Below are 72,089 nucleotides of genomic sequence, written 5' to 3' on the forward strand. Positions count from 1 at the left end.
CAGGCTGCAGCAAAGTCAGATTGTGCAGAAGAATAATCTGTTTCCTGTGGTCTTGTCCTGGTGGTCCTCTGAGACAAGGTCTTTACAGGGGATCTGTATCTGGGGCTCTAGTTGTCCTGGTCTCCGCTGTCTTTCAGGGCTGTAGAGGTGCCGATCTACCATCTGGTCTGGATATGTACTAGATCCGGGTGAATGCAGTGACCCTCTGATCTGGATACAGACTGGATCTGGTGGCTGCGGTGACCTCGGAATAAGAGAGAAACAGGCTAATATTAGCGTAGATGCCATTCTTCTAATGATGTAACAAGTACATTGGGTGTTATGGGAAGTGTTCCCGGTTCCGGTTTACCTAATAAATGCAGTTTAAGAATCCTTTAATGGATTTGGATATTAAAAGCATATTAGTATGTTATGTGTAAGCCAGGTTAAAGAGATGGGTCTTTAATCTAGATTTAAATGGCAAGAGTGTGTCTGCCTCCCATACAATGTCAGGTAGGTTATTCCAGAGTTTAGGTGCCAAATAAGAAAAGGATCTGCCGCCCGCAGTTGATTTTGATATTCTAGATATTATCAAATTTAGTGAGTTTTGAGAACGCAGCGGACTATAATGTAACAGGAGCTCATTCAAATACTGAGGTGCTAAACCATTCAGGGCTTTATAAGTAATACGCAATATTTTAAAATCTATACGATGTTTGATAGGGAGCCAGTGCAGTGTTGACAGGACCGGGCTAATATGGTCATACTTCCTGGTTCTAGTAAGAACTCTTGCTGCTGCATTTTGGACTAGAAGTAGTTTGTTTACTAAGCGTGCAGAACAACCACCCAATAAAGCATTACAATAATCTAACCTTGAGGTCATACATGCATGGATTAACATTTCTGCATTTGACATTGAGATTATAGGCCGTGATTTAGATATATTTTTGAGATGGAAAAATGCAGTTTTACAAATGCTAGAAACGTGGCTTTCTATGAAAAGATTGCTATCAAATAGCACACCTAGGTTCCTAACTGATGACGATGAATTGACAGAGCAGCCATCAAGTCTTAGACAGTGTTCAAGGTTAATACATGCAGGGTTTTAGCTCCTATATTTAACACCTCTGTTTTTTCTGAATTTAGTAGTAAGAAATTACTTGTCATCCAGTTTTTTATATCGACTATGCATTCCATTAGTTTTTCAAATTGGTGTGTTTCACCAGACCGCAAAGAATTATAGAGCTGAGTATCATCAGCATAACAGTGAAAGCTAACACCATGTTTCCTGATGATATCTCCCAAGGGTAACATATAAAGTGTGAAGAGTAGCGGCCCTAGTACTGAACCTTGAGGTACTCCATACTGCACTTGCTATCGATATTATACCTCATCATTCACTGCTACGAATTGATGGTGGTCATATAAAGTATGATTTAAACCATGCTAATGCACTCCCATTAATGCCAACAAAGTGTTCAAGTCTATGCAAAAGAATGTTGTGATCAATAGTGTCAAATGCAGCACTAAAATCCAATAGAACTAATAGAGAGATACAACCACTGTCACAGTGTCTGGGTTGTGTTCCCTGGGGTTCCACTAGATGTCCTCCTTTCTCACGGTGTCTGTCACCAGATCACTTCCTGTTCCCTTATTTGGTCACCTTCCTCCTTGTTGTGTAACTGATTATTTCCCCACCTGTCTCCTGTTTCCTCATTATCCTTCTGTGTATAAATACCCAGTCTGTCTTAGTCTGTGTTACGGAGTCCTTGTTTAATGTCAGTATATTATTCATGTCCGTCATTCTTGCCTTGTCTTGCCTTGTGTTCGTGTCTTGTTTATGTGGATTGATGTTTTGGTTTCGACCCCTGCCTGGACTGTTTACCCCTCTGGATTATCCCTTAAATAAATCATACTTACCTGCAATTGGTTCTCTCGCCGTCTTTCAAGCGTCTCGTAATGTGACAGAAGGACTCCGTCAACACGAGAACCAGCGGTATGTCGTTTTTCCGTTCCCCAGCCAAGATGGCGGAGAGGCGAGTCAAGTATCTGAGGTTGACCGCCCTCCGCCAAGAGGGCAATGAAGTGGGTGCCCTGGCTCAGGTGTTCTGGTCCCTGGCCGAGGGCATGGGCTATAACGATGCGGCCCTTAAGGACTATTTTAATGATGGACTGGATGATCCAGTGTCTCTGGATGAGATGGCGCAATTAGAGACACTGGAATTCTGGGAATTCGTGCGCTACCTGCAGTATCGGTGTCGGTGGGATGCCCCAGCCACTCCTGTCTCTTCCGGTGGGGTGGTCGTCAGCCCAGCACCCCTGCCCAGGAGGGCTATCGGCCCAGCGCCACAGCCCAAGATGGCCGCAAGCCCAGCGCCACAGCCCAAGATGGTCGCAAGCACAGCGCCACAGTCCAAGATGGCCGCCAGCCTAGCGCCACAACACAAGATGGCCGCCAGCCCAGCGCCACAGCCCAAGATGGCCGCCAGCCTAGCGCCACAGCACAAGATAGCCGCCAGCCTAGCACCACAGCACAAGATGGCCGCCAGCTTAGAGCCACAGCACAAGATGGTCGCCAGCCCAGTGCCACAGCACAAGATGGCCGACTCAACGCCTGAGTTGCCAGTCCAGGTGCCACCGACTCGCCGTCATAGAGGACGGAGGACGAGGAGATGGGCGTCTACCGTACCTCAAGACCTGGAGAACGTTCCCGAGTGGGCCGCTGTCGTCCAGGAGGACATTCCCGAGCGGGCCGCTGCCGTCCAGGAGGACGTTCCCGAGTGGGACGCTGTCGTCCAGGAGGACATTCCCGAGCGGATCGCTGCCGTCCCCGAGGCGGTGCCCGAGGTGGTGCCCGAGGCAGTGCCCGATGCTGTTCCGGAGACCGAGGCGGTGCCTGATGCTGTACCGGAGGACGAGGCCGTGCCCGATGCTGTTCCGGAGACTGAGGTGGTGCGCGACGCCGAGACGGTGACCGAGGCTGTTCCGGAGGCCGAGGCGGGGCCTGAGGCGGTTCCGGAGGCAGTTACCGAGGCGGTGTCCGAAGCCATTCCCGATGCAGTGTTCGAGGCCGTTCCCGATGCCTTGACCGAGGCGGTGCCCGAGACCGTTCCAGAGACAGTGCCCGAACCCAAGGTGTCTCAGGTCTTCACAGACAGTCCAGAGTCGGGTCAGGTTCCGGTGGACTCTCCGGAGTCGGGTCAGGTACCGGTGGACTCTCCGGAGTCGAGTCATGTTCCCGTAGACTCTCCTGAGTCGAGTCAGGTACCGGTGGACTCTCCGGAGTCGGGTCAGGTTCCGGTGGACTCTCCGGAGTCGGGTCAGGTTCCGGTGGACTCTCCGGAGTCGGGTCAGGTTCCGGTGGACTCTCCGGAGTCGGGTCATGTTCCCGTAGACTCTCCGGAGTCGAGTCAGGTACCGGTGGACTCTCCGGAGTCGGGTCAGGTTCCGGTGGACTCTCCGGAGTCGGGTCAGGTTCCGGTGGACTCTCCAGAGTTGAGTCAGGTACCGGTGGACTCTCCGGAGTCGGGTCATGTTCCCGTAGACTCTCCGGAGTCGGGTCAGGTACCGGTGGACTCTCCGGAGTCGGGTCAGGTTCCGGTGGACTCTCCGGAGTCGGGTCAGGTTCCGGTGGACTCTCCAGAGTTGAGTCAGGTACCGGTGGACTCTCCGGAGTCGGGTCATGTTCCCGTAAACTCTCCGGAGTCGGGTCAGGTACCGGTGGACTCTCCGGAGTCGAGTCATGTTCCCGTAGACCCTCCAGAGTCGAGTAAGGTTCCAGCGGACCCTCCAGAGTCGAGTCGGGTGCCAGTGGACCCTCCAGAGTCGAGTCAGGTGTTTGTGGACCTTCCAGAGCCAGGACCAATCACCATGGACCTTCCAGAGCCAGGACCAGTCACCGATGACCCTCTAGAGCCAAGTCAAGTCACTGGGTGGTCTGCTGCTCCGTTCTGGGGGACTCCTGTCTCAACCACAGGGGCGTGTTGGTCATCTGCTCCACCCTGGGAGACTCTGACGACCACGAGCACGTGGTGGTCATCCGCTCCGCCCTGGAGGGCTCTGGCTTTGACCACAAGGCCGTGGTGGTCTTCCGCTCCGCCCTGGAGGGCTCTGGCCTTGACCACAAGACTGTGGTGGTCTTCCGCTCCGCCCTGGAGGGCTCTGACTTTGACCACAAAGCCGTGGTGGTCTTCCGCTCCGCCCTGGAGGGCTCTGACTTTGACCACAAGGCCGTGGTGGTCTTCCGCTCCGCCCTGGAGGGCTCTGACTTTGACCACTAGGCTGTGGTGGTCTTCTGCTCCGCCCTGGAGGGCTCTGGCCTTGACCACATGGCTGTGGTGGTCCTCTGCTCCGCCCTGGGGGGCGCCTCAACATGCCCTTTATGGACTTCTGTTTTGTGTTTTTGAGTTCTGTGATGTTCCTGTCTGTTCCCCTTAGTTTGTCTGGCCCTCCATCCCTCCCCCTGAACCTCCTCCGTTCCTCCTCCCTCCTGGTTCTCCCTGTTTTATGTTACATTTCTGGTGTTTATTCCCCATGTTTTTCTTTTCCGGCCCTCCGTCCCTCCCCCTGAGCCTCCACCTGTCCGCCTCCCTCCTGGTCTCTGTGTTGTGTCTTGTCTTGGAGCGTCTGGGAGCCGCTCCGTAGAGGGGGGGTACTGTCACAGTGTCTGGGTTGTGTTCCCTGGGGTTCCACTAGATGTCCTCCTTTCTCACGGTGTCTGTCACCAGATCACTTCCTGTTCCCTTATTTGGTCACCTTCCTCCTTGTTGTGTAATTGATTATTTCCCCACCTGTCTCCTGTTTCCTCATTATCCTTCTGTGTATAAATACCCAGTCTGTCTTAGTCTGTGTTACGGAGTCCTTGTTTAATGTCAGTATATTATTCATGTCCGTCATTCTTGCCTTGTCTTGCCTTGTGTTCGTGTCTTGTTTATGTGGATTGATGTTTTGGTTTCGACCCCTGCCTGGACTGTTTACCCCTCTGGATTATCCCTTAAATAAATCATACTTACCTGCAATTGGTTCTCTCGCCGTCTTTCAAGCGTCTCGTAACGTGACAACCACGATCAGATGATAAGAGCAGGTCATTTGTAACTCTAAGGAGAGCAGTCTCAGTACTATGATACGGTCTAAATCCTGACTGGAAATCCTCACAGATACCATTTTTCTCTAAGAAGGAATATAATTGTGATACTGTAGCTGACGGCTGAATGGTTACAATTTTATCTCTAATAGTATCGATTTTAGAAGTAAAGTAGTTCATAAAGTCATTACTGCTGTGATAATGGGAAATGTCAACACTTGTTGAGGCTTTATTTTTTGTTAATTTAGCCACTGTATTGAATAAATACCTGGGGTTATGTTTGTTTTCTTCTAAAAGATAAGAAAAGTAATCGGATCTAGCAGTGTTAATGCTTTTCTGTAGGATAGGTTACTTTCCCGCCAAGCAATACGAATTAGCTCTTTTCAACAATAATAATAATGATAATAATAACACTAAATGTGTGTGTTTCTTTTTTTGTTGTTGTAAAAAATCAGATTGTTAAAAGGATTTTTGAAGGATTGTGTGACTGGAGTAATCAGCTTTGAAAGTCAGCTTTGATTGTTCCTAATAAACTGTTTAACTGCATTAGCAAGTGAATATTAAATTATATTGTGGGATAATAAATATATTCTAAATAAACTACAAACATAAAATTATATACATTTATTTTGTCCTCACATTCTTTCTTGTAACTCTTCCCCTCTCAGTCACACAGCCGACTGCAAGGCTCGTTATGCAGCTCATTATGCGGGCCTTTTTCTCCTCAGGTGTAAATCACAATGATATTCATGATAGTTGACGGCTACTCGCATATGACTTTTACCAACAAAAAGTGTCTTAGAAAATGTCTATCAATATATTGTTTTCTGTACGTGAGTAAACAAGATGATTTTCACATAATTTAGAAAGAAAAAGGCTACAAGCTCCAGTTCTGAAAAGCCTTTGATAAGTGTTTTATTACCTTATTCAACCACTCATAACATATTTTCTTTCTCAAAAACACAATCATGTACATCAGAGATGTCAAGTAACGAAGAACATATACTTTGTTGTCTTACTTAGATACTTTGGGAAGTTGTGGCCTAATGGTTAGAGAGTCGGACTGGCAATTGAAAGGTTGTGAGTTCGAGTCTTGGGCCGGCAGAAATCGTCGGTGGGGGGAGTGCATGTAAAGTTCTCTCTCCACCCTCAATACCACGACTTGAGCCCTTGAGCAAGGCACCGAACCCCCAACCGGGTGCCGCAGCATAAATGCCCACTGCTCTGGGTGTGTGTTCACAGTGTGTGTGTGTGTTCACTGCTCTGTGTGTGTGCACTTTGGATGGGTTAAATGCAGAGCACGAATTCTGAGTATGGGTCACCATACTTGGCTGAATGTCACGTCACTTAAGTAGAAATTTTGGGTATCTATACTTTACTGGAGTAATTATTTTTCAACCGACTTTTTACTTCTACTCCTTACATTTTCTTGCAATTATCTGTACTTTCTACTTCTTACATTTTAAAAATAGTTAATAGGTTAATAGGTTTGTTACTGCTATTTCATTTCGGTTTGTCATCATTAAAAAAACTAAAAAAAAAACTTTCCAGCACCATCCAGGTGGAGTGAATTTGATTGTAATTGGATGAGAAGTATAAACATATACCATTCCGACACCCTATTGGTTCGTATGCGATCCATCGCACCTGCACATGACACAAATCACATCACACTCCAGAAAGGACAGCCAGTGTTGGGTTCGTTTATCAAAAAATATATTTCTAAAAAGTTATTATTTCTCATCTAACTTTACTGGGGAAGACTTTGTCACTCTAATGAGGAAGAGGAAAAGAGAGAAAAGAGGTGAAAAACAAATTCAATCACAAGCAAGCAACAATTTCTGTTTTTCAAATGAGAAAAAAAATCCAATTAAATGTTATCAAGAAGGTAAACAGTATTATTAAATCTCTTGTTTTTGACGAAAGAATACTGCTGATATATTTTTCCTTAGTCTTACAGGATTGACACCGTACACCTTACATTTGGACTGCTCACCATGGAGACTGCGAAGGCGACAGTTGTTCAACACTTATCTCTATTAAATTGACCTCAGCGTTGGATGAGATGCTAAAACTTGTATTGCGTTTCCAAATGTAGGGAGGTTAGGAAGAACAAAGGAGAGGTTGATTACAATCAAATTCAATCAATCAATCAATCACCTTTATTTATATAGTGCTCTAAACAAAATACATTGCGTCAAAGCACTGAACAACATTCATTTGGAAAACAGTGTCTCAATAATGCAAAATGATAGTTAAGGCAGTTCATCATTGAATTCAGTTATGTCATCTCTGTTCAGTTTAAATAGTGTCTGTGCATTTATTTGCAATCAAGTCAATGATATCGCTGTAGATGAAGTGACCCCAACTAAGCAAGCCAGAGGCGACAGCGGCAAGGAACCGAAACTCCATCGGTAACAGAATGGAGAAAAAAACCTTGAGAGAAACCAGGCTCAGTTGGGGGGCCAGTTCTCCTCTGACCAGACGAAACCAGTAGTTCAATTCCAGGCTGCAGCAAAGTCAGATTGTGCAGAAGAATCATCTGTTTCCTGTGGTCTTGTCCTGGTTGTCCTCTGAGACAAGGTCTTTACAGGGGATCTGTATCTGGGGCTCTGGTTGTCCTGGTCTCCGCTGTCTTTCTGGGCAGTAGAGGTCCTTTCTAGGTGCTGATCCACCATCTGGTCTGGATACGTACTGGATCCGGATGACTGCAGTGACCCTCTGATCTGGATACAGACTGGATCTGGTGGCCACGGTGACCTCAGAACAAGAGAGAAACAGACAAATATTAGCGTAGATGCCATTCTTCTAATGATGTAGCAAGTACATAGGGTGTTATGTGAAGTGTTTCCGGTTTCGGTTTACCTAATTAATGCAGCCTTAAAATCCTTTAACGGATTTGGATATTAAAAGCATATTAGTATGTTATGTGTATGCCAGGTTAAAGAGATGGGTCTTTAATCTAGATTTAGATTTAAACTGCAAGAGTTTAATTCAAAAGGATGATTTGTCTTCTTTGACACAATTGTGTATATAATTTACTTAGGATTGATTGATGGTTCTTACATGTCCCTACAAATGTTAAAAGTGAAGAGGAAAGGAAATGAGAGAGGAAACGGAGACAGTAATTCTCAGTAGCCGTTATCTCAACTACGAGTAGAGCGTTGTTTTAGTTGGTGCACAACTAATCTAACAAAAAAGAGAATACAAGAAGTAATGATCATTTGAAATTATCTAAGGAGAAATTTTGAATGATTCAAAATAAATGTAATGTTTCAATTAAATTTGAATTTGACACAATTGATAATTGTGAGTCAGTATTTCCCTTTCTAGTAAAATAAAAAATAAAATAAAAAATAAGAGCAATAAGAGAGAGAAAGATATCAACAAGTGTTAGTTGAGATGTTTAAAGGGTTAAATCACTTCAGCATCACCCAAACAGACACTATTCAACTACTGGAAGTTAATGCTAACAGCTAACATTTGAGGCTAGTGGCTTTAACATAGACTTCAATGTAAATACAACTGTTTTGTTAGCTTAGCAACACCATGGAGTTAGTTTACACTAGCGATGATGCGCTGCGCCTGCGCAGTTCAAAGTTGCTCCGGAAGTATGTTAAGACTTACGTGGCACGATCATAACTGTGGCAACCAAAACAAACTCTAGTGGACTAGCACTTGAATCGTTGCATTGAAAGTACAGTTAAGCATGTTACATGAAATGTCTGCTCATTTTAACACAGTACAAATAACAACAACACTTTTAGTTGGTTTTGCGATGTGACACTTAAATCTCTCAGTTCGTATAGAGTTAAATTTAACTTAAATCAAGTATCATCTTCGTGCTGCACTCAAAACATTGATAGCGATCTCGGCAGATCTCCGTGCCAGTTTCTCTGAACATAAACACAACAGGTTTTCTTCCCTGTTGGTACAAACTAAAAATTTACTTGATCAATCTTTTACAGCACTCCCATTCAAATTACTCTCAGATACACGCAGTGTTATGCGAGATTGCATTCACTTTGTGAATAGACAAACATTATTCTCTAATGTAACCCAGGGGAGTCGAAAAACATTTGATTCGGCAGTGGAACACGGACTGGCAATCAAGCTATGAATACTGAGCCTTTGATAAATAGATTGAGGAACACGCTCAAAACTATTCTTTATTCACCGATTTATTTTCCTTTGAATAACTACAGTTTAGCTCCGTTCTGTGACTGAGATAGTATAGCTTTTGAGTGGCACTGGAACAAGCAGTGAAATCAATTCAGCTATAAACAAGGCATTACAAAAATAAGAAACAGGCTGAATTTCTACTTTATTACACAATCTCAGATGTTAACTTTAAGTTCACTTACTGCCATTAACAATGGAGAGGCGGTTTTGAGCTACAGCTTCCTCTGCGTTCATTCATTTAAGCAGTTGCGCGCTCCTTATGTCGTGGGTCACACACACACACACACACACACGTCTCGACTCAATTTCTCATCTTTCATCCACAGCAAAAGAAAATGTTTAATAAAGGTTTATGCTTACAATTCAGATTAAACTGCCCGCATTCTCCAGCAATAATATGTAAGGGAAACAGGTCAATTTAGCTCAAAGGGAATCATTTAAGGTCTTAAAGGGAATTTGAACAGAATCACTGTTTCATGGCTGATCAATGAAATGGCCAGAGATTCACTGAATGAGCAGTTTGACATCAAATCTGCACTGGAAATTAATATCCAAATTATAGTGAAAGCACTATTAATTAGCACAGTAACAAGATTGGCAGTTTAAGACATTAACTTGTAAGCAGAAAACATAAGATACTTCTCTTTTCAATATGAATAAGGCTTTATTAGATAAATCTGTAACGCATATGCAGGTCATCGATTCATGGGTTAAATTCAGGCATATAAAATGAAACCTTTTTACACTAAATGCCTGGCTGGACTTAAATTATTTACGATACCTGTGCGAGCCTCAAAGGAGACACGAAACCCCAAACCACATTCCTGAACACACACACAAAAAGAAACCTTTCTTAGGAGTTCCTTACCTTCATCATTTTATTAATAATATGTATTTTGAATATGTTTGTGCGTACAATGGTTAATCCTTGTTATGCGGGGATTATAATTTTACTAGCTTATACTTTGGAAATGTTTATCCTAATTTTAATGTTCTCAACTAAGAATCATGAGTCTGTAACCCTACCCCTGACCAGCTCATAAAACTTTATGACCCCACTGGGTAGAGCTGTAGTCAAGTCCAGCTTTGTCGAGTCCAAGTCAAGTCCAAGTCCAGGACTAGTCGAGACCGAGTCAAGACCGAGTCCAAAGAGGTTCGAGTCCAAGTCAAGTCCAAGTCCAAAAGTTTCGAGTCCAAGTCCAAGACCGAGTCCAAATGAAAGAAAAAAGGGTCCTCTTCAAGACCACATACTTAACTACTGATAATGTTTGTGATGCGAGAGAAAGCATATCTCCTATTCTAAGAAAATAATTGTACATTATTATTTGTAATGATCAAAAAACATGTGCAAAGTAACAACTCTGTAGGACAGGGGTCTCCAAACTAGATCCTGGATGGCCAATGTCCTGAAAAGTTTAGCTCCAACTGGCCTTAAAACACCTGGAAGATTAGTGTGTCTAGTAAGAGCTTGATTAGCTGGTTCAAGTGTGTATAATTAGGGTTGAAGCTAACGAGAGTGTTACACAAGATCCCGGGACCTATGCATAGGCAGTCCTGATGGGCCCCCATGCCCCCCACCCATGAAAATATCCAGGTAAAAAATATATATTTCAGATTCATACTTTTCAAGGGCCCTCTCTTCCTTTGGGGCCCTGGTAATGAGTACTGGTTTTACCCCCAGGTTGACCCTGGGAGCTAAACTTGGATAAACAATACAGTTCCAGTTTGGAGCTGTAAGGTCAAATAATTTTTATGTACTTTATTTTTTGTTGACATTATATCTTTGGTAAAAAATGTATATGACTATGCCTTGGCACAGTGCACAGACACACGCAAAGCTCGGGATATATGACAAATGCGCGCAGCAAGGCTAGAATGGATATGTTTGGCTCTACTGGACATGCGCACATAAATACAGCGAAAATTTTGTCATACTGTACTAGAGTTTGCATAGACTAGTCGAGCTCTGTCGGAAACAATCGACTACTCCAGCATGCATTAACCATAATGCATACAGTGTTTGCAAGTACGACATGAATTTTAGAATTACAATATTGCATGGAGCTGTTACTATATGACCTTATCTATGTTGCATGTAAAAATAAAATATGTAATGTAATAATTAGGGTTGTGCCTGAAGCCGAATACCTTATTCGGAATGGCAAGGATAATGGCTTAAAAAACGAATAACGCACAAGGAATAATTCTGCCTGAATACTCGGCTGAAGCTGACACAGTCTGGTGTTTGTTAGATAACAGTTGAGCCAGGGCATCAGCGCCAGAAATGACTGAATGTAAACTCTATGAGTGAAAAGAGCGCAAATCAAACACCGCATTGTTGTCGCCTCTCTGTGCATCTCTCAGAAATCAGAGCGTTGCAAGAGTAATTTTACCTATAATAATACATCATAGCTACACGTTATATTATTTGTATATATTTAAAAGGCAAATATTGAAAGCTTAGGCTACCATATGATACGAATGAATGGAATAAGCACAGCGCGCTCACCAATCAAACAGCTGCGCTGTGCGTCTCAGTCTCTCAAAAACCAAATCAGTTCTCTCTCAAGAGTAATAATCAGCTTAGATACGGATACATTGTCTACTAGTCCTACATGTTTGCATATTTACCTTTTGCTGGTTTGCGCGACACACACACATCTGTTTAGTGAAGTTCATTAACATTAAGACTCGCTCAAAGTGTTCTGCATAATGAAAATGTGCGCATTGAATGGATTCAGTCGTGTTCAAATGATCACTAAACGTTTGTCATGACATATCTCTGCTTGCATGATAAATATTATTTTAGAAATGAATAATTATTTCAGTTTAACACGACATACTTGTTCAGTGATAACTACAAAAAAATATATAAAAAGTCATAACAGTCTTATCAAGTAACTGTACGATGTTGTATCCGAATGCAGATAGAAAAAATTTTGTGATTGTTACAGATACAAATACTGGCTGTTACATGAAAATGTATATGTAATGTCATAATTATAAAGTTTTTAAAATTTACATATGTAATTGTTACATAAGGCTATACATTAATAAGTGTTTATTGAAAAAAAAAAAAAACTATTTAATGTGTTTTCATTTACAATAGCATGAACCATGAGTATAGCCGAGTAACTCAAGCATTTTTTATTAAAAAAATCGACTAGTAGAAATCAGTAGTCTTGCAACCCCTATACTATACAACAATAATTAGTTTTTCGTTATAGTACAGGATACGTTTAAGGCTATCTAGGTGTAGACGTAAATAAAACACAATCTAACAGGTAGAAAATTAAATTAGAAACATCTAAACTTTTCAGGTCGCAGTAAGTGCAGCGCTGGTCATGCACATCCTTTCCCGGAACAATACTGAAAGCTAAGATGGAGAAACAGATGATCATAGTTGTACAAGGATAGCCATTTTTTAAATGAATCTATTAGCAGAGCTACTGCAAGTGATTTTAAGTGCTGGAATCCCATTTATTCTTTGCTGAAACTTCTGCGTCATCATGGAGAGCGGGTCATGGTTGCCCAGCAACAGCAGACGCCACTGGAGCGCAAGCGCAGGCTACAGAGTGCTTTGGAAATAAGGAGAGCGGCGCACCTACCGTTTTCCACAAGTTTTCAGTCGCGACATTATGCAAATGTGGTTTTGTTTTGAAGGAGAAATTTTTTATTCTGGACTCGGTCGAGACCAACTAGAAGACTTGGCGAGTCCAATGGCCAAGTCCGAGACAAGTCCGAGTGCAAATGCAACGAGTCCGAGACAAGTCAGAGACGACAGAAAAATGTCTCGAGTCCGGACTCGAGTCCAAGACCGGACTCGAGTACTACAGCCCTACCACTGGGCAACAGGACAGGAAAGAGCCCATTCACCGGTACCTTTTTCTCAATGTATCCTAAACTATTAATTTTTCAATGTGGTCTCAATGTACGAAGTATTGCTTTTGGTGCATTAGAGATTCCCCATATAAATTGGAGAATCTGCAGTTTTTATCGTGTGCTAATCAAACGTTAAATGTGTGTAATTCTGCATTTGAATGTAACTTCGTGTTTCTATCAGTTACATTTGTACTGTTTGGTGTTTTTGGAATTGTCATGTTGTGTCCCAACTATCCACCTGTATAAAAGGTGTGTAAAAATGTATTGATCATGAATTACGAACTTGCTAGAATATCACTGCTGAGATCTGACAAGCCTCAGTTATTAGGGTGGGTGTTTCCACAGAGACAAAGGAACTTTTTCCCGCTTCAGATCGCGGACGTTCATTGGTTGTTCACGCGAACAGAGGCGTGAACCATCCCAAGCCATAAGAGCTGACCGAACAAGGTCCGCCCACTCTTCGTGCTCTTACACGCTGCTCTCCTGCTTCGATCCTTGTCGCTCCCGCTCGTCCCTATCGCCGTCCCCCTCAGCACAGGGGCTGAGAGGACAGCCATTCTCATGGCTCCTTCGGAAGCTTTCGTTTTAGTTGTTTTCTTTTCTTTTCTTTACTAAGTTTATTCAACTATTCGCCTCTCCACACAAGGAAGACGAATTCTGGAACATTGTTTGCTGAACCTTTCAAATACCGCGCGATTCCGCAGCAGCCCCGGGCCGGAAGACAAAGAGGCCACGCTCACGCCAAGCTCCAGCGCAGTTCACACCCGCGTCGCCGGTCTCACACCACACATACTGGACATTTGCAAGTATCATTTTTCTATGGAGATTTAAATGCTGCTTAAAGTGTGTCTATGATTTGAATCGTTGGTGTCTTTCAAGTGTACTGTCTGTGAGTTTGCATAACTCATATCATACTGTGACCATGCTCTCTCTCTCTCTCTCACCTCCCTCCTCTCACATTCATTCTCTTGTACTCATGTCTTGTACAAAGTTTACTGTCTATATTGTCGTACGCATATTTACTCTGTGTGATTTGTAGTTTGATGTATTATTAGTTAAATTATTAAAAACCCATATATTCATGATTGCCTCCAAACCGCTCACATTATGAGTCAATGAAGTGTCTGATTTTTAGCTACAAGCTTTACTTTGAGACTAAATTTATCGTAATGATAGGATAATGTTTTCATGGCCAGAAAATATTTTTCCTGGAATTATAAGAAGTGATAACTTTATTGAAAATTGATAAGTTAATCTTATGGCCGTTTGCTGGACAAACCACTGTTTGATTTGCAGTAATTTACAGTAAGAAATATCACAATAATTGAAATGAAGAATGGAATATTGACATATTAAAGAGTAAATTACCGTGCCCTGTAATGAGTTATTGATAAATGCAATTGAGCTATTTTTCATAATCAATAATATTAATGTAACTGTCATATGAGATATATATTAAACATATTCCTGATTAATTATTCAAATCCCTATATATCATTTGAGTTAATTATTATTATTTACAACCAAGTGCGGCTACAAACTTAAGGCATATAAACAAATCTAACACATAAGCACACGCACTCACACATTCACACAAGTTGTAGGAAGAATGTTAAGGAAGAATGAGTTTAAGAGAATGAGAATGTGGAATCCCAGGTTTACAGCAATACGTGAAATTGCATAGACATGAACAGCCACCAATCACTTAATTAACCCTCGCATTGAGTTCCCCAGTGAGGTTAAAGTTATATTAGATACACCAGTACAGATGTGAGTCTGGAGGTGTTACTTGCATCTCCTGTGTAAAGGGGGTTCCCTTTGTTCCCAGATAGCAAAATAGCTGTGGGCCAGATCTGGCGCACATTTGACACTTTCATTTGGCCCACATATGGTAGGAATGATGGCACTTGGGCGGTCCGCTCCTGTTTACCAGATCTGGGCCACAAGGAAGCCATAAGAATGCCTCATGTAAGCCATGAACAAACCCAATGAAGCAGAACTGGCCCAAATCTGGGCCACAGTTAGTTTTAATTCTGGGCCAGATCTGGCCCAAATCTGATACATGGCTCTGGCCCACATACTGCGTGGAAGGATGGCACTTGGGCGGCCCGCTCCTGTTTACCAGATCTGGGCCACAGGGAAGCCATAGCAATGCCACATGTCAGCCGAGAACAAAACAAATAAAGTAGGACTGGCCCAAATCTGGGCCACAGTTAGTTTGAATTCTGACCCAGATTTGGCCCAAATCTGATACATGGCTCTGGCCCACATACCACGTGGAATGATGGCACTTGGGCGGCCCACTCCTGTTTACCAGATCTGGGCCACAAGGTAGCCATAGCAATGCCGCATGTCAGCAGAGAACAAAACAAATAAAGTAGGACTGGCCCAAATCTGGGCCACAGTTAGTTTGAATTCTGACCCAGATTTGGCCCAAATCTGATACATGGCTCTGGCCCACATACTGCGTGGAAGGATGGCACTTGGGCGGCCCGCTCCTGTTTACCAGATCTGGGCCACAGGGAAGCCATAGCAATGCCACATGTCAGCCGAGAACAAAACAAAGTAGGACTGGCCCAAATCTGGGCCACAGTTACTTTGAATTGTGGCCCAGATTTGGCCCAAATGCAATACTTTGCCCTGGCCCACATACCACGTGGAATGATGGCAACTGGGCCAGCGCCTGTTTGCCACATTTGGGTCTCATGGAAGCCATAGCAATGCCACATGTAACAAACCACATAAACCACACATGACCCTAATGTGGGCCACACATGTTTTTTTTTTTTTTTTTTTTTTAATTTAAAACCTCTTCTCCACATTCCTCATGTGGCCCACTGCAGCATGGAACGATGGCCCTTTGACAATGCACTCCTGTTTACCAGTTCTGGTCCACTAAGAATTAAATAAATTAACTGTAACTGTGTATGTGTGGCGTGTATGGCATTAAAACTTTGGAAACTCAGTGACAAAATATCAATGACACTAAGGGCACTATTTTAACGATCTGAAACGCAAGTGTCAAAGCGCGAAGCGCAAGTAACTTTGTGGGCGAGTCTCGGCGCTGTTGCTATTTTCCCGGCGGGATAAATGGCTCTTGCGTCCGGCGCAAATCTAAAGTGGGTTGGTCTGAAGTAGCTTCATTATTCATAGGTGTGGTTTGGGCGTAACGTGAAATAAACCAATCAGAGCGTCATCCAACATTCCCTTTAAAAGCAGGTGCGCAAGTTCCATTATGGATTGCTATTATTATGGCGTATTTACCAGGCGCACGCCAGGAGCGGTTCACAGCCGAGGAGACTGATGTTCTTGTAAGAGCAGTGAAAGACAGAGAAGTTGTGTTGTATGGGGATGGGAGAATAATTAGCCTGAATAATTTGTAAGCTAGATTTATGCCTATTTTGTTCACATCTTCGTGGCACACCACAATGATTTCCGTCATCTCATGTGTTAATATTTTTTTAGTATAACAATTTATGATTTGCAAAAATAACTGTTACATCTGTGTAGATTACATGAGCAAAGTGTATGCGCGTTGTGCACGCTATACATTATGGTCAAGCATGCGCCCTTAAAATAGCATAATGAACAACGCGCAACGCGCCACTGACTTTAGACTAGGTTTTTTCTGGTCAGTGGCGCAATTGTTTAATGGAACAGCAAAATAGCACCAGGGATTGTTTGCGCCGGAACACACCTCCTTTTTTGCGCTGAACCGCCCAGGGAGCGCAAGTTCATTCACTAGTTTAGCGACGTGCCTCTGTGGAGGGAAAAGCGCGCTTTGCGCGGGTGCAAAATAGGAATGACACATGCGTCGGTGTACAAAGTCAATTGTGCTGGGTGCAAGATAGGGCCCTAAGTGAGTTCTGCATCAACATTATTCAACATACAGTCAAGAGAAATTATATAAAAATGGCCTACCTAAATATTAAGTTTACAACAGATGATCCAAACACATTTCTGAAAAAATTGCATTATTTATTAATATTGCCAATGAAAAACCCATTGAATGATTACATTTCCAAAACTGAGAAGCAATCTAAACATGGAAAAAAAAAGACATTAAGTACATCCAGTAGCTATGTATAGGTTAGCTCATCCAAAAACAAACTTGTCCGACGTTGTAGTAGTGAACACTGCAGAGCCTTGGCAACAGGAACAATCCAAACTTATAGGATTTATTGACCTCCTTGACTGGGCCCATCAGCATCATGGCAATCTTGCAGGCCTTTAAAGGACAAAAAAAACAAAAACAAAAAAAAACTGTTGACTCAGTAAGAATTTAGAGGCCAAATTAAACAAAATTCCCTAAACAAAATAAAATTACAAGAAAAAATAAAATAAAAACACAAAACAAAAAAGATAGTCATTGTACTTATTTTGTGTTATTGTTACAGGTACACTATGTAACTTTTTACACCGTCTAGCAAGGGTGGCACGATATGAAAATAAATGCAAACATGCATTTAAGAAAGATCTTGACTAAGGGGAATATAGTGCTTACGTCTTTTGGTCTGACTCCCCTTTGTGCCTAATAAAAAATTTAATTCAATTCAGTTCACATTTATTTGCATAGCGGTTTTCACAATACATATCGTTTCAAAACAAATTTACAGGGAATGCATGTCAACATTACAATTTAGATTGGATAACGCAATCAGTTATTTAACAATCACGACATGCCTAAGACAGAGTGAGAGGTTCTTTCAACTAAAAGTGAAACTGCAAGTTTAAAAACTTCAAAAACAGCAGTATGTGTGTCCTTTATTGGAAGCATTGCAGAAATATTGAATAGTGAGTAAATGGACTGGAACTACCTGCGCATTAAACAGTTTGGTAACACTTTACACCAAGGTCTTATTTGTTAACATTAGTTACTGTATTAAGTAACACGAACTAACCATGAGCAATACATTTTTTACAGTATTTAATAATCTTTGTTAACATTAGATAAATAAAATACAGTCCTTCATTGTTTGTTCATGTTAGTTCACAGAGCATTAATGTTAACAAATTCAACTTGATTTTAATGATGTATTAGTAAACACTGTAATTAACATTAACTAAGATTAATAAATGCTATTGAGGAATTGTTATTTCCTAGTTCATGGTAACTAATGTAGTAAACTAATGTTAACTAATGAAACGTTTAAAGTGTTACCAATGGTTTTAATACACACCTCAAAACCAATCAAAATCATGTATTTAGACAGACCAGGGTGTAGTACAAATTATTAGATACATATACAGATAAAACACAATGTTACTGACTTACAGGTTTCTTGGACACTCTTTCGTTTCTATCTTTCTCTTCTCCCTCCATCTCGGTCACATGCAAGGTGAAGCCATTTTTTTTTTATAAAGAATTCTATCTCTTGATCGGTGGCCGTTGCTGTTAGCCTGCTGTTTCTGACAGTTCCTAAAAGTAAAGAACATTGTAAAAGCAAGATTATACAACTTTTAAAATCTTAGGACCCAATTAGGAACAACTTTAATGCCTGCTACGAAGATCAGACTGTATGATGCCACCTAGGCCTGTCAACATCTGCAGCATTATTTTTATAGTCCATCCCCAACTACCCCCTGGAACTGTTAAATCTTTCCTTAGAATTCCACAAAAATTAATTCTTACAAACAAAAGTTCATTTACAAACAGTAAATGACTAAGATAGCTTTAGAGAATGCAAAAATAACACTTCACATCCCTTAAAACTACTGGACCAGTGTAAAGTAAGAACTGCTTGCTTTCCATCGTAACCTCTCATCAAGTGCCCTTGGTCTTCTAGCAAACTCTGAGGGTATGTAACTGTTCAGAGCAAGCAGTTTGCCGGAAATGAAGGACACTTGTCTGGATGAAATACGGTAATTCAACTTACCGCAGGTTCCCATCCACAAATCAAGCAGACGCCGCACCATACCTTAGCACAGTAAATGCATATAGTCATGTGGAAATCCACTAACCATAGCAATATTTGTTTCACAAAATGGGGAATGTTGTACATGGTGGTCTTCATCCTCTGCATTTGAAAAAGATACATCTGTTCTCTAGCATTAAGTTCAGGAAATGTCATGTGATTATTAATGTAAATGCCTGACTGTACACATTTATCACAACCACTGTATCCATTGTGTGACTTAATTCCCTTAATAAAGGCTCTCGCAGGAGCATCACAAATTACTGAGCACACAGTCAAGAAGAATGTCTTTCCATTAACAACAAAACCAGTGCTCAAGGATTTCAACTCAGAGAGCAGATCCTATAGATATTCTGACAATGACTGAGGCTTTGAGTTTCCACTGTAAAGGGCAATCAACACAGGTTTTCTAGTGTAAGCCTGGAGTATTCCTAAAATTGGCCAGAACTGTAAACCTGAACTTTTAAAAATAGGAAGACCATCCATGTTCAATTGTAATTTTAATCTTTGATGACTCTGGACAACTGATGTAAGCTTCTGAAAGATGTGGCTGAACATTTTCTTTATTCCAAAATAGTGGAATGATCCACTCCCCAAGGAAACAATACTATTAGCTACGTTCACACTGCAGGGCTTAATGCTCAATTCAGATTTTTTTCACATTTCCAATTAAATGCGACCTTTTGTGATCTCCTGTGTGAACGTGAAATTACTCAAGAGTACTCAATGGTGAACGACGTCACTCTTTGTTTGCAGAAGTAACGTTAGCTAACGTTAAACATGGATGTCAACAACAGTGTAGTCAACAGCGGAGCTCTTTTTGCAATATTAAAGTTATTTTCCCAACGGAGCCAGCACAATTACAATCTTCTCGTTTTAAGAAGAAAATTAAAAGAAGGAGGAGAGCAAGGTTTTTGGCCATGGCGATTTGTGGAGCAGTGATAGCAACGTCGGTTCAGAGAAACGTGTGGGTACGGAGTTTCAACCAGTAGTGGTGGGATACTGATGTGAGTGGCTCTTCAACTAGCCTACTTCAACGCAGAGTTTTGACATTTGTAGCATATCAATGACGTACGGGTCAGATACATGTGGCCTGGCCATTCAGATGGAGGTCACATTTCAAAAGATCGGATACGTATCTGTTTCAGGACCACATACCCAAGTGGCCTGGGTCACATTTGAAAAGATCGGATCGGTGTCGTTCAGACTGTCATGAAAAGATCAGATACATGTCGCATAGGGGCAAAAAAAATCGGAATTGGGTAGTTTCAGCCTGCAGTGTGAACGTAGCCTATGTTTTATCTGTGTTTGGAGTAATGTTCTTGCATCTTTTGGTAGAGATGGGTGATGGGCTTTCAGTATTGACAAAAGGGCAGACAAAGCAATCAATGAAATGCCAAAATGTGTTGCCCAGTCTCGCAAACATCCCGTAAAATCTTTAGGAACATCCCAACTTTTATCAACATGGCTATCCTCATCACTTGTTGATTCACTTCCCCCATCACTCTCTGATCCACAAATTGCTGGCAAAACAAAGCTTGAAGTAACTACTTCATGTTCAATGCTATGTTCTTCAATAGTACAATCCATGAAACTACTGTCCTCATCATTCAAAGATTCAAACAACTGGGTGACTCTTTTAACAGCCCTTTTCCTTAAATTGCTGCGAGTGATATTCCACTTTTCTCTCTCCATTGCACAGTATTTACACTAACATTTACGCTTTGAAAATTAGTCATGCAGTACAATGTCAATAACCAGGTGCGCTATGGAGAAGAAAAAAAAAAAAATACATTAATACTTTAAATATTGAACTACAGCATGAAATGTATCAACAGCTTACCTTAATGGTGACTTGACACTGTATTTTTGCCCACCAGAAATGTTCTGTAACTAATCACATTGACTGTTATTAAGGTCTAAAACATCATGACTCAAAATAGTACATGACAAAAACATAATGCATGCAAATACATTTTATAAAACATGAGTTAAATACTTTCACTGTGCAGAACTGACTACAGGTTGGGAGACTGATCTCAGCGGTTTGCAGCGCTGAGGATTACACATGTTTGTGCTGAGCTTATGACCACAATGTCCAATCAGAGTCATTTTGATTAGTAACCGCTGAATTGTTTAGTGAGCACGTTCTGAATTCTGAATCTTCATTAGGCATAAATAAAAATGTGAAAGTGCACACATCACTTTAGACTTAATTCATGAACCGCTTCAGTGTTCTTTGCTCACTTTCTTTATACTTTATTCCCAGTTTGAATAACATTTGTTTTTAATGCTGCTGAAATAACCAGTGTGAAGCCTTGATTTTCTAATTCATAATAATCAACATTAATAATTACAATATCAAGAACAATAATCAAATTAGGCTATTTACATTATACAATGCTTGTGTAAATACATGAGCAGCATTAATCTGTGTAAATTAACATAAATAGCCATGAACATAAAATATCACCTCTTATTGGACATTGCAGTAATAAGTTAAACAGAAACAGGTGTGACTGGTTACAATGCTCAACACTGTAAACCTCGTGCAAAATTTTTTTTTGAAATATTATGCAACATGAGCAAATCTACTGTATGATTCAGTAGTAACATTATATAGGCCCACAGAAAGGTAAAGATATACAGGAAATATAGGAGAAAATAAAGCAAATACATAACAATAAATTAAAAAAAATTTAACCTACAACAATAATAATAACAATAATAATGTAAAATATTAAATAAAAAATAAACAATCAGTAAATGTACTTAAAAGACTGTTGGATGGGATGAAATGATTTATAAATTAATTCATATTAGCCTGTTTCGATTGTATCCGTAATATGGGTAAACTGCAAGCTAACCGGTGTTTTTTGAACGCAAGCACATTTTTCCGTTGGAGAGAGAGCACGTACACATGGTTGCCAGGTTGACAAATAAAAGTAGCACACTTAGCAGATATTCCCGTATTGCGCAAGTGTGAAGATGTGTTTCGGGGATTTGTCTCTTTATATCAGGCAACCCCGGTTGTGTTCCTCTGCAGCCAGATTACCTTGTTGTAGCCTATATTGTGCTCTTTTCATTTTTAGAAACCTGCACCTTTCTAATTAATTTTGTTGTTCTTGTATTGAAATTAAGCGCGATCCACAGCTGCACACGTGCACAGAGCTAGCTGGTATCGTCTCTGGATGTATGGAACACAGCACTACTAATAACCAACATTAATAAATATTCATGATTCACCCTCTGAGTTTTTATAGGCTATTTTGTGTAAATAAATGAGCAGCATTAATCTAGCCAAATTTGCACGTTCCACTATAATAATTTATCTTCAAATAGAAAGTTTGCAAATGTGCATTACCTCTATACATCACATAACATGTGGACTCCAACTGAATATGTAATCGCTAACAAAAAGACACATTTATCAGTTATCTTACCTTGACTTTTTGCAGGTTCCAACATTCTTTTACTGTCTATGTTTCCGACGTCCTCCCTCCAACTGGGCTGCCCTTTTCTGTCAGGGTTTGGGGTAGAGGGATGAGGCGAGGACTCAAAGATGCAGAGAGAAGGGCTCTTTAATAGCAATAAAAATAAAACAAACAAACAAACAAAAACTACCCCGTGGGGGAAAACAGACTAACTTGACTGGGCAAGGCAAGGCAAGGCAAGGCATACACAGACAAAGATTCGACGACGAACTCGCAACCAGACTGCAAACACAAGGGCAATAAATAGGGAGCTAATGAGGAGGTTAACGAGGGAACACGTGTGGGGAAAATTATATCAATAATCAGGTAACAAGATGGGAGGGGTCAAGACAATTGACGAGAGCACATGGCACATAGGAACGAAGACAAAAGCCATGTGCTCACACAAAACAAAAAACACAAGCACATGGCCAGCAAACCAATCGCAAGCCATGTGCTCGAATCGGACACAAACACGCAGCTAATGAGCAAGCTCATAACCCGCGTGTTCACACAAGACAGCACGCAGCCAGTAAAAACTAAGCTGCGTGCGACAGCACAAGACAAAATATAACAAGCACACAGCCGATAACTCGAGCTGTGTGCAACAATGCCACAATAAAACAGAACATGGAGCGCGAGTGCTCGGTCCCCGACACGAAACCGAAACTCAGCAAGACATGAGTGCCGGGATCCGAACACCACGCTCCAACATGAAACAGGACACGCAGACAAGAGCGCACAGCTCGAGCGGTCTCGAAGCCGCGCGCTCACATGAAAACAATAACATGAGGAGAGTATCAGGGCTCTGTCACAAAACCATGAACACTACTAACCTGAAGTGACAGAACCCTGACACTAGCCTCCCTCAAAAGGGACGCCACCTGGCGTCCCTAACATGGAACATCCAAAAACTAGACAGGAACAAGACAGAACAGGCATGGCAACACAAACCTGGTACACAACAGAACACAAGACATGGAAATCAAAATACAAACAAAATAGGGGAGGGAGGGAAGGGGGCCCAGTCAAGCAAACAGAAAAACCTAATAAGTTAATAAAAGAGACCAGGGAGGGGAGGGAGGGCTGAGCCAAGGAGGCTCAGGCAGTACAGGAGTCCCAGCAGTGGGCCAGGGTGGAACCGGAGAGATGAGCCAGCGAGGATCCGGCCTAACAGGAACCCCGGCAGACCACCAGGGTGGAGCCGGAGGGACGGACCAAGGAGGATCCGGCCAAACAGGAACCCCGGCAGACCACCAGGGCGGAGCCGGAGGGACGAACCAGCGGGGATCCGGCCAAACAGGAACCCCGGCACACCACCAGGGCGGAGCCGGAGGGACGAACCAGCGAGGATCTGGCCAAACAGGAACCCCGGCAGACCACCAGGGCGGATCCGGAGGAACGAACCAGCGAGGATCCGGCCAAACAGGAACCCCGGCAGACCACCAGGGTGGAGCCGGAGGGACGAACCAGCGAGGATCTGGCCAAACAGGAACCCCGGCAGACCACCAGGGCGGAGCCGGAGGAACGAACCAGCAAGGATCCGGCCAAACAGGAACCCCGGCAGACCACCAGGGTGGAACCAGACGGAGAGACCAGGAGGCCTCCAGCCAAACAGGGACCCCGACGGATAGGGAGGGCAAAGCCGGCAAGGCACTCCTCAGGGGTAGAGCTGGCATCAGGGCAGGGAGCTTAGACAGAGCCGACATCAGGGCAAGGAGCTTGGGGGGCGCCGGCAGGGCAGAGAGCTTGGGCATGACTGGGATGGCCTCCAGGCCAGCAGTGGGCTCCTGAATGGCCTCCAGGCCATGTGGGATGGGGGAAGTCTTTCTCCTTTTCCTTCTCCTCCGTCTCCGAGACTGGGGCACTGAAATGTCGTCGGCCACTACTGGGGGCACGGCAGCCTCATCAGGCTCCTCTGGGGGCGCTGCAGCCTCAACAGGCTCCTCTGGGGGCGCTGCAGCCTCAACAGGCTCCTCTGGGGGCGCTGCAGCCTCAACAGGCTCCTCTGGGGGCGCTGCAGCCTCAACAGGCTCCTCTGGGGGCGCTGCAGCCTCAACAGGCTCCTCTGGGGGCGCTGCAGCCTCAACAGGCTCCTCTGGGGGCGCTGCAGCCTCAACAGGCTCCTCTGGGGGCGCTGCAGCCTCAACAGGCTCCTCTGGGGGCGCTGCAGCCTCAACAGGCTCCTCTGGGGGCGCTGCAGCCTCAACAGGATCCTCTGGGGGCGCTGCAGCCTCAACAGGCTCCTCTGGGGGCGCTGCAGCCTCAACAGGCTCCTCTGGGGGCGCTGCAGCCTCCTTAGCTGGGGAACGTGCCAAGAACTCCACAAATTCCCCAAACGACAGGTGGTCCAGCCCCCTCATACTCCACCAGCTGAGAGGCTCATCAAGGGCGTAATTGAAGAGGTCCTTGAGGGCCGCATCATTGACCTCCAATCCCTCTGCAGTCCCACCGAACTCCAGGGCAAAATCCCTCACACCAGTCCCTTGTTGATGGAGAGAGATCAAAGTCTTGAACTGGAGCATGCGCTGATAGTGGGGGCTGGAGAGAGTGGAGGCTGGTGGACAGTGCAAACCCTTCTTCCGCTGAGTCCTCATACTGGCGAGTTCGTACTGTCAGGGTTTGGGGTAGAGGGATGAGGCGAGGACTCAAAGATGCAGAGAGAAGGGCTCTTTAATAGCAATAAAAATAAAACAAACAAACAAACAAAAACTACCCCGTGGGGGAAAACAGACTAACTTGACTGGGCAAGGCAAGGCAAGGCAAGGCAAGGCAAGGCAAGGCAAGGCATACACAGACAAAGATTCGACGACGAACTCGCAACCAGACTGCAAACACAAGGGCAATAAATAGGGAGCTAATGAGGAGGTTAACGAGGGAACACGTGTGGGGAAAATTATATCAATAATCAGGTAACAAGATGGGAGGGGTCAAGACAATTGACGTGAGCACATGGCACATAGGAACGAAGACAAAAGCCATGTGCTCACACAAAACAAAAAACACAAGCACATGGCCAGCAAACCAATCGCAAGCCATGTGCTCGAATCGGACACAAACACGCAGCTAATGAGCAAGCTCATAACCCGCGTGTTCACACAAGACAGCACGCAGCCAGTAAAAACTAAGATGCGTGCGACAGCACAAGACAAAATATAACAAGCACACAGCCGATAACTCGAGCTGTGTGCAACAATGCCACAATAAAACAGAACATGGAGCGCGAGTGCTCGGTCCCCGACACGAAACCGAAACTCAGCAAGACATGAGTGCCGGGATCCGAACATCACGCTCCAACATGAAACAGGACACGCAGACAAGAGCGCACAGCTCGAGCGGTCTCGAAGCCGCGCGCTCACATGAAAACAATAACATGAGGAGAGTATCAGGGCTCTGTCACAAAACCATGAACACTACTAACCTGAAGTGACAGAACCCTGACATTTTCCACGCCTTCCGGCTATGTTTAAATGTGGGGGAATAAATTAATTAATGAGTCATGATTCACCCTCCGAGTTTTCTTTATTATTGTTATTATTATTTATAGGCTATTTACATTATTACATATTATATTATTAATATTAAACACATATCTTACCTTTAATGTCTGCAGGTTCTGTCCTCCTTCCAACTAACGTAACGTTTTGTTTTGGGCGCCTTTTCCACACTTTCCGGCTACGTTTGAATTTAAAAGGTGGGGAACAGGAAAATCGTTCCACTTTGAATGTTTAATTTTAATTTATATATATATATATATATATATATATATATATATATATATATATATATATATATAATGTATGTATGTATGTATGTATACATACAATTAATATATGTACAAGCAGTTTGCTAAAAAAAAAAAGTGGACGAACCATATGTATCTGCTTGAGGGTTTTAGCACACATGCTAATATTCAACACTGTCCACAGGAGGCTTTTAAAAAAAAAACTAAAGAAAACGGTAATAATATTTTTTGGGTGATTGCGGAAAACGGGGGTTGAAAATGTTATATCGAAATAATATTTTCTCATAGCAGCTTCTACTGTTTTGTCAGTAATATACTGATACATTCTCATCAGTTAATTAATTAGTATTATCATGTTTTAATCTTTAAGAAATAAACTGTTTTTCATAAAGATGAACATTAATTATAAATTACAATATTATTACAATATTTAGCCAAAATATTAGACAAATTAAAATATTTATTTATTTGCTTGCTTTTTAGAATATTACACTTTAGGGGTCACTTGACATTTACGTCTAGGCCCCCTATTTAAAGGGCCCCCTCACTCACAACTTCTACCTGATAAAATATTACAGAGCAAAAAAAAAAAAAAAAAAAGATGTAAATTTGCTATAAAAAAATTACCAAATAACAAATATCTTTATTTTTGGTTGTTTTAACTTGTTTTGTCTTATTTATTTATTTTTTTATGGGGGGTCTAATATGTCCAGGAACTTTTTCGGAAAGACTCAGAACAGCGCATATCTATATTTTATAAATACTGTAAAACTAAAGACTTTTCGGAGACATGAAGGATGCACTAGGTATTCAAGTTTAACGTGAGATTGTCAGAAACTGTGTGTTACCTACCCTTTAAATCATTTTAAGTCATTTTTATGCCCTTTTGGAAGATGGTTGAGGCCCCCTGGAACCTCCATTCTAGAGGTGCGTTCTATTCGACAGGGTCCCTACGCAGTGTTCATTGCTCCCTACTCCCTGAGCACGGTATATCAGTTGAAGTGGACTTAACTGACAGTAACCGCTCATGACAGTTGGGGGATTATCACTCTCCACTTACTTGAAAGTGATGTATCGATGTTCCCTTATTCCCTGTGCCATGCGCAGTGCCCTTCAAACTGAACATGTTTGCTCCCTTCGGATTGGAATCCCACTTAAGATGGCGGAATACCCTGTGAAGTCCACTTCGCAGTACACTTACGGTCAAATGGAACGCACCTCAGAAGTTAAATGACACTGCTAGCAACATTTTATCTGATCTCATCTTGTTTATCCCGAAACAACATTCAAATCAACCAATTTGATTTGAAGTTTGCAGTTTATGTCAAGTTTAGGCTTATAACCAGGGTAAGGTGCTTCAACATCAGTGTTGTTCACCTGACTATGTCAGGATCTTGGTAAGGGAGGAACTCAGGTGCAGACAGGGACTCTCAAACAAAGGGTTTATTACAAAAAGGGGAAACAAAAACCCACGAGGGGGAAAACACGGAGCAAGGTAAAGACTAAATAACTAAAACAGGACTGGACTGACAAGATAAACAAGGACTCTAAATACTAACTATAAACAAACACTCACGGTAATACAAACACTTCTTAAGGAACAATCACAGAGTGGAACAATCACAATCACAGGTACAAATCTCAATGACAATGAACCGACGCAAGACAGAGCACACTAGGAGATCTCAATAGGGGTACTAATCAAGACACGACAGGTGTTACAGATAGGACAATCAAGACACGACTAGTTTAACAAGGGGGGCGGGGCAAGGGAACGAGACAACACAAGCACATGGCCCAAAGACAAGGCCATGCGCTTGTACACAAAACACGGGTCTGTCATGATCCTGCCTCAAGACTAGGAAAAAAAATCAAGGACACGAGGGCAGAATCATGACAGAACCCCTCCCTTAAGGAGCGGCTTCCAGACGCTCCTCAAGGGAACATCAAACACGAGACATGACTGACATGACGGACTGGGACACCGACACAAACCAACAAGACATGACAAATAATAACAAAGGCAGACATGAATACACGACGGCAGGGTTAGGGTGACAAATCAAAAAAAACAAACAGGGAAGGGGAGGGGGCGGGACCACAAAGTTCATGGGGGACAGACCAGGGCGGGTGGGAGGGGTAGGAATCTTAGGAGGACAGGACAAAGGCTGACGACGGGGGGTACGGGCAGGTCTGGGTGGTGAGGGGCGGGGAGGGGTCTCGGGACAACTGACCGGGGACATGACGGGAGCAGACAAGGGACGCGGGGCAACACTTACGGGACGCGGGGCAAGACTTACGGGACGCGGGGCAAGACTTACGGGACGCGGGGAGACGACATCTACTGGACACGAGGGGACAACATCTACTGGACACGGGGGAACAACAGGACACGGGGCAACATTAACGGGACACGGGGAGACATCAACGGGACACGGGGCCACATCAACGGGACACGGGGCCACATCAACGGGACACGGGGCCACATCAACGGGACACGGGGCCACATCAACGGGACACGGGGAGACAACGGCTGGACACTTAGGACTTCTGGGGACAGGGTCAGGGGACAAAACAGGACTGACGGGGACTTCTAAAATTTGGACAAGACGGGACAAATAATCAGAAAAAGCTTTAGCAGCTAGGATAATAGGCAGCTCCTTATGGGATGAGACCGACTGTACAAGAGTCTTTGCTGCAGAGTCGGCCGCGGCTCTCTCCTCCGCTCTCACGACTGCAGCTCTCTTCTTTGCCGGCTCGGGCACGCTCACTGTTGCTGGCTCGGGCACGCCCACCGCTGCTGGCTCGGGCACGCCCACCGCTGCTGGCTCGGGCACGCCAGCTCTCTCCGCTGCTGGCACGGGCACGCCAGCGCTCACCGCTGCTGGCACGGGCACGCCAGCTCTCTCCGCTGCTGGCACGGGCACGCCAGCGCTCACCGCTGCTGGCACGGGCACGCCAGCTCTCTCCGCTGCTGGCACGGGCACGCCAGCGCTCACCGCTGCTGGCTCAGGCACGCTCACCGCTGCTGGCTCGGGAGGAGACAGGGTCACAGGACCGGCAGGCCCCTTCTTCTTCCTCTTCCTCCTCGGGCGCGGTGCAGAGGCTACAGCTGGGTCAGAGGCAGGTTGGGGGAGTTTGGTCTCGGACAGGGCAGGCTCGGACGCCGAAGACTCTGAAGCCGACTCCCATGAAAACAGTCTCCCTCGTTTCATGGGGAGACTGCTGGCTGAGGAGGGCACCTCAGGACTCTGGGAGGGGCTTGCCTGACCCCCCAGGGTTGCCACAGCCAGGACACGACCCTCCGGGATCGCCGGCAGCTGGGTAGGTGGGGACCTCTGGGGCTCCTCCTCTCGCCCGCTCACTCCAGAACGACCTCCCCTGGTCCCCCGGAACACCACAAGGCGAGAGCCCTCAAAACAATCTCGCTGGCTGGCTGATGCCATCCAGCATTGCCTCCTGTCTGCTGAGTTCCTTGGTGGTCGGTTCATTCTGTCAGGATCTTGGTAAGGGAGGAACTCAGGTGCAGACAGGGACTCTCAAACAAAGGGTTTATTACAAAAAGGGGAAACAAAAACCCACGAGGGGGAAAACACGGAGCAAGGTAAAGACTAAATAACTAAAACAGGACTGGACTGACAAGATAAACAAGGACTCTAAATACTAACTATAAACAAACACTCACGGTAATACAAACACTTCTTAAGGAACAATCACAGAGTGGAACAATCACAATCACAGGTACAAATCTCAATGACAATGAACCGACGCAAGACAGAGCACACTAGGAGATCTAAATAGGGGTACTAATCAAGACACGACAGGTGTTACAGATAGGACAATCAAGACACGACTAGGTTAACAAGGGGGGCGGGGCAAGGGAACGAGACAACACAAGCACATGGCCCAAAGACAAGGCCATGCGCTTGTACACAAAACACGGGTCTGTCATGATCCTGCCTCAAGACTAGGAAAAAAATCAAGGACACGAGGGCAGAATCATGACAGACTAGGGTTGTGGGTTTAGAGGGGAAGGGTTAGCACTATTTTTTTTAACAGGAATGTACCTCCAAGATCAACAATATGTTGACATCTCAAAACTCAAAACTCATATCTCATACAAATATTTAAAGGCACATCCCAAAACTATAAAAACTTATTAGAACCTAGACACTTGAACTTTTCTAGACACTATCTACACAACATATGTCAGCTGATTATAAGACATGTCAATTCAATATATCACATTCCTCACACTCACAGCCTGTACCTAGTGTCTGCTGCATCCTACCATATTTATGCTCACACCCACATGAGCCATGTTCATGCTGTGCCATATATTTGCCAAAACTGGCCCAGATACGTTTTATGATAAATGGGCTACATTTGCAGCATTACATGTGGGCCATTTTTGGCTCACACCCGATGAGCCAATGTTTGATATGCCATATATTTGCCAATAGTGGGTCAGATACGTTTTATGAAAAATGGGCCACATTTGCAGAATTATATTTGGGCCACTTTTGGCTCACATTCAGATGAGCCAATAATTGATATGCCATATATTTGCCAAAACTGGCCCACATATGTTTTAAGATGAATGGGCCACATTTGCAGAATTATATGTGGGCCACTTTTGGCTCACACCCGATGAGCCAATGGTTGATATGCCATATATTTGCCAATAGTGGGCCAGATACGTTTTATGAAAAATGGGCCACATTTGCAGAATTATATTTGGCACACTTTTGGCTCACATTCAGATGAGCCAATGGTTGATATGCCATATATTTGCCAAAACTGGCCCACATTTGTTTTAAGATGAATGGGCCACATTTGCAGCATTATATGTGGGCCACTTTTGGCTCACACCCTGATGAGCCAATGGTTGATATGTCATATATTTGCCACAACTGGCCCACATATGTTTTAAAATGAATGGGCCACATTGGCAGAATTATATTTGGGCCACTTTTGGCTCACATTCAGATGAGCCAATAATTGATATGCCATATATTTGCCAAAACTGGCCCACATATGTTTTAAGATGAATGGGCCACATTTGCAGAATTATATGTGGGCCACTTTTGGCTCACACCCGATGAGCCAATGGTTGATATGCCATATATTTGCCAATAGTGGGCCAGATACGTTTTATGAAAAATGGGCCACATTTGCAGAATTATATTTGGCACACTTTTGGCTCACATTCAGATGAGCCAATGGTTGATATGCCATATATTTGCCAAAACTGGCCCACATTTGTTTTAAGATGAATGGGCCACATTTGCAGCATTATATGTGGGCCACTTTTGGCTCACACCCTGATGAGCCAATGGTTGATATGTCATATATTTGCCACAACTGGCCCACATATGTTTTAAGATGAATGGGCCACATTGGCAGAATTATATGTGGGCCACTTTTGGCTGACACCCAGAAGAACCAATGGTTGATATGCCATATATTTGCCAAAACTGGCCCACATATGTTTTTAGATGAATGGGCGACATTTGCAGCATTATATGTGGGCCACTTTTGGCTCACACCCAGATCAGCCAATGGTTAATACGCCATATATTTGCCAAAACTGGCCCAGAAACGTTTTACGATAAATGGGCTACATTTGCAGCATTATATGTGGGCCACTTTTGGCTCACACCCTGATGAACCAATGGCTGATATGCCATACATTTGCCAAAACTTGCCCACATATGTTTTAAGATGAATGGGCCACATTTGCATCATTATATGTGGGCCACTTTTGGCTCACACCTCGATGAGGCAATGGTTGATATCAGTGTTGTAGTCGAGACCAGCTCATTCGAGTCCGAGTCCAGATCGAGTCCAGAGAGGGTCGAGTCCGAGTCAAGACCGAGTTCAGAGAGGGTCGAGTCCGAGTCAAGACTGAGTTCAGAAAGGGTCGAGTCCGAGTCAAGACCGAGACCAGAGAGACTGGGTCTGAGACAAGACCTAAAGAAATCTTCAAGAGTATGTCAAATGTTTGGTGGAAACAATAAAGGTTAAAAGGGCCACATAGTATGTGGTGTAAAGGTAATTTTATTAGTATTATGAATTATTACTTGTCAATATTAAGTGCTCATTTTCACATAACATCGTTGTACCACTATACACATCCATATAACCTTTCTAGTACACATAACATTGCTGTAAGACTCTATATTGTAATTCTACATAACACTTCTAGTACAAGTAACATTACTGTACCACTATACCTGTAAATGTTCAACTGTAACAGCTTTTACATAACTTTTAACCTTGAAGCTTAACTAATGACTGCTAATATCCTTACAATTTCTTGGATTATGTGCACTTTAGGGTGTACTCACACTAGCCAGTTTGAACCGTGCCCGAGTGCGTTTGACCACCAAAGCGCGGTTCGTTTGACTAGTGTGAGTGCTCCGAACCGTGCCCGGGCGCGGCTCGATTGGCCGGCCCTGGCCCGCTTGGAAGAGGTGGGCCAGGGCACGGTTCAGTTGGATGTTGTGAAGATTACAGATGGGCATAATTACTTTTTTTTTAAAAATAAGTGAGGAGACCATCCTGCTACCCAACCAAGCACGATGTGGTCTCATGATCAATCCACCCCGACTAAAAACTCTCTCTACTGGTGCAGAGGAAGTGGGGACTGACAAAAGTTACCATTTCATCACTTTCTGTAACAGCAACGGATAATCTAATGCTAATTTCCCTGGATGGTGCGTTTTAATGCAGGGTAAAATACACACTAGTCGAGGTTTTTTTTAGTTACGGACGGCATACACACAAGAGCCGACTGACTGTCCAGGAAAATTTCATCCAAAAGTGTGTATGTGCCAGGGGAAGAAAGCTGGATGAAATGCCATATAAGTTCAATGCATTCTGTCAGACATTTTTTTTGGGGGGGGTGTTTAGTGTTGAGACAGTCAGTCTGTGTCTGTATTCATTATATAATTTAATTAAACAATATATATATTTTTTTTTTTCTGTGACCATTTTGTCCTTCTTTGTAAAAATAACACAGTTGAGAGAAATAATGTAGCAATGTGGCTTTCTGGAAAGCGGGATCACTACAGGCGGATGGCAGGAGGGTAACTTAAGGCCGGTGACACACTGGCTGCGTGGCGTCTCTGCTGCGTGCCAGAAGCGTGGTGGCTGCTTCGCGTTTTCTGTGTCTTTACACACCAGAAGCGTGCCTGACGACTCGGCGCTGGCACGCTGCTGTAGGTGACATAAAGGGAGGCTGCCGAAAAACCAGGCTCTTGTCCTCATGACAACAATATCCAATTTTTTATTATTATTATTATTTTTTTTTTTTACACACCTACTGATAGGAAACCATCAACAGTATTGACGGCAAAATAGAGTATGTTTGACAGGTGCAATGTTTGAAAATCGATCATTATTTATTTTTTAAATTACATTTATATCAGAATTTATGCCAACCTATAGACTTTCAAATATCAAAATATCATGAATTAATATGTATTTGTGTACAAAATGACATATAAACACATTTTCCTAATATATTATGCCTGGAAACGCTTCCAACATGCACGCGTGTCGCGTGAAAAATAGGCGTCGGTTCTATTTCTAGCATGCACGGGTTTTCCGCGCGTCTCACGCAGGCAGTCTGTAATATCTAACCTGTTAACATGGGAGCCGAATTAAAAACAGACACGCCACGCAGCTGAGACGCTTGCTCCACACATCCATGTTGTCGCTGGCCTAACGTCTCATGTCAAAAGAAAATCACCAGTCATTGGATGTGTCAATCATACATCAATTTAAATAAACATTAACATACAGTAATAATCATGAAATATTTTGATTGGGACTCGAGTGGACTCGGGCATAAGTCCGATTCCTAATATGTTCGAGTCCGAGTCAATACCGAGTCAAAATGCACACGAGTCCATGACAAGACCGAGACCATTAAAATATGGTCTCGAGACCGAGTCCAAGACCGAGTCCGAGTCTCGAGTACTCAACACTGGTTGATATGCCATATATTTGCCAAAACTGGCCATCATATGCTTTAAGATGAATGGGCCGTATTTGAAGCATTATACAGTATTGTTCAAAATAATAGCAGTACAATGTGACTAACCAGAATAATCAAGGTTTTTAGTATATTTTTTATTGCTACGTGGCAAACAAGTTACCAGTAGGTTCAGTAGATTCTCAGAAAACAAACGAGACCCAGCATTCATGATATGCACGCTCTGAAGGCTGTGCAATTGGGCAATTAGTTGAAAGGGGTGTGTTCAAAAAAATAGCAGTGTCTACCTTTGACTGTACAAACTCAAAACTATTTTGTACAAACATTTTTTTTTTTCTGGGATTTAGCAATCCTGTGAATCACTAAACTAATATTTAGTTGTATGACCACAGTTTTTTAAAACTGCTTGACATCTGTGTGGCATGGAGTCAACCAACTTGTGGCACCTCTCAGCTGTTATTCCACTCCATGATTCTTTAACAACATTCCACAATTCATTCACATTTCTTGGTTTTGCTTCAGAAACAGCATTTTTGATATCACCCCACAAGTTCTCAATTGGATTAAGGTCTGGAGATTGGGCTGGCCACTCCATAACATTAATTTTGTTGGTTTGGAACCAAGACTTTGCCCGTTTACTAGTGTGTTTTGGGTCATTGTCTTGTTGAAACAACCATTTCAAGGTCATGTCCTCTTCAGCATAGGGCAACATGACCTCTTCAAGTATTTTAACATATGCAAACTGATCCATGATCCCTGGTATGCGATAAATAGGCCCAACACCATAGTAGGAGAAACATGCCCATATCATGATGCTTGCACCTCCATGCTTCACTGTCTTCACTGTGTACTGTGGCTTGAATTCAGAGTTTGGGGGTCGTCTCACAAACTGCCTGTGGCCCTTGGACCCAAAAAGAACAATTTTACTCTCATCAGTCCACAAAATGTTCCTCCATTTCTCTTTAGGCCAGTTGATGTGTTCTTTGGCAAAGTGTAACCTCTTCTGCACATGCCTTTTTTTTAACAGAGGGACTTTGCGGGGGATTCTTGAAAATAGATTAGCTTCACACAGACGTCTTCTAACTGTCACAGTACTTACAGGTAACTCCAGACTGTCTTTGATCATCCTGGAGGTGATCATTGGCTGAGCCTTTGCCATTCTGGTTATTCTTCTATCCATTTTGATGGTTGTCTTCCGTTTTCTTCCACGTCTCTCTGGTTTTGCTCTCCATTTTAAGGCATTGGAGATCATTTTAGCTGAACAGCCTATCATTTTTTGCACCTCTTTATAGGTTTTCCCCTCTCTAATCAACTTTTTAATCAAAGTTCGCTGTTCTTCTGAACAATGTCTTGAACGACCCATTTTCCTCAGCTTTCAAATGCATGTTCAACAAGTGTTGGCTTCATCCTTAAATAGGGGCCACCTGATTCACACCTGTTTCTTCACATAATTGATGACCTCAGTGATTGAATGCCACACTGCTATTTTTTTGAACACACCCCTTTCAACTAATTCAACTAATTGCCCAATTGCACAGCCTTAAGAGCGTGCATATCATGAATGCTGGGTCTTGTTTGTTTTCTGACAATCTACTGAACCTACTGGTAACTTGTTTGCCACGTAGCAATAAAAAAAATATACGAAAAACCTTGATTATTCTGGTTAGTCACATTGTACTGCTATTATTTTGAACAATACTGTATTTGGGCCACTTTTGGCTCACATCCAGATGAGGCAATGGTTGATATGCCATATATTTGCCAAAACTGGCCCATATATGTTTTAAGATGAATGGGCCGTATTTGAAGCATTATATTTGGGCCTCTTTTGGCTCACATCCAGATGAGGCAATGTTGATATGCCTTATATTTGCCAAAACTGATGAGCCAATGGTTCATATCCATTTTGCCAGGAGTGGCCCAGACACATTTTATGATAAATGGGCCACATTTGCAGTATTACATGTGGGCCACTTTTGGCTCACAACCAGATAAGCCAGTACTCACTGTACCATATTTTTGCCAAAACTGGCCCACATACATTTTAAGATAACAGGGCCATAATTGCTTTAACATATGTGGGCCATATTTGGTTTACACCCAGATATGCCTTTGTCGGTTGTGCCACATTTTTGCCAAAGGTGGCCCACTATTGTTTTATGATATTTGGGCCATATTTATTATTTACCACATGGGCCACTTTAGGGTCACATTCAAATTACACATTGCTGTAAGCACCGCATCTTTGCCTAAGAAGGCCCACATGTGATTTTAGATATTTGGGCCATATTTGCTTTTTTACATATGGGCCACTTCAGATTTACATCCATTTTGTCTGGGCCATAAAAAGGCCTTCAGTGCCACATCATTGCCTGAAGTGGCCCACATCCGTTTGCTATCTGGGAATTGTAGTTCCTGATGTTGCTGATTGGCTGAGTAGTCATTGAAGTGATGTCTTGGGAAGCCCGTGGTTGGGCGTTGGCTGACGATGCAGAGTTGTTAGCTGGTTGAAGTTGAATCTTGAGGTCAGACTCGGAGACACAGCGTTATAGAACATAACTTAGAACATGAAACCCTCAACGGGAAAGAAAAGAAACTAAAGTAAAAGAACAGAACAGAAGTAAAGTTTGACGAGACTAGGTGGAGTTTCTTCTCATCGTGGCTATGTAGCAGTAGGTGTGTAGGCTGACACACACTGGAACCACGCTCAAAGAAAGATAAAAGCAAAGACTTAAAGCAAAAGCTAAAAGCAGGCATGACTAATAGCAAAAGCTTAGAACAAAAGCTAAAAGCAAAATTTGATGGTGTCCTGAGTATTTAAACTGGCCTTTTGGCCACACCGCAAATGTTGTCTTCATATTAGATATTGTCTTTGCTTGGGGTATTATAAATCATAAGTTTATCTTATAAAGCAGGTGGTCCGAATTTTCCCGCTCTTGCAGGGTATAATTTTGGACAGAAACATTTCAAGCAAGCAGATTGAAACATGTACATACTAAACATAAATATGAATCCATAAACTATTCAATAGTTATCGAAAAGGCATACACAATAAATGATTAAAAACATGATAGTCAAATGTGTGGGTTTCATAAATTATATGGAGTTAAGCAATGGACTGATATTCTTTAGAAGTCCTTTTTAGTTAATTTTGGTACATCTATAAAAGACTGAGCCATTCTCTGACATATGGATGTTCTATGGAGACCAGAGGTTAAAAGGTCCGCTAAGGAATTTCAGTCTGGTTCTGCTAGGTGGGGGGAAGTCAATCCAAGGATCTTGTTTACTCTCATGGGTTTACACATGATGGTCATGAAGCATGTAAAGCAATCTTGATTGTTTGCCCCAAATTTGACAATCTCTTCTCTGAACTGAAATTGTCATTAATTGTTCTAATGGTGTTAATGTTGAAAGATGTTCTGTGAAAGTTGGTTGGTTGGTTATCTTGCTTCTGACTTGTGGCACTGGGAATTGATTTACAACATCCTGTTGTCTGAGGAATTCGGCTCCTCATGTTTCAGTGGTCCTCATCGACTCTTTAATTTGTCTGGTTTGGGTTTGATAAGCTACAGTACCATCAAAATAAAACTGATATTGGAGTCACGTGATGCACTCGAGGTAGTTAGACGTACCCAGGAGAGCTCTCTAGAAATCACCTAATGTTGAAATAAATTACTGAAACATTGCCCAAATAGTTGTAAAAAGTCTACCTGATACTTGTGTGCAACGTGCAACCATGGAGTGTCGACCAAAACCCAAGAAAGATGAGCATAAAACCACCAAAACTACTCAGAGAAAGTCCCCGCAAATGGCTGCGGAGGGGATCGCCTCTGAAGGGGAAAATACAGCGGGGGTTCTCACCGCCGCGCTGAAGGAATTTCGGGAGATCATTGGGAGTGTTAAGCAAGAGCTGATCTCTCAAATGTCGGAACTACGCAATTCCATTCAGGGATCAATTGATACCCTGACCCTGTCTGTCTCATCTATGCAAGACCGGATCACTACGGCTGAGCAAAGGATCAGTGATGTGGAAGATAACGTTTAGGGAAATGAGCGGTCCCTCGATCTCCTCAAAAAAGAAAACGAGGTTCTCAGAAATAAGCTGGAATATATAGAAAACTACAACAGACGAAACAACATCTGCTTGATTGGACTGAGCGAAGGAGCTGAAGGTCGGGATACAATTGAATTCTTTAAGACATGGCTGCCGAGCGTGCTGTGAGAAGAAAACTTTGGGTCTCCAATTATCATCGTGCGTTCCGGCAGAGCGAATCCCGGGAAAACCTCTGCGGCCCATCCTGATTCGACTTCTGAGATTCCAGGACTGTGAAAGTATCCTACGTATCGCCCGAGATAAAGCACCAATCTCTGTTGATGGGAAGAGAGTCAGCTTTTTTCTGGATTTCTCATCAGAGGTGATGAACCGCAGAAGAGGGATGATTCCAGCACTTAAGGCATTAAAGGAGAAGAATGTCAATTGTCATCTCATATATCCTGCTCGTATTCGCATTCTTACTGAGGATGGTGGAACACGGTTCTGTCACACATCGGACGAAGCCCTTAAGTTTCTGTCGGAACGTGAATGAGTTGTAGTTGACGTGGCGGAGTCTGCTATTTTTTTGATGGATAGAGTCTCATACTTATCCCAGTTTGATCTGACTCGGCGATTAGTGGTTAGATCTGGACGGTTTAGTGATTTTCTTAAACTGATTTTTTGGGAACTTTACTTGATAATCTCTGGTTGCCTGCGATTACATCTGATTATGGACTGAAATCAGACTTGGACAGTTTTTCCCTGACGGGCGGCGGCACTTGATTAGGTCTCTAATAGACTTCAATACGTTTGGGGCATTATTATAAAGGACTGTTGCATATATCAGTGTGTTTTATATATAAAGGGAGCTCGGGGTTACCCCTTCATTCTTGCTTGGGAAGGAAGTGCGAGCTAATCGTTTCTCAATTGTTTTGTTTTTTCCACTCAGCGGCTGATAGTTCTGGTTCAGCTGCTTTAGTAGGGTGTATGTTTTTTTTTCTTTCTTTTTTTTTTTTGGAGATATACATGTCAATATTTCAAAAACAGGGTGATAGTGGATCATTTAGGATAATGTTAATTTTTTATGAGGGTATTTTATATGGTGACTTCAATACCATAAATTATACATGACAACAAAGCCTTTGAAATTTGTGACATTTTATACTAAGGGTCTACATAGTCCAGTCAAAGGAAAAAGAGCCTATATGTATCTTAAGAAGTTGGGGGCAGAAATAGTTTTCCTGCAGGAAACCCATTTAACAGAATCTGAGCATAACAAATTAAAAAGGGAATGGGTAGGCCAAGTATTTGCACCCTCGTTTAATTCTAAGTCAAGGGGAACGGCTATACTGATAAATAAAAATATCCCTTTTACAGTTAAAAAAATCGGTACTCGACCCTTCAGGAAGATAATGATACAAGGGCATATGTACTCTGAACAGTGGACGATGTTAAAGCTGCAGTAGGTAACTTTTGTAAAAATATATTTTTTACATATTTGTTAAACCTGTCATTATGTCCTGACAGTAGAATATGAGACAGATAATCTGTGAAAAAATCAAGCTCCTCTGGCTCCTCCCAGTGGTCCTATTCCCATTTGCAGAAAGTCATGCGCTCCCGGTAAGAAACAACCAATCAAAGCTGCGGTCCGTAACTTTGTTTGTGTTCAAAATGTAAAAAAATTTATATAATAAGCGAGTACACCATGAATCCATTTTCCAAACTGTGTTTTTAGCTTGGTGCACCAATCACTAGGGTGCACCTATAATAAATTTTTATATTCGGACTATTTTAGATTGCTTCGGGGGTACCGCGGCGGAGTAACCCAGTACCTTTGTGATTCTTCATAGACATAAACAGAGAGAAGTAGTTCTGGCTACGATGTTCTTCCGCAAGACTCAAGCAGTTCTGTTTATTAACCGCTAGAGCGTCAAAAGTTACCTACCGCAGCTTTAAATATATATGCTCCAAATATTGATGATCACTTGTTTATACAAAATGTTTTCCTTCAGATTGCTCAATCATCAGGCTCACTCTTGGTAGGTGGGGACTTTAACTTTTGTCTTGACAATGTACTTGATAGATCTTCAGCCAGACCTTTGCCTATTTCTAAAGCAGCTCAATCTACCACTGCTTTTATGAAAGATTTAAATCTAACTGAGGTTTGGAGGCATGAACATCCACAAGATTTCTCTTTTTATTCACATCCTCATGATACACATACTCCTATAGATTACTTTTTGTTATCCACCCAACTTTTATATTGTGTGATGGATGTTGAATATCTTCCTCGTTTATTGAGTAATCATTCTCCCCTTGTAATGTCACTGTCCACCCCAGAGAAAATAGGATGTACTTATAGATGGAGGCTAAATCCCATTCTTCTTAGACAATCGGAATCCAAAAATTTATATTTTTACGTCTACGAATAATCCTTCTTGTTCCAATAGCTTTATATTATGGGACACTTTAAAGGCTTATCTTAGGGGCCATTGTATTGCATATACTAAGGGGTTAATAAAATAAAAAAAATCCAAATTGAATGAGCTAGAATCTGAAATATTAGCACTTGAAAAAATATACCACAAGGATCAGAATAAGGATGTTTATAGGAAATTACTTAATAAAAAATGGAGTATAATAAAATGAACACCTACCAAGCAGAGAGGGCCATTATTAGTTCTAATCAGCGTTATTATGAGCTTGGCGAGAAAGCTCATAAAGTTTTGGCCTGGCAATTAAAACGTGATGAACAGAAACTAACTATAAATGCTATAAATACAGGTAACACAGAAACATACATTCCTGTAGAGATTAATGATTCATTTAAGCAATATTACACAGAGTCATATACTTCTCAGGCAAGTACAGATAGTACACAAATGGATTCTTTCTTATCCTCAATCCACTTACCATGTCTTTCAGAGGAAGACAGGCTTAATCTGGATCAACCTTTTTCTGCCTCTGAGTTGACCGAAGCCATCCTTTTAATGCCTAATAATAAATCTCCGGGTGAAGATGGCTTCCCATCCGAATTTTATAAAGTATGTAAAGATTTGCTTGTGCCATATTGATGGAAGTACTTGACCAGTCTAGGTTGGACAAATGTTTTCCAGACTCTTTCTCCAAAGCAATAATTTCGGTAATATACAAAAAAGGTAAACACCTGCTGAAATGTGCATCCTATAGGCCAATTTCACTCCTTAATGTGGATTATAAATTAGTTAGTAAAATGATAGCTAAGAGATTAGAATCTCGTCTTCCTCTGTTGATCAACCCAGACAAACTGGTTTTGTAATGGAGAGACTTTCAGCAAACAACTTAAGAAGACTGCTCAATGTCATCCACACTGCTAAAGAAAAACGAATATCGGGAGTAGCTGTTTCTCTTAATGCCGAGAAGGCTTTTGATCGCGTCGAGTGGTTGAGTGCTGAAAAAAATTGGATTTGGAGCTGCATTTATTGACCTAATTTATTCACTTTATAAATCCCCCAAAGCAAAAATAGTTACTAATGGAATCACTTCTGCTACATTTCCCTTGTACAGAGGATGTAGGCAAGGATGCCCCCTAAGTCCAGCTCTCTTTGCACTGGCTATCGAACCTCTAGCTGAGGCTATTAGATGCAATCCTGATTTAAAGGGCTTTGGAATTGGTCCTGAAATGCATAAAATATCACAATTTGCAGATGATATTCTTTTATTTCTTACTGACCTCATAGACTTTTTGTCAAATCTACAGAATGTGTTACAATCATATAGCCCTTTATCTGGATACAAGGTTAATATTGACAAGGGTGTTATTTTGCTATTATCAGGGTTTGACTATACTGCACTGGACGGCTTTTCCTTTAAAGTGCTCTCCTACTGGAATTAAATATTTGGGTATTCATTTAGATGGTAACTTCAAGAATCTCTATAAACTTAATTTGGCTAGTCTTTTAGAGAAGGTGGGTAGAGATTTAACCAATTGGATGCATCTACCACTCACATTACTTAGAATAAATGCTGTTCAAATGAATATCTTGCCCAAATTCTTATATATGTTTCAATCTCTTCCAATATTAATCCCTAATTCATTTTTCACCTCTCTTAATAGGTTAATAATCTCATTTATTTGGCATCATAAAACACCTAGGGTCAGACTTGACAAACTGTCTTTGGATTATAAACAGGGAGGACTGAGACTTCCCAATTTTAAGATGTATTATTGGGCAGCCCAATCCAGGTACTTAGCTCAGATGTTTGCTAACACTCCCTTTCCCTCTTGGCTGATTATGGAAAAATCTGAGATAAAAGAAGAATGTCCTGCCAATATTTTATATACATGGGATGGCAAACTGATTAAAACAAAAACTAATAATCCCAAGACTTGGTATAAACTGAGGTCTCTGCTGGGACAGGATAATTTTCTTTCCCCTAAAACACCTCTATGGGGGAACAGATTGCTACCTATGTGTCATCAAAACAAAAATTAAGATATGGGCAGAGAAAGGAATTACACTGTTGGAACATTGCTTTGATGGCGATGTTTTAATGTCGTTTGAACAGTTAAAAAATAGATATAATTTGAATAATAAAGAATTCTTTAGTTATCTACAATTACGAGATTGTTTAAAGGTGCCATCTGTAATGTTTGGCAAAAAAAATCAAGTCATACTCCACATTCCATAACAGATGGGGGCAGTATGTCTCAATAAAGTGAATTGGTCTACTCTAGAGTAACAAACGAGAAACGGCATAGTCTCTATGCTCCGCCCCTACTTTCACAACAACACTACAGCCATAGCTGAAGCCTAACTGTGCGTTCACACCGCCCGCGTCTAGAGCGTCAAAAATCGCTCTTGCCGCTCTGCTCACGACGCTGCAGAAAGATTTGTGAGCGCTCAGACGCTCTAACGTAGATCGAATGCTTATTTTGTATTTAAAGCGGCCGCAAAGCAAACAAGCTTGTTGATCTCGTGCAGACTAACCACAAGGAGTTATAACCTCATTAAATATTGTTGTGGACGAAATATTAAGATCCTTTACTTAAAATGAACAATCTCAGACACCTTGGTCCACGTATCACTTTTAATTAATTTTTTTATGTCCCTGTAGGGAAACAGGGACACATCATAGATTAATAAAAACGCTAAACAGCAATAATCAACCTGTCCTTTATTCTGCATGGGAACTAATGTGCCAACTCTCAAGCATTCACCGTGAGACACACGCAATTGACTCTTTTCACACGCTTTTACGCCACACATCAATTTTTTCACGCACAGAAAAACCACGAAGCAAAGAGGACACGGAGACCAACAGACTAGACAGAGCAGGTTAGTTGATACATAGGGCTGTGCAAAAAAATCGAATGCGATTTTCATGCACCTCTCATCAGTAAAGACGCTCCTGTAATTAGAAGTATATCTCCAGCCTGTGCATTCAGATCAGGGTTGCCAGGTTTTCACAACAAACCCTGCCCAGTTGCTTCTTAAAACTAGTCCAAAACTAGCCCAATCGCGTTTCCGGGAGGTTCCCCGATAAAAAATGCTTCCCGGGGTTAAAATATAAATTTTTGGAAAGGGTTTCCCTGGTAAAATTAGCATTTTAAGGGCTAAATATCACATTATTGGTATTGGGATTGCTTCAAACCGCGGACATGAAAAACAACCGCAGACTTGGCAACACTGGTTCAGGTGGAGCGGCAGTTACTACACAGAGCCTTAGTCTACCGACAACTAACACAAAATCGCTTTCAAAATCGACAAAGAATCACCTGCGATTTTAACATCGATGTTGTGTAGATTGTCAGTGAATTACGGCTCTGTGTAGTACATGCCAACCAGTGTTGCCAAGTCTGTGGTGGTTGTTTTTCATGTCCGCTGGTCACAGCGACCCCAATACAAATAACGTGATATTTAGCCCCTAAAATGCGAATTATCCATTGAATTAACCAAGGCAACCCTGATAAAAAAACTATATTTTAACCCCGGGAAGCAATGTTTTATCGGGGAACCTTCTGGAAGCGAGATTGGGCTAGTTTTGAGAAGCAACTGGGCAGGATTTGTTGTGAAAACCTGGCAATCCTGATCTGAACACACATGCTGGAGATATACTCCTAATTACAGGAGCATCATTACTGATGAGATGTACATGAGTAAAGACATGCACAGCCCTATATAATAAAATGGGTAACGTTAAGTTATAGCTAGCTAATTATCAAACGCAGCTACGGTTAGCAATCGCTAACATTAGCACGTTTATCGAACAGCCTTCGATACATTTCTATGTTATAACTTCCCGAAAACAAATACACAAACATATAAAACAAACTTCTAGCGAAATACTAACAGCATCTAACTTGCAAGTTCTGAGTCGAGCCTCATTTCTTTCAGGTCCATCAGTTGTCTCCAGCGATTAAAAGCAGTGCCGATGTTTACTCTGGTATTCTTATCGGATTTGATTTGTGATTCCGAGCGCGGTTGTTTCCCTGTAGTGGGTGTTGGTCTCTTGCCAAGGGCTTCAGCTATCCTTCCGCTCTCTTCTCTGAACTGAAAGTAGTGGGCTGTACTTTCCACACTATTGACATCAGGTCCAGGTACGCCCTGCGAGTTATTTGTGTATTGCAGGTTGGCTGGTGGTTATGTCGCCTGCATACCGCCCCCCACGGCCGAAACTGGTATTACAACACCTGCCGGGCCGGGGCTAGTAATGCTAATGCTAATTAAGGTTGATATCTCTGCAGCACTATAACTTGACATTTTTTTAATGACATCGCCCTTATTTCTTCTCATTCTTTTGATGCGTGTAGGTCATGTTATGGATATTTTTACCTCAATTTCTGCATATGGCACCTTTAAGAGTCAAAGCAAAAACTTTTCCTAAACTACCGGATTTTACATTTATTGAGCAACTCTGTTACTCTGATAAACCACTATATAAAACAATCTCTAGAATATATGAAGCTCTGATCTCAAATCAGCCTTTAGATGACCCAGATAAATCCAGAAAGAGATGGGAGCAGGGTTTGGAGATAAGAATGGATGTAGACCTGTGGGGTCAATTATGTAAAGATGGGGTCAACCTCAACCTTAAATTCTAGGTATAGATTAATACAGTTTAATTTTTACTACACTCCATCTAGATTCCATACATTTAACAACAGTATTTCACCCCTCTGCTTCAGATGTGGTACAGAGGAGGGGACATTTTTGCATTCCACCTGGTTGTGTCCTAAGGTTAAGGTGTTCTGGGTACAAGTATGTGATAGTATATCACAGATTCATGGAATTGACTTTCCAATGGATCCAGAAATATGTTTATTAGGCAATTTTACCAACTCTAACCTCCGAAACAGATACGCTATTAAGCTTACTAAAATATTGTTAATAATAGCTTAAAAATGTATCGCTTTGAAATGGAAAGAAGACACTGATGTGCCAATTGGTTTGTGGTTGTCGGAGATTTGCAGCTGTGTACCTTTAGAGAAGATCACATATTCAGTGAGAAGCAGGGGTGAATTATTTTATAAAATCTGGAAACCCTTTTTGAATTACATAAATATAGTACCACATGACTTAATTTGATAGTTAATTCTCTAACTGTCTTACATTGTATCTCCGTTTTTATTATTTTATTTATAACAATTATATCACTTTGAAACTTTAAAATTAATATTACAATAAAAATAGTTCAAAGCAAACAAGTGATATTACAAATTCAGCTGATCTGATATCTGATCTTATGACTGTTTGAAAAAAAAATTCTTTAATTATTAATATTATTATTACTACATTATAACTATGAGAAGTACAATCCATTGTAAAAGTTGATGCAATGTGTTCACTGTTTTATAAATAATCATACTCTCTATAACCTCAAATAAGTACATATTATAATATATTAAAACTGTATTCATGATATAATATAGCTTATTATAAGGTTTTTTTTATAATGCATTATGCTTTCATTATAATGCTTTAAGAATCGCTTATAATGTATTATAAATACAGGCTTTAAAGAAAGTGTTAACGCTTATTTCTTTTACGTTTGATGATTATAACTGACAGCTAAGGAAAATTACGAATTCAGCATCCCAGAAAATGTGAATATTGTGAAGAGGTTCAAGATAGCACACTGTAAAATGTAACTGATGATCTTACTAATAAAATTAAGTGAATCTAACTTATTTTGAATAAGTTTGTTGACCTTACTAAGTTTAATAAAGTAAGGACAACTTTTTAGCATGGAAAGTTAATAAACTCAAAATATTCAATTACCCCTACTTAAAATAATAAGTATTTTGAAAATGTTCGAGTGGTCATGCACAGTGCTACCAGTAGGTGGAGCCGATTTGAAACGGAAACGGAATACCATTATTTCTGGTGAAGAGCACATGGAAAGGTGAGACAGTGCATGATTGACTTATTTTTAATGTCTGAATTGCTTTGTATACATAATTAATCATGTAATAATCATATTAAACTAACTAGTGTTACACATGAACATTGGATGCGTTTTTATTTTAATCAAATTCTTGGATTGTGTTGGATTGTGTTGATCGAAATGAGAAGTTTAGCATTGCAAGTCTCTAATTGTTAGGTACATCCTTTCAATCAAGGAACATTTTTAAGGTTTTTTTTTTTTTGAGAGTAGGTTCTCAGTGAAGAACTTAGAGTAACTTTAATAAGAATAAAGTTATAATGTATACACTCAAGCCTATGTAGTATTTTATTTAATTTGCATATTATGTAATGTGTATCTTTGTTCTTATTTTTTTTTAATTAACAATGATAAAATAATGGTTACGTTTTTTCCACTTTTACATTCCACTTTTTTCTTGAGGAGAAAGGAGATTGTTGAGATTGAGACTCCAGTAAAAGAGACTCTTCAAAGATGGCATCACTCTTCACAGAACGACAAGTAAGTAAGTAATTACATTTTACAGTGCAGGTACCGGACGTCAATATAACGTCATACTGACATTAGATCCCAACGTTGGTCAGACGTTGTAATTTGGTTGAAAATGAAAATCGGGTTGACGACAGAACCCAACGTCAGACTGATGTCAATCACCAACGTTGGTCAGATGTTGCATTTTGGATGGAAATGAAAACTTAGTTGACGTCAATCTCCAACGTTGGTCAGACGTTGCATTTTGGATGAAAATGAAAATCTGATTGACGTCAGAACCCAACATCATAATCATGTCAATCTCCAAAGTTGGTAAGACGTTGCATTTTGGATGAAAATGAAAATCTGGTTGACGTCCGAACCCAACGTCAGACTGACGTCAGTCTGCTACATTGGTCAGACGTTGCATTTTGGATGAAAATGAAAATCTTGTTGATGTCAGAATCTAACGTCAGACTGACGTCAATCTCCAACATCGGTCAGACATTGCATTTTTGATGAAAATGAAAATCAGGTCGATGTTAGAACACAACGTCAGACAAACATTAATCTCCTTCATCTGACAGACATTGCATTTTGTTGGAAAATTAAATCGAAATAATTGTATCACAAACCAACAACTGTCAAAATTGTCAAACTGTCACATTCAAACTTTAAAGAACGATATGGCTAGTATGGATCTTGTTGACATGACATCAAACCTTTAACAGAGACAAGAATTTTGTTGTAAAATAAAAATCAACATACAAAGAGAGAGAGAGAGAAGAAAAATAAAAACATACAGAGAAAGTGTAACATAAGATCAGATAGAGTTCAAGATTCAATGTGAGACAACACTAAATGATTAAATTTTAAAGTGTTAGTTCACCCAAAACTGTTAATCTGAAAATGGAATACACAAATGTTTTTGAGGTGAACTGGATTATAACAAATATGATTTATTTATTAATTTGTTCTATCATTTACATTTAACATGGAACAGAACATTTACAAAATAATTACACTTTAACATCAACATTATTGCAACTGAATAGTTTTGAAAACATTAACATACATTTTATTAACATCTTTTTTTTTTCCTGCCACCTCCACCCACCCTGTCTGGTGCACAGTACTGTCGCAAGGGCTGTGCCAAGTGTGCAACTTCACAGGGCCTCATACCATGGTGGCCAATCATATCAAAGAATGCGGGTCTTACTATCACAACATAACTAGAGTTTGTGAAAATATGTAAGCAGTAGCCTACGGTATTAGAGAATGGTTTTATGATAGAAATGTTCAGCGACCGACATAATAGACTATCTAGAGATGCAAACTACTCAACCTTTTATGAAATTCCACCCTTTTGATTTGAAAATATGTGATAGGTTAATGATTCATGTAAAACATAAAATAAATGTGACAATAGACATTTGCGTTTTCGACTATTAAACGACTATTAAACATACGAATGAAATCTAGTTTTTATCATCTTTGCCTTCGTTTTTGTCTTTTAATAGTTTTGAACAAGTTACACATGCTTTTATTTCTTCTCGTTTAGACTAATGTAATTTATATATATTTGTATAAATCAAAACGCACTTTCACGCTTACAGTTAGTCCAAAATTCTGCAGCACGTCTTTTAACAGGAACCAAGAAGAGCGCTCATATAACTCCAATTCTGGCCCCAACAAGACTCATTTTTACTCTTTGGCTTTTAACTGCGCGTGAGTTGTGTGGTCCTTTGTGGTATTTAATATTTTTTATCTTTTGTATTTTATGTATTTTTAATTGTTTTGTATGTTCTGAATCTTTTGTGCAGCACTTTGGAAACTTTGTGTTTGTAAAATGTGCTATATAAATAAAGTGGATTGGATTGAATAAGAGTGAGAGTGCACATGTTAAAAGAAAATATTATTTTCAAATAGTGCAAATTGATTTTAGATGAAAGTTCAGCTGCAAAAACCTAGTACCATTTGAAATTTTCTTCTAAAAAATTACATTTTTATCAGGTTCCCATGTGTAGGTTCAGTAGTTTCACTTTAATAGCAATGAACAGTTTATTTTCTTTCCCATTAAAGTGAAATACTGAACATAAACATAGGAAGATAAGAAAATAATTATTTTAGAAGAAAATGTTGGATCGCACTTTCCATCTGAACTCTTCATATATAACTGTCTACAAGCCTAGAACTAATTTAAGCATTCTTATTAACTTATTATTATTATCATTATGATTGTAGATCCTTATGAGCTAGTGCGTGGCCGTGATTTGTGCGCAAGCATGTCAGTGAGCAAGGCATTACAATCGAACAGATGCATGTTAAAGTTGAGTTTGTTACAGTTCCATGACATTCGGATGTTCTAGCCTACTGTTCTGCGCTTTGCTTCTAATTTCTGTACTTTTCTCTGATTTTTCTAAGTTTTTTTACTTCAGCAGATCAGCACAGTGCTCAAACAAAAGATTTTTGGCACAAACGCTTAAACTAAAAACTTTGGGACTGTAATAATACTACAAAAGAAGACTTTGCCTCCCACTGCCAGCAGCTTACATTCTGGAGATGGGATAACAATTGCTCACATTCAAAGAGAAAAGAGAGAAAATGCCTCTTGTTGGACCAACTTGTTGCATGAACTGCTGCAAACTTCTAAAACAGGCGGAACACTCAGCAGACTGTCATCATGGACCCCCTCAGCATACAGCCGGTAAGTCTCATTAATCTTCTGAATCTCAACAGTTTGTACCAAGTGTACAGGAACAAGCCGAAACTGATCATCACACTAATCGATGGCACAAACATGGAGCAAGACCCAAAGGAACACGAGACATCAGATTGTCATGAGTTACTCGTATTGCTGCTGTAGCTTTCTCTACCCCAGATTCGACTATGACAAGGCTTGTAAATACCAGTATTCTACCTCCCCCTATACATCTTAAAACAGATTTGAAGAATTAATGAATGCAGGTGAGGAATCCCCAAATGTGATAAAAAAATCTATCAGATCAGCCAGCAGCTAACACCGCTACTAACAGGCGCTAAAGGACGAACAGACAGTGACATTCAGCTCAGATCGTAGCTGAGCCCAGGACTCTGATAGTGGGTGACTCTATTATCAGAAACATCTGTAGCAGGACTACAACAACATGCTGCCTTTATCAAGCAATGGTCTCTGATGTGAACAAGGAACTTCAGAATATTCTGATGAAGCACAAGCCTACAAAGCTAATTATCATCCATGTGAGGAAGAATGATACTCTGAAAGAGCAGTCAGAACTCCTTAAGTGAACTCTTTCAAACACTTTGAAGACTCAAAGTTCAGTTGTTAATCAGTGGACCACTCCCAACTGATAACACCATGCAGCCACAACAAGAACTGCTGATGGACACCATCGCGGAAGAGACCTGCCCTCAGAGCTCCTCACAGACAGACCGTGATGTATCAAAACAGTTACAAGACTCAGCACTCAAGGATGACTTTCTGGAAGACAGCCGGGGGAGCCAAGACATCATATCACAGCCACAGGAAACACCAGAGACAAAGCCCATCTCACCAGGCATATTATTCCTCTCTCCAGCATCTCCACTTTTGTGCTTTTCACAGAAAATGGTAGAATTGGTGTATGCTGGGACTAAACTCTCTCACTCATTCGCTGCAAGCCTGCAAATATCAACAAGAAAACAGCAGGCCCCAAACCCTCAATCTGCTGAAGGTGAACCAAAAACAACTGATAGAAGCTATCAGTTATATGTGTCGGGTTCCTGCTATAATAACAGCAACATTCACAAATGTTTAAAGAACAAGTGGGAATCCAGTGGGCCTGTAGCTTTCTCGATTTCAGTTTTATCATGTGACAGAAAGTTTAAGGCCATCTTAAGCCGTAGTGCAATCTCATCTAATCTGCAACCTATTATGCATGAAACTAAAATTGATGTAATGACATAAAGCAATGCCATCAAGTTAGCATCTTTAAATAATCGCTCACTAAAAAAATTATCATTTTCTAATCAATGACTTTATAACCACAAATAATTTGGATTTTATGTTTCTAAATGAAACATGGCTAGAAGACAGCTGCAGTTCAACAGTCCTCAGTGAAGCAGTCCTTCCTTACTTCACTTTCCTGAGTGTCTGCAGGACTGTACGGAGAGGTGGAGGTGTAGTTGCTCTATTTAAAGACGTCTATTAATGCAAGCAAGTGTCATTTGGTCATGACTTGTCTTTTGAATATCTAGGGATTGTGCTAAAAGGTGCTCAACACACATTCTTTTTATTATTATTTACAGGCCTCCAAAATACTCTCCAGCCTTTGTTGAAGAGGTTACAGAAACGTTATCAATGATTTCCTCAGAGTTTGACTGTTTTGCTATTGCAGGGTATTTTAATTTTCACATAGACAATGCAGAAAACAAAACTACAAAAGAAATGATAACGGTTCTAAATACCGTTGACCTGATTCAGCATGTGCATGGACCCACACAAAGGTGGACACACTCTAGATCTAATCATCAGTAGGGCTCTAAACATTTCATCCATTGTTATTAAGGACATAGTACTATCTGATCACTTCTGTATTTTCTTTGATATATTGATCTCTGCTACCACTGAATCTAGAACGGTCTCTGTCAGAAGGAGATGCTTTCAAATGTAGCCGCACTTAATAGACCGAGCCATAGTTCGCTGACAAGCGGTGCAATATCGCATTCAAAATCACAGAAGAATATCATGCGGTTATGAACACGATATTGCGTAGCTTGTCAGCAAACTACGGCTCTATTAAGTGCGGCTCCATTTGAAAGCAGGATATGGACATTAAGCGCTAATCACAGAACCAGCTTTACTGATGAGATGCGCATGACAATTGCATGCAATTAATAGTGCAACCCTATCGAGAACACTAGTGTACTATTTTCGGAGGGCAGATCTTTAACACCAAGGGCCCTATTTTAACGATCTGAAACGCAAGTGTCAAAGCGCGAAGCGCAAGTAACTTTGTGGGCGGGTCTCGGCGCTGTTGCTATTTTCCCGGCGGGATAAATGGCTCTTGCGCCCGGCGCAAATCTAAAGTGGGTTGGTCTGAAGTAGCTTCATTATTCATAGGTGTGGTTTGGGCGTAACGTGAAATAAACCAATCAGAGCGTCATCCAACATTCCCTTTAAAAGCAGGTGCGCAAGTTCCATTATGGATTGCTATTATTGTGGCGTATTTACCAGGCGCACGCCAGGAGCGGTTCACAGCCGAGGAGACTGATGTTCTTGTAAGAGCAGTGAAAGACAGAGAAGTTGTGTTGTATGGGGATGGGAGAAACCCACCCAAAATACACCACAATGATTTCCTTCATCTCATGTGTTAATATTTTTTTTAGTGTAACAATTTATGATATGCAAAAATAACTGTTGCATCTGTGTAGATTACATGAGCAAAGTGTATGCGCGTTGTGCACGCTATACATTATGGTCAAGCATGCGCCCTTAAAATAGCATAATGAACAACGCGCAACGCGCCACTGACTTTAGACTAGGTTTTTTCTGGTCAGTGGCGCAATTGTTTAATGAAACAGCAAAATAGCACCAGGGATTGTTTGCGCCGGAACACGCCTCCTTTTTTGCGCTGAACCGCCCAGGGAGCGCAAGTTCATTCACTAGTTTAGCGACGTGCTTCTGTGGAGGGAAAAGCGCGCTTTGCGCGGGTGCAAAATAGGAATGACACATGCGTCGGTGTACAAAGTCAATTGCGCTGGGTGCAAGATAGGGCCCCAAGTATTTTTTGCCGACTTTGTTGATATTCTCCTTTGTTCCTTCAACTCAAAAGTTAAGAATGTTATTAATGATATTTCTCCAGTAATAGTCAGTAAGAAAACAAACAGACAGAAATCAGTTTGGAGAAGATCAACAGCAGTTCAGACTTTGAAAAGACAATGCAGAAAAGCTGTGCAGATGTAAAACTAGCCACAGCTATACAGAATTCTTCTCAAACCTTATAAACCATAACTTAAACAACACTCGTATTCTTTTTGCCACTGTTGAGAGACTGACAACCCCCCACCCCCGAGTCAGATTCCCAGTGAAATGCTATCAGACTGCAAATCCTATGAGTTTGCTTCCTCCTCTTCAATCAATCACCTTTATTTATATAGCGTTTTAAACAAAATACATTGCGTCAAAGCATCTGAACAACATTCATTTGGAAAACGGGGTCTCAATAATGGAAAATGATAGTTAAAGGCAGTTCATCATTGAATTCAGTGATGTCATCTCTGTTCAGTTTAAATAGTGTCTGTGCATTTATTTGCAGTCAAGTCAATGATACCGCTGTAGATGAAGTGACCCCAACTAAGCAAGCCAGAGGCGACAGCGGCAAGGAACCGAAACGCCATCGGTGACAGAATGGAGAAAAAAAACCTTGGGAGAAACCAGGCTCAGTTGGGGGGGCCAGTTCTCCTCTGATCTGTATCTGGGGCTCTAGTTGTCCTGATCTCCGCTGTCTTTCAGGGCAGTAGAGGTCCTTTCTAGGTGCTGATCCACCATCATGTCTGGATACGTACTGGATCCGGGTGACTGCAGTGACCCTCTGATCTGGATACAGACTGGATATGGTGGCCACAGTGACCTCGGAACAAGAGAGAAACAGGCAAATATTAGCATAGATGCCATTCTTCTAATGATGTAGCAAGTACGTAGGGTGTTATGTGAAGTGATTCCGGTTTACCTAATTAATGCAGCCTAAAAATCCTTTAACAGATTTGGATATTAAAAGCATATTAGTATGTTATGTGTATGCCAGGTTAAAGAGATGGGTCTTTAATCTAGATTTAAACTGCAAAAGTGTGTCTGCCTCCCGAACAATGTTAGGTAGGTAATTCCAGAGTTAAGGCGCCAAATAGGAAAAGGATCTGCCGCCCGCAGTTGATTTTGATATTCTAGGTATTATCAAATTGCCTGAGTTTTGAGAACGTAGCGGACGTAGAGGAGTATAATGTAAAAGGAGCTCATTCAAATACTGAGGTGCTAAACCATTCAGGGCTTTATAAGGAATAAGCAATATTTTAAAATCTATACGATGTTTGATAGGGAGCCAGTGCAGTGTTGACAGGACCGGGCTAATATGGTCATACTTCCTGGTTCTAGTAAGAACTCTTGCTGCTGCATTTTGGACTAGCTGTAGTTTGTTTACCAAGCGTGCAGAACAACCACCCAATAAAGCATTACAATAGTCTAACCTTGAAGTCATAAATGCATGGATTAACATTTCTGCATTTGACATTGAGAGCATAGGCCGTAATTTAGATATATTTTTGAGATGGAAAAATGCAGTTTTACAAATGCTAGAAACGTGGCTTTCTAAGGAAAGATTGCGATCAAATAGCACACCTAGGTTCCTAACTGATGACGAAGAATTGACAGAGCAACCATCAAGTCTTAGACAGTGTTCTAGGTTATTACAATGAGAGTTTTTAGGTCCTATTATTAACACCTGTTTTTTCTGGATTTAGCAGGAAGAAATTACTCGTCATCCAGTTTTTTATATCGACTATGCATTCCATTAGTTTTTCAAATTGGTGTGTTTCACCGGGCCGCGAAGAAATATAGAGCTGAGTATCATCAGCAAAACAGTGAAAGCTAACACCATGTTCCTGATGAAATCTCCCAAGGGTAACATATAAAGCGTGAAGAGTAGCGGCCCTAGTACTGAGCCTTGATGTACTCCATACTGCACTTGTGATCGATATGATACATCTTCATTCACTGCTATGAACTGATGGCGGTCATAGAAGTACGATTTAAACCATGCTAATGCACTTCCACTGATGCCAACAAAGTGTTCAAGTCTATGCAAAAGAATGCTGTGGTCAATTGTGTCAAACGCAGCACTGAGATCCAATAAAACTAATAGAGAGATACACCCACGATCAGATGATAAGAGCAGATCATTTGTAACTCTAAGGAGAGCACTCTCAGTACTATGATACGGTCTAAATCCTGACTGGAAATCCTCACATATACCATTTTTCTCTAAGAAGGAATATAATTGTGAGGATATCACCGTTTCTAGTATCTTGGACAGGAAAGGGAGATTCTAGATTAGTCTATAATTAACTAGTTCTTTGTGGGAGGCTTTGAAGCCTCTTTGAAGGTTTTGGGGACATATCCTAATGACAATGAGGAATTAATAATAGTCAGAAGAGGACTTCTGGAAGCACCTCTTTTAGGAGCTTAGATGGTATAGGGTCTAACATATATGTTGTTGGTTTAGATGATTTAACAAGTTTATACAATTCTTCCTCTCCTATAGTAGAGAATGAGTGGAACTGTTCCTCAGGGGGTCTATAGTGTATTGTCTGATGTGATACCGTAGCTGTCGGCTGAATGGTTGCAATTTTATCTCTAATAGTATCGATTTTAGAAGTAAAGTAGTTCATAAAGTTATTACTGCTGTGGTTTTGGGAAATGTCAACACTTGTTGAGGCTTTATTTTTCGTTAATTTAGCCACTGTATTGAATAAATACCTGGGGTTATGTTTGTTTTCTTCTAAAAGAGAAGAAAAGTAATCAGATCTAGCAGTTTTTAATGCTTTTCTGTAGGATGTTACTTTTCCGCCAAGCAATACGAAATACTTCTAGTTTTGTTTTCTTCCAGCTGCACTCCATTTTTCGGGCTGCTCTCCTTAGGGTGCGAGTATGCTCATTATACCATGGTGTCAAACTGTTTTCCTTAACCTTTCCTTAAGCATAAAGGAGCAACTTTATTTAAAGTGCTAGTAAAGAGAGGGTCCATAGTTTCTGTTACATCATCAAGTTGTTCTGAGGTTTTGGATATGCGAAGGAATTTGCATGCATCAGGAAGATAACTTAAAAAGCAGTCTTTGGTGGTGGAAGTGATGGTTCTTTGATACTTGTAACAAGAAGTAGAATTTACAATTTTGGCTATATGAAGTTTGCACAGAACTAAATCATGATCTGAGATATCATCACTTGGCTGAATAATTTAAACACTATCAACATCAATTCCATGTGACAGTATTAAATCTAGAGTATGATTTCGACAATGAGTAGGTCCTGAAATATGTTGTCTAACACCAATAGAGTTCAGAATGTCTATAAATGCTGATCTCAATGCATCTTTTTCATTATCGACATGGATATTAAAATCACCAACTATTAAATCTTTATCTGCAGCCAGAACTAACTCGGATGTAAAATCACCAAACTCTTTAATAAAGTCTGTATGGTGGCCTGGTGGCCTGTTTACAGTAGCCAGTACAAACATAACAGGGGATTTATCATTAACATTTGTTTCTCTGGATAATGTTATATGTAGCACCATTACTTCAAACGAGTTATACTTGAAGCCTGCCCTCTGAGAAATCCTAAAAACCTTGTTATAAATTGAAGCAACTCCTCCCCCTTTGCCTTTTAGACGTGGCTCATGTTTATAACAGTAATCTTGGGGGGTGGACTCATTTAAAATAATGTAATCATCAGGTTTTAGCCAGGTTTCTGTCAAACAGAGCACATCCATATTATTATCGGTTATCATATTTACAAAAAGTGTTTTCGTAGAAATGGATCTGATATTCAATAAGCCAAGCTTTATCATTTGTTTATCCATATTGCATTTGTTTTTTATTTGTTGAACCTCAATTAAAAATTGTTAACCTTAACTTGGTTTGGACGTTTTTTGTATTTTCTAGTTCAGGGAACAGACACAGTCTCTATAGTGTGATATATAGGTGAAAGAGTCTCTATGTGCTGAGAATTAGCTGACCTCTGTGACGAGAGGCAGCTAGCAGACGGTCGGAGCTTAGATGGTATAGGGTCTAACATATATGTTGTTGGTTTAGATGATTTAACAAGTTTATACAATTCTTCCTCTCCTATAGTAGAGAATGAGTGGAACTGTTCCTCAGGGGGTCTATAGTGCATTGTCTGATGTGATACCGTAGCTGTCGGCTGAATGGTTGCAATTTTATCTCTAATAGTATCGATTTTAGAAGTAAAGTAGTTCATAAAGTTATTACTGCTGTGGTTTTGGGAAATGTCAACACTTGTTGAGGCTTTATTTTTCGTTAATTAAAAAAAAAGAAAGAGTCTCTATGTGCTGAGAATTAGCTGACCTCTGTGACGAGAGGCAGCTAGCAGACGGTCGGTTTAGCCAGTCTGTCTGCTTCCTGACCTGGGCCCCATTTAGTCAAGAATGAAATCTAAGACCATTTGCCATATTTCTAGAGAGAAGAGTGGCGCCACCCCAGGAGGGATGAAGACCATCTCTTTTTAACAGGTCAGGTCTGCCCCAAAAGCTCGTCCAATTGTCATACCAGATCAGACCAGTCGACCAGAGCATATTACAGTGTCTGACATCGTGCTTGCAAGTTCACACACCTTTTAAAGTTATTTTTAGTGATCTCCGACTGGCGAAGTCGAACATCATTAGCGCCAGCATGAATAACAATCTTACTGCATTTACGTTTAGCATTTGCCAGCACTTTTAAATTTGCCAAGATGTCAGGCGCTCTGGCTCCCGGTAAACATTTGACTATGGTGGCTGGTGTCTCTATATTCACGTTCCGTACAATAGAGTCACCAATAACTAAAGCACTTTCATCAGGTTTTTTCAGTGGGTGCATCTCTGAGTGGGGAGAACCTGTTTAATGTTTTGATCGGAACAGAAGAGCGGTGTTTTGACCCACGACTACGCTGCCTCACCATCACCCAGTTGCCCTGCTGCAGGGGCTCTGTTTCCGGAACCGAACAGTGTACAGGAATCCCTGAACTAGACGCATCCAAAGTCGTATCTAGAGCCCTAACATTCTTATTGTCCTCAATTAAAGTTTGGATGCGTGTCTCTAATTCTGAAATCTTCTCTGTCAGCCCAACTATTTCCCTGCATTTATCACATGTGAATCCCTCATCAGCGACAGAGATAGATAAACTGTACATGTGGAAAGAGGTGCAAATAACAATAGCAGGCGAAGCCATTACTCACCGTGCTTGATGAAATACTTACTGCAGTTTTTTGATGAACTTGTGAAAAAAAAGGGAGTGAGAGAGAGGAGAAAAGAAAATGCTAATGACAAGCTAACGAGTGCTAACGCTTTGCAGGTGTACTCCACTCACGGAAAAGTGAACGATCAAAGTTAATCTCATAAGATTGATCGATAATATCAGAAATATGGTCTGAAGTAAGTCATTTTATCACTTTCCTTGCATTAGTGGAATGCAAGGTTTTATTTGATACAGGTAATTTGTAAAAGAGGGAGAGATGCAGGTGGATGGATACTTTGGGGGTGAATATGATGAGTGGATGAGAGCTGGAACCCAGAATGTTTTCTTACCAGATGGGGTGATCAGAGTTGACTGGAGTGAGCACACACTTCAGTGATGGTGGGAACTTGAGGGATCGGAAGATTGTTGCCCAGGTGAAACACTAAAGCCACTATGAGGAGAATGGAGATTGCTGGAGAGAAGGTAAGCACAAGAGATAAGTTTTAGAGGAGTCAATGTGTGTAACTTAGACAGAGGAATATTTCACTGTGAAGTCATGAGGTCCAACCATGAGAGTGACTGAGGTGTGTGTATTTATGTGCAGGTGAGCAGGTAATGGTGATTAGAAGATTGGAAGGTGCACAGGTGCAGGAGATGAGTGCTTGAGTAAGGGAGTGCACTGTGGATGATGAGCCTGACTGACTTGTGACAGGTGGAGATTGCAGGCAAATTTTACTTATTTGAGAATTCATAAACACCAAGACATTTTTAAAGTGGAATCTATTCTATTATATCCAAATAATAGAATAGATAGACACAGACACAAATAGAGTCTGTTCTGTTACTGTATTTTATTGGGGTATGTCAGTATGTTGAATGTTTGAATGTGTGTTTTTTAAAGTTGAACTGCAGTAAAACATTTAAGAATTGTCCACAGAGACAAAAACTAAGTAGATTTAAAAGCACACGAGGAGAGATGTGATCATCTTCATTGTTCTTTCTCTTATTAGGCCTTGATTGTAGCTAGATTGATTCACATTGAGTAAATCAATCTCGATCAAGTAGAATTGTGGTTTAATTCAGGTGTGTTTTTGTCTTTAGAAATAGACCAACACAAATTGCTGAGATCAGCAGGGATCCAATAACGTTATTGTACTAAAATTTCAGTAAATCTGTAGATTAATTAACCCCACTCTAACGAGTTGAGATTGTTCAGCATTATAAAGATAAGAATCTAAAGAGTGTTTTTTGGTTTTTCGGTGTGAGATGCACTGACATCTCCTGTGATGTACTTAAACTGTGTATAACCATAGCGTCTATGGTTATACACAGTTTAAATAGATTGTGCTTATTGCAATGTATGTCACCATAGTAACAGCCATAACCGGACGTTCTAAGAAACCTTTTCCGGGGTAACTATAAAGTCACCCAGTTGCTCTGCTGCAGAGGTGCTGTACAAGGAGTACAAATGTACAGGACTCCCTGAGTTAGTCACTTACCTGGATGAGTCGAGGAATGAGATGACAGCTGGACTACATCAAACAGGAGTCCAAAAGCTTTAGAGCTGCACCCTGAACTGATAAGGACACAATAGGCAACTGTCTCAGCCTTGCCAATCAGAACCAGGTCCCCTGTTCCTGGACTGACATGTGATCATGTCTGTTTGTTTGTTTGTTTTTTTAAAGTGGTAAAATATAACTTAATTCACACCATATTTCTGATATTATCGATCAATCTTATCAGATTAACTTTGATCGTTCACTTTTCCGTGAGTGCAGTACACCTGCAAAGCTTTAGCACTCGTTAACTTGTCATTAGCGTTTTCTTTTCTCCTCTCCTCTCTCTCGCTCCAGTTTTTCACAAGTTCATCAAACAACCACAGTAAGAATATTTCATCAAGCACGGTGAGTAATGGCTTCGCCTGCTATCGTTATTTGCACCTCTTGCCACATGTACAGTTTATCTATCTCTGTCGCTGATGAGGGATTCACATGTGATAAATGCAGGGAAATAGTTAGGCTGACAGAGAAGATTTCAGAATTAGAGACACGCATCCAAACTTAAATTGAGGACAGTAAGAATGTTAGGGCTCAGGGATTCCTGTACATCGTTCGGTTCTGGAAACAGAGCCCCTGCAGCAGGGCAACTGGGTGACGGTGAGGCAGCGTAGTCGTGGGTCAAAACACCACTTTTCTGTTCCGATCAAAACATTAAACAGGTTCTCCCCACTCAGTGATGCACCCACTGAAAAACCTGATGAAAGTGCTCTAGTTATTGGTGATTCTATGGTACGGAACGTGAATATAGAGACACCAGCCACCATAGTCAAATGTTTACCGGAAGCCAGAGCGCCTGACATCTTGGCAAATTTAAAAGTGCTGGCAAATGCTAAACGTAAATACAGTAAGATTGTTATTCATGCCGGCACTAATGATGTTCGTCTTCGCCAGTCGGAGATCACTAAAAATAACTTTAAAGAGGTGTGTGAACTTGCAAGCACGATGTCAGACACTGTAATATGCTCTGGTCCCCTCCCTGCTTACCGTGGTGATGAGATGCATAGCAGATTGTCATCACTCAATGGCTGGATGTCTAAGTGGTGCCCACAGCATAACATAGGTTTCATAGACAATTGGATGAGCTTTTGGGGCAGACCTGACCTGTTTAAAAGAGATGGTCTTCATCCCTCCCGGGGTGGAGCTGCTCTTCTTTCTAGAAATATGGCAAATAGTCTTGGAGTTCATACTTGACTAACTGGGGCCCAGGTCAGGAAGCAGACAGACTGGCTAAACCGACCGTCTGCTAGCTGCCTCCTGTCACAGAGGTCAGCTAATTCTCAGCACATAGAGACTCTTTCACCTAGATATCACACTATAGAGACTGTGTCTGTTCCCCGAACTAGAAAATACAAAAAACGTCCAAACCAAGTTAAGGTTAATAATTTAATTGAGGTTCAACAAATAAAAAACAAATGCAATATGGATAAACAAATGATAAAGCCTGGCTTATTGAATATCAGATCCCTTTCTATGAAAACACTTTTTGTAAATAATTTGATAACTGATCATAATATAGATTTGCTCTGTTTGACAGAAACCTGGCTAAAACCTAATGATTACATTATTTTAAATGAGTCCACCCCCCAAGATTACTGTTATAAACACGAGCCACGTCTAAAAGGCAAAGGTGGAGGTGTTGCTTCAATTTATAACAACGTTTTCAGGATTTCTCAGAGGGCAGGCTTCAAGTATAACTCGTTTGAAGTAATGGTGCTACGTATAACATTATCCAGAGAAACAAATGTTAATGATAAATCCCCTGTTATGTTTGTACTGGCTACTGTATACAGGCCACCAGGCCACCATACAGACTTTATTAAAGAGTTTGTTGATTTTACATCCGAGTTAGTTCTGGCTGCAGATAAAGTTTTAATAGTTGGTGATTTTAATATCCATGTCGATAATGAAAAAGATGCATTGCGATCAGCATTTATAGACATCTCTATTGGTGTTAGACAACATGTTTCAGGACCTACTCATTGTCGAAATCATACTCTAGATTTAATACTGTCACATGGAATTGATGTTGATAGTGTTGAAATTATTCAGCCAAGTGATGATATCTCAGATCATTATTTAGTTCTGGGCAAACACAATTTGTAATCAAACAAATCCATAACTCAATTAACATAGAATTTTCTTACGTCAGGACATAATCATTGTTAAACCTCAGAGGCAGCCTACCCTTTGTCTCTCTTGTGGAACGTCTAGGCTCCCTATCTGACCCTGCAGTATCCACACCACGCCACCCCTTTTGAGTATCCGGTAAACTCCCCAAAGCAGTTGGTTCGCTTGATAAAGGGTCACAATCTGTCGGGCCTTCTGACTCTGTGGGCTCACTTGTTAATTCTAAGGGTTGTAGAACCCATAAAGAGTCAAAAGACTCATCACCATCATTTTTAGGCAACACATTATCTCCTTGTCTGTCAGGCCTGGCACTTTTACGATTACTGTGTCCCACCATGGTCTCATAAGTACAGGGCTTCATTTGATTTCTGTGTACAACCTTGGCATTCCCCCCACGTTCAGGTCTAACTGTATACACAGGGCCATCTGCACTATTTCTTTTAACCACAAAATATGGGCGATCCTCCCACTTGTCCTAATTTTGTTCCGACCGCAATGCCTATGATTGCGTAGCAAGACCCTATCTCCAGGTCGAATCAATGCACCCGAAGCAGTCCTATCATAGATTCTCTTTCTGCGTCTCGCTGATTGTACCGGCTTGAGCAATATCGTTAGCTGTACTCAATCGTTCATGATGCGCTCGCACCCAATCATCCAGATTGTCTGCTAAGTCTTCACTAGGGTTCTCTCCAGCCAAAATATCATAAGGTAGACGTGCATCAGTTCCGAACATAAGGTAAAATGGAGAATAACCAGTGGAAGAATGAGTCTGATTATTGTACACCATTACCAATTCAGAAAGATGATCTGTCCATTTGCGCTTCTTCTCCACAGGCAACGCTCGTAACATCTCGTGCATAATGCGATTAAATCGCTCACACTGTCCGTTGCCCTGTGGATGATATGGGCTAGTACGACTTTTAGTCATGCCATAGAGCTCACATAACTCTTTAATGACATTAGCCTCAAAACAACGGCCTTGGTCCGAATGCAACCTGGCAGGACAGCCATAGTACTTGATCCAATGGTTTAACAACACCTGTGCTGTTGAGTGTGCTGTCTGGTTCCTTGTTGGAACGGCAATGGTAAACCTTGTAAACATATCGGTCAATACAAGGACATTTTCAAACCCATCACAGGATTTTTCCAGCACAGTGTAGTCCATAGCTACTACCTCCCGTGGAGCTGCAACGTCAGTGCATGTCATGGGGGCCCTCTGTGTTGGAAAGACATCCCTAGCCAACGCACACCGTTTACATTGCTTTATCCATCCCTGAACATCCTTGGCCATCCCTGGCCAATAGTAGCATTTCTGCATTGAATTCATGGTACTTTTGCCACTAAAGTGCCCCCCATGATCATGCTTGGCTTCATAAGCTTGTCTGCGCAATGACTCTGGCACCACTAGCTGCCATACCTCCTCACTATCCCGGGGGTCTCTAATCTTTCTAAAGAGTACCCCTTGATACAACGTAAGGCGATCCCACTGACTAGCTAACTTTTTGGCCATGGAATTCATAGTCCCCAATTGGGTTCTGTTCGGCCTTACACCCATCTTGATGGCTGTGAGAACTACCCCAACAGTAATGTCCTTTTTCTGCAATATTTGCACCTCCTCCCAGTCATAACCAGCGACCTCCCCCAACATCACAAACTGACTGACCATTACTTCATCACACTTCTCTTTCCCCTTGGACTGGGACCCAAGACTAATTTTCACTTGCTCTTCATTTATCAGCAAGAAGTCTGGGCCAGTGTCAGTTTGTTCCGGCTCTATCTGATCTGGAATCCTAGACAAAACATCTGCATTGACATTTTGTCTGCCCGGTTTATACAGGATATCAAAATGAAACTCAGCCAACTGAGCAACCCAGCGCTGCTCTACCGCCCCAAGGTTCGCAGAGCTCAGGTATCTCAAGGGATTGTGATCAGTGACAACCGTAAACTTGCTAAACCGCAAGTACTCACGGAATTTCTCCGTAATTGCCCATTTAAGTGCTAAGAGCTCCAATTTAAAAGCACTATAGTACCGATCATTCTTTTCAGAGCCTCTGAGCCCACGGCTTGCATATGCTATCACATGTTCTACACAATCTTGTTTCTGAGTCAAGATGGCTCCGAGCCCTCGAAGACTACCATCGGTGGTCAAGGTAAAGGGAAGGCTAAAATCTGGAAATACCAAGACTGGTGGAGACATTAAAGCTTGCCTTAAGGTGTCGAAAGCCTCCTGGCACTGCTTAGACCATTCAAAGGACAGAGCTCTGGATGACTCTAGAGCTTTGTGGGATTTACCTATCAACTCATGCAAGGGCCTTGCAATTTGAGCAAACTGAGGCACAAATCGGCGATAATAGCTCATGAACCCCAATACCTGCTGTACCTCTCTAGGACACTTTGGGACCGGCCATGTCTCCAGCACCTGTACTTTTTCCTGGTCTACCTGAATGCCTTCCTTAGATATAACATGACCCAAGAACTTAACTCTTTCCTTGAAAAGGAAACATTTACTGGGCTTCAATTTCAAATTGTTTTCCTTCAAACGAGTGAAGACTAGATCCAGTCTTTTGAGAAGACTATAATGTCATCCAAATATACTAAAAGGGTGTCAAATGTCAAATCTCCTAGGACCACACCCATTAGGCGTTGAAATGTCGCCGGGGCGTTGCATAACCCAAAGGGCATGCGAGTCCACTCGAACAACCCGAAAGGTGTAGTCACCGCTGTCTTTATTTGGTCTTGACTATCCATGGCAACCTGAAAGTAGCCAGATGTCAGATCAAGCGTTGAAAAAATACGGGCATCTCCTAGAGCATCAACTGACTCCTCCACTCGAGGGAGAGGGTACGCGTCTTTACAGGTTATTTGATTCAGTCTCCTGTAATCACAGCAAAACCGAATTCCCCCATCCTTCTTAACAACAATCACTGCAGGGGAAGCCCAAGGACTGCAACTTTCCTTAAGGATGCCCTGAGACACCAGGTCCTGTACATGTCGTTTGACCTCTTGAAAGATCTGTGGTGGGATGCGTCTGTGACGTTGTTTGATGGGCTGAGCATCTCCTGTAGGGATGCAGTGTGTAACTGCAGTGGTGTGACCATAATCACTGTCAGACTTAGAGAACACATCTATATGTTTCTCTAGAAGTGCCCTCAACTTCAACATCTGTTCATCCTGCAAAGGTTCCATATTAACCTCTATTGAGATTGGCAATGGGTCCGATAATCGACCATGACCTGCCACCTTCTCAGTTTTAACCCGTACACAGAACGCATCTTGTTGCTCCTCAAAAATTATCGGGTCTTTCAGGTAGATCTCTGCCGGTTTATGAACCTCAGCAAGCCTAGCTCTAGGTGGCAGTCTCACAATCTTACTAGTGGCATTTAATATCCGAACTGGCACCTTTCCTTCTTTTGCCTGGGTCAAGACATTAGCAACAAGAACCCCACTTGGCAGACTTACACCTGTTGTAGCCTCCACCAAGACTTGGCATTGGCTCTTCATTGGGGTTCGGCAATGCCCCTGTACAATTACCTGAGTGTATGGCGGAATGGTAACTTTCCTCCTGCCAGCTACCTTGACATAACCTATTCTACCTGATGGGGCAATGTAGTTTGTTTCCTTTTCAATGGTTGCCAGTACTCTCCTGACACAGGCATTCTCTCTCAACCCCCTGTGGCGGTCTAGCTTGGTCACCTCTTTGTGGGTGCCAAGCAGTCCCTTAAGGTCCCCCAGTATATTCATGCCAACGATGCCAGGAACGCCCACCTCTCCTGACTGTTCTGGATCCTTTAATACAAACACACACTTGTTACATAAGGTCTGTCCCATGCACTCATCAGTCTCCAGACACCCAACCACTGGGATCTCCAATCCATTCACCGCAGAGAGGCGCACCCATCTGGCACTCAATAGCTCTGATCCAACTCCACAAAAATGTTCTCTAAAGTAAGACTCTGTAATGGTTGTAACCTCCGAGCCTGTGTCCAACAGACAGCGGGTTATAACCCCAGCTATTTTTACCTCAATAACCAGACAATTACCAAATGCCTGACTAGTAACCTGGTGGCCATGGACCGCGGATGAGGCAGACTGAACACGAATTGAAGCTGACCTATCTACACCCGAACTATCACCATGCTGACTGGACACAGTCGTAGTCCTGTCCACTGGCAGCCCTGGTTGTTTTTCCCGATTTTGGGGACAATAACGACTCGTGTGTCCTGGCTGGTTACAGGAGTAGCAAATGTATCTACCATCACTATCCTTCAGCGGGGCCCGGGAGCTGCGTTTGTAACTTTCCCTTGGCTCTACCCTCATTTCTTTAACAAGGCAAACCTCTTTAAACAGCTCTTCTTGACGGGCCGCGAGTTTCTGAATAGCCCCATGCAGGCTTTCTAAGCTGAGTGAAGGTGATTCTGTCACCGCAGTAGTAGAACTCACGGTGGCTCTGGACTTGCCACTACTTAAAGCTGCAGCTGACACATTCTTTTCCCCCTCCTCTGACCAGGTGATCGCAGCTTCTATAACATCTTTGAACGACATACCTCTCTGTTCCTTAACTGTTCTTTTAATTTCCCGGCGAAGACCGGCATCAAACAAACCCAATACCAGTTGTTCATTCAGAACAACTTCTGGAAGGGGTACACGATTGCGGTCTCTTTTTAAAACCTTTTCCAACTTTTCCTGAAGAGCATAAGCAAATGCCCTAACTGTCTCTCCTGGACTCTGAGTGGTTTCGTAAAATTCCCTCAGTAGAGTCCCAACTGGTGTTCTGTCACCATATGTGTCAATGAGCACCTCAAATATCTTTTCTGGATCGTTTTCAGTTTCACCCAGCATCAACTTTACAGTCAACTTAGCTTCCCCTTTAAGGTGCTGCTTAAGAAGTTCAACTTGATCATCCTCAGGTATGCGGGACAACCGGAAGATGGATCTCACTTGATCAATCCATTCCTCCACGTCTTGTTCCCCAGAAATACCACTGAAATCAGAGAGTTTTCTTTCCCGAGGAATATAAATGGCTGGAGTTACACTCTGTTTTTCGGTGGCAGCTTTTGCTAATGCCAGGGCCTCACGTTGACCTTCTCTGGCCAGTAGCAAAGCTTCACCTTGTTCAGACAATTTTCTGCTAAGTAAATCCACTTCTTTCTGTAAATCCTCCATTCCTATAACAGGCAAATAAACGAATCCTGTTCGTGACGCCAAATGTAACGAGTACTTATGCCCGTTTTGATAGGGGTGAATTATCCTGTGGCTCTGGATGAATGGTGACAAAGGATCTTTGTCCTTGCTCCCAAATTCAATACGCTCCGTACTATTCTGATTAATATCAAGGCTAAAATGAGGAGGGCTCCAGGCTTTATATTCTGTCACGGGCCTAACCTGGAGTTTACAGAACATATGAGAAAGCCCTAAACCATCAAATATCTCCCCAACCTCACAATATCCTACAGCATAGAAGGGAACGCCCCTACCCCAGAACCAACAATGACCTGAAGTCAAATTACCAGCAGTAATGAGCGGACGAATATTCACAAAGTAAATTGACTGGTTCAGAATCAACAATTTAATTTCAGGAAATCACAATTTAAAAGAAAGTTATCTGAACCTGAAATCTGGAAAATTAGTCAGAGAAAAGAAAGGCTTAATAAATTAATAGAAACTGGGAAAATACTGACAAGTGTATCCCAGATACAACCTTTGACCCCTTTAAAGTAAATAGCATATGCACAATTAGGGCTAATTTAACTTTACACAGTTTGGAAAAAAACTCACTTAAAAGAACATTTCAACATATTAGGAAACATTCAAACAACACAAAAAAACAAAACCAAAAAAATCTCTTTAACACAATTATATGGTGAATTTCACAATATTCAAATCAACATTCCAGCTTTTCCAAAAGCAAAACAACATCCAAACCTCCCAGGCTGCTGAATTAGGCCGTGCAGGCGGTATTTCCGATTCTCTTAAGTCCAACGCAGTTCAATTGTAGAACAGTTCAAACGCGTAACAAGTGTCTCAATTCAATCACTCTCGTACGTTCAAACTTCTCTGCTTTTACCCGATAATCCTTGGGTTTCAGAAGGAAGAAGGAAACATCTTACTTGAGTTGTAAACAGTAATGTCATCCAATGGCAGGGTAAACGTATGAGTTTCCCCGAAATGCACTGATAAAGCGGGTTTTCCCGGCAAATAATCAAGCCTGATGACGCAGCACACTCACAAACTCCAAACAGCCTCTTTTCGTTTCCCCGCGACTCGTTCCGAATCCCGGAAAAGTCATGCAAGTTGTTGTCACTCCAGTCTTCACATTTGCTCGACAGCACCACACAGTTGCTCGTTAATCTCCCTATTACGGTGAACAGCTGTTCAGGCCTCACCAACTCTCTTCCGCCCCCGCTTCTTCTCTCCTTTTTTTCTGCACCCACCAAAATGCTGGGACCCGCCCCTTTTCTATGGTTACATTCGTATAGCCAAAATTGTAAATTCAACTTCTTGTTACAAGTATCGAAGAACCATCACTTCTACCACAAAAGACTGCTTTTTAAGTTATCTTCCTGATGTATCCAAATTCCTTAGCATATCCAAAACCTCAGAACAACTTGATGATGTAACAGAAACTATGGGCCCTCTCTTTTCTAGCACTTTAAATACAGTTGCTCCTTTACGCTTAAGGAAGGTTAAGGAAAACAGTTTGACACCATGGTATAATGAGCATACTCGCACCCTAAGGAGAGCAGCCCGAAAAATGGAGTGCAGCTGGAAGAAAACAAAACTAGAGGTATTTCGTATTGCTTGGCGGGAAAGTAACATATCCTACAGAAAAGCATTAAAAACTGCTAGATCTGATTACTTTTCTTCTCTTTTAGAAGAGTAGAATTACTTTACTTCTAAAATTGATACTATTAGAGATAAAATTGCAACCATTCAGCCGCCAGCTACAGTATCACATCAGACAGTGCACTATAGACCCCCTGAGGAACAGTTCCACTCTTTCTCTACAATTCTCTAGAATTGTATAAACTTGTTAAATCATCTAAATCAACAACATGTATGTTAGACCCTAAACCATCTAAGCTCCTAAAAGAGGTGCTTCCAGAAGTCATAGGTCCTCTTTTGACTATTATTAATTCCTCATTGTCATTAGGATATGTCCCCAAAACTTTCAAACTGGCTGTTATTAAGCCTCTCATAAAAAAAAAACACAACTTGACCCCAAAGAACTAGTTAATTATAGACCAATCTCGAATCTCCCTTTTCTGTCCAAGATACTAGACAAGGTGGTATCCTCACAATTATATTCCTTCTTAGAGAAAAATGGTATATGTGAGGATTTCCAGTCAGGATTTAGACCGTATCATAGTACTGAGACTGCTCTCCTTAGAGTTACAAATGATCTGCTCTAATCAGCTGATCGTGGGTGTATCTCTCTATTAGTTTTATTGGATCTCAGTGCTGCGTTTGACACAATTGACCACAGCATTCTTTTGCATAGACTTGAACACTTTGTTGGCATCAGTGGAAGTGCATTAGCATGGTTTAAATCGTACTTATATGACCGCCATCAGTTCGTAGTAGTGAATGAAGATGTATCATATAGATCACAAGTGCAGTATGGAGTACCTCAAGGCTCAGTACTAGGGCCGCTACTCTTCACGCTTTATATGTTACCATTGGGAGATATCATCAGGAAACATGGCGTTAGCTTTCACTGTTATGCTGATGATACTCAGCTCTATATTTCTTCGCGGCCCGGTGAAACACACCAATTTGAAAAAATAATGGAATGCATAGACGATATAAAAAATTGGATGACGAGTAATTTCTTACTGCTAAATTCAGAAAAAAACAGAGGTGTTAATTATAGGACCTAAAAACTCTGCTTATAATAACCTAGAACACTGTCTAAGACTTGATGGTTGCTCTGTCAGTTCTTCGTCATCAGTTAGGAACATAGGTGTGCTATTTGATTGCAATCTTTCCTTAGAAAGCCACGTTTCTAGCATTTGTAAAACTGCATTTTTCCATCTCAAAAATATATCTAAATTACTGCCTATGCTCTCGATGTCAAATGCAGAAATGTTAATCCATGCATTCATGACTTCAAGGTTAGATTATTGTAATGCTTTATTGGGTGGTTGTTCTGCACGCTTAGTAAACAAACTACAGCTAGTCCAAAATGCAGCAGCAAGAGTTCATACTAGAACCAGGAAGTATTACCATATTAGCCCGGTCCTGTCATCGCTGCACTGGCTCCCTATCAAACATCTTATAGATTTTAAAATACTGCTTATTACTTATAAAGCCCTGAATGGTTTAGCACCTCAGTATTTGAATGAGCTCCTTTTACATTATACTCCTCTATGTCCGCTACGTTCTCAAAACTCAGGCAATTTGATAATACCTAGAATATCAAAATCAACTCTTGCAGTTTAAATCTAGATTAAAGACCCATCTCTTTAACCTGGTATACACATAACATACTAATATGCTTTTAATATCCAAATCCGTTAAAGTATTTTTAGGTTGCATTAATAAGGTAAACCGGAACCGGAAACACTTCACATAACATGTACCTTCTACATCATTAGAAGAATGGCATCTACGCTAATATTTGTCTGTTTCTCTCTTGTTCCGAGGTCACCGTGGCCACCAGATCCAGTCTGTATCCAGACCAGAGGGTCACTGCAGTCATTCGGATCCAGTACGTATCCAGACATGCGGAGACCAGGACAGCGGAGACCAGGACAACTAGAGCCCCAGATACAGATCCCCTGTAAAAACCTTGTCTCAGAGGACCACCAGGACAAGACCACAGGAAACAGATGATTCTTCTGCACAATCTGACTTTGCTGCAGCCTGGAATTGAACTACTGGTTTCGTCTGGTCAGAGGAGAACTGGCCCCCCAACTGAGCCTGGTTTCTCCCAAGGTTTTTTTTTTTCCATTCTGTCACCAATGGAGTTTCGGTTCCTTGCCGCTGTCGCCTCTGGCTTGCTTAGTTGGGGTCACTTCATCTACAGCGATATCATTGACTTGATTGCAAATAAATGCACAGACACTATTTAAACTGAACAGAGATGACATAACTGAATTCAATGATGAACTGCCTTTAACTATCATTTTGCATTATTGACACACTGTTTTCCAAATGTATGTTATTCAGTGCTTTGACGCAATGTATTTTGTTTAAAGCACTATTTAAATAAAGGTGATTGATTGATTGATCAAAAGTGGGATCAACAAAACAACAAAAACAAGGAGACCAGGAGGCAGGTGGACCGGCGGAGGACCAGGGGGAGGGACGGAGTGCCAGGTAATAGAGGGTAACAGATACAGGAAGTGCAAAAAAAAGAACAACAAAACACAAGGCCAGGAGAGAATTGAAAGTTCAGGGGCCCAGGGCCGAGCCGACAGTGCAGGAATCCGGGGTGGAGCAAGGTGGGACTGGAGCCATGCGGTCGAGACAGAAACCAACCAGGGCGGCGCAGAACACCACCACAGCCATGTGGTTGAGACAGAAGCCCACCAGTGTGGCGCAGAAGACCACCACAGCCATGTGGTTGAGACAGAAACCCACCAGGGCGGTGCAGAAGACCACCACATCCGTGCGGTCGAGACAGAAGCCCACCAGTGTGGCGCAGAAGACCACCACATCCGTGCGGTCGAGACAGAAGCCCACCAGGGCAGTGCAGAAGACCACCACAGCTGTGCGGTCAAGACATAAGCCCACCAGGGCGGTGTCGAAGACCACCACAGCCGTGCGGTCGAGACAGAAGCCCACTAGCGTGGCGCAGAAGACTATCACAGCCGTGCGGTCAGGACAGGAGCCCACCAGGGCGGCACCGAAGACCACCACAGTGGGATCGATAACCTGTTCATGTTCTCTTTTTCAGACTTGCCTAACCAGACTTGCTCTCATGTGTCATGGGTGGCCTCTGTGGCCATGACAGGATAAGTCGAGCACTCAGAGAGTTCGGCTGCGACGTGACGAGACTCTGGAAGTTCCGCAGAGATGAGGAGAGGCTCTGGTAGTTCAGCAGAGACGTGGAGAGGCTCTGGTAGTTCAGCAGAGATGTGGAGAGACTCTGTTAGTTCAGCAGAGACGTGGAGAGACTGGTAGTTCAGCAGAGACGTGGAGAGACTCTGGTAGTTCAGCAGAGAATGGTGACTTGACTCTGCTCATGAAGATCATTGGTGACCTGACTTTGCTCATGAAGATCAATGGTGACTTGACTTTGCCCATGAA

The 72,089-nt window shown here is 41.8% G+C and overlaps 2 protein-coding genes across 2 annotated transcripts; both read right to left on the reverse strand.

Moving 5' to 3' along the window:
- Positions 1–17,059: 17,059 nt before the first annotated feature.
- LOC113071790 (formin-2-like) lies at positions 17,060–24,525 on the reverse strand. The gene is made up of 4 exons (XM_026245102.1): positions 22,485–24,525; positions 20,885–20,934; positions 18,402–18,545; positions 17,060–17,354 (listed from the first exon to the last, which is right to left on the reverse strand). The coding sequence occupies exon 1, from the start codon at positions 24,269–24,271 to the stop codon at positions 23,561–23,563; it is 711 nt and encodes a 236-aa protein (XP_026100887.1). The 5' UTR covers positions 24,272–24,525; the 3' UTR covers positions 17,060–17,354; positions 18,402–18,545; positions 20,885–20,934; positions 22,485–23,560.
- A 39,863-nt stretch (positions 24,526–64,388) lies between these two features.
- LOC113071788 (uncharacterized) lies at positions 64,389–67,001 on the reverse strand. The gene has a single exon (XM_026245100.1). It carries the CDS (start codon positions 66,999–67,001, stop codon positions 64,389–64,391), a length of 2,613 nt encoding a protein of 870 aa, XP_026100885.1.
- Between the last annotated feature and the right edge of the window lie 5,088 nt (positions 67,002–72,089).

Source organism: Carassius auratus, unplaced genomic scaffold (genome assembly GCF_003368295.1).
Source record: "Carassius auratus strain Wakin unplaced genomic scaffold, ASM336829v1 scaf_tig00008137, whole genome shotgun sequence".
Taxonomy (NCBI): Eukaryota; Metazoa; Chordata; class Actinopteri; order Cypriniformes; family Cyprinidae; genus Carassius; species Carassius auratus.

Bases quoted from the DNA above. Each gene is read 5' to 3' on its own strand.
- LOC113071790 (XM_026245102.1), bottom strand. From the start codon at position 24,271: ATGCCCAAGCTCTCTGCCCTGCCGGCGCCCCCCAAGCTCCTTGCCCTG.
- LOC113071788 (XM_026245100.1), bottom strand. From the start codon at position 67,001: ATGGAGGATTTACAGAAAGAAGTGGATTTACTTAGCAGAAAATTGTCT.